General features: G+C 38.5%; 4 protein-coding genes and 1 long non-coding RNA gene across 5 annotated transcripts; 3 read left to right on the plus strand and 2 right to left on the minus strand.

The window, feature by feature from the left end:
* Positions 1 to 8094: 8094 nt before the first annotated feature.
* LOC131023449 (uncharacterized) lies at positions 8095 to 8541 on the minus strand. The gene has a single exon (XM_057953009.1). It carries the CDS (start codon positions 8539 to 8541, stop codon positions 8095 to 8097), a length of 447 nt encoding a protein of 148 aa, XP_057808992.1.
* A 6930-nt stretch (positions 8542 to 15471) lies between these two features.
* On the minus strand, positions 15472 to 16403 carry LOC131023582 (uncharacterized). The gene is made up of 2 exons (XM_057953150.1): positions 16285 to 16403; positions 15472 to 16168 (listed from the first exon to the last, which is right to left on the minus strand). The coding sequence occupies exons 1-2, from the start codon at positions 16401 to 16403 to the stop codon at positions 15472 to 15474; spliced, it is 816 nt and encodes a 271-aa protein (XP_057809133.1).
* Positions 16404 to 17826: 1423 nt separating this feature from the next.
* LOC131006657 (germin-like protein subfamily 1 member 11) lies at positions 17827 to 19032 on the plus strand. Its single transcript, XM_057933821.1, has 2 exons — positions 17827 to 18234; positions 18324 to 19032. The coding sequence occupies exons 1-2, from the start codon at positions 18099 to 18101 to the stop codon at positions 18896 to 18898; spliced, it is 711 nt and encodes a 236-aa protein (XP_057789804.1). The 5' UTR covers positions 17827 to 18098; the 3' UTR covers positions 18899 to 19032.
* Positions 19033 to 21587: 2555 nt separating this feature from the next.
* On the plus strand, positions 21588 to 22700 carry LOC131006658 (germin-like protein subfamily 1 member 11). Its single transcript, XM_057933822.1, has 2 exons — positions 21588 to 21875; positions 21965 to 22700. The coding sequence occupies exons 1-2, from the start codon at positions 21740 to 21742 to the stop codon at positions 22537 to 22539; spliced, it is 711 nt and encodes a 236-aa protein (XP_057789805.1). The 5' UTR covers positions 21588 to 21739; the 3' UTR covers positions 22540 to 22700.
* Positions 22701 to 49659: 26959 nt separating this feature from the next.
* Positions 49660 to 52316, plus strand: LOC131006659 (uncharacterized). The gene is made up of 3 exons (XR_009095687.1): positions 49660 to 49894; positions 51350 to 51816; positions 52026 to 52316. It is a non-coding gene; the product is annotated as an uncharacterized LOC131006659 (long non-coding RNA).
* The last annotated feature ends 19773 nt before the right edge of the window (positions 52317 to 72089 follow it).

The following is a 72089-nucleotide window of genomic DNA, read 5'->3' on the forward strand; positions in this document are numbered from 1 at the left end:
CTTGCTAATGTCGATAGACTGTAAAATAAATCTAAATTAAATCCGTAGATTTAATTCGTCTTGCTCATCTAATATCTATAAATTAAATCCGAAGATTTAATTTTCCTCACAAGTCGGAATAATCCACAATTCAAGCAGAATAATAATAGTAGTTATAAATAATAATAATAGAAATAATATTTCTATTAAATAACATGACTTTGCTAAGTCAGTTATGAATCTGAAATAAAAATTATTGACTATCTCAATAATTGTTATCGCGGTTTTTCACGCGAAGCTAACGGACGTAAATAATAACTCTGCTTCCAATAATATAAATATAATTCAAAAACATAAGCGGATAAGCCTGTTATCAACCTAGATTATCCCTGGGTTTTATTACTGAATTATGCAATAAATAATTATCGCATTACTGGTTTTTAATATAATTAAAAGAGCGGGTTATTACATACTACCCCTCTTAACAAAAATTTCGTCCCGAAATTTCATATATGGGTCATCTAGTTTGGACTATTAGACATTCATTCCATTCAGCTCTTATGCGGCATTGAATCATACACGACCTTAACTTTCTAACAACGCGACATCGTTCTTCAAACCAGAAATTTTCTTCAAAATCTGTTATGTCATCACGTCGTGGAACTTGCCCTTTTCTTTTCTTGGAGATTGGAGTGTGATCCTTCTCTCGCTACAAAGTATTGTAGCTCTGACTCGATTAAGTCTATCAATTCTAGGATTACGTCCAATTCTATCATAAAAATAGCACGCAAGTAACGTCCTTAGCTTTCAGTTTTCCACCATCAGTTATCCTAACTTCTGAAGTTGTTTCGAACGATTGCAACGTCAATTCTAGTTTCTTACTAGCAGCAGGTGGAATGAAAGAGTGAGATGCTCCAGTATCAAACAAAGCTATAATCGACACGTCAAAAACATTAATCGTACCTACTAGGTTTTCCTGATCTCCTGCTGCTTGGTGCTGGTTAAGGGCATAGGCCCTAGCATTTCGTGGCTGTCCTTGGTATCCTCCAGGACCTTGGTTCTGTCGTGGTTGGTTCCCGGGATTTTGTTGTTGGGGTGCTCCTCCTCTTTTCTTTGGGCATGCTGAAGCAAAATGCCCAGGTTCCCCACAGTAATAACAAACATTCATTCCTTTCATGCATTCCCCTAAATGGGGTTTCCGACACTTTGGACAAGGTGGTGGAGCTATAGCTTGCGGCTGTTGGTTCTGGTGCTGATTTTGATTTTGATTTGCCGCCCATGGTTTCTTTCCATCTCTATTCCCAGGGTTTCCACCAGTTCTCTCGTTCCATTTTCTTTTTCCTTTACCACTATCCTGAGATGGTACAATTCCATATTGTTCGGGAGATTTTCCTTTTTCCTTTGGTAGCAGTGATTCAATGGTGAGGGCTCTGCTCAGTGTTTTTGCATACGTAAGACCTCCTTGGCTTGCTAAAGAAATCGCTATCTCATGGCGCAATCCATTTCTGAATTTTTCTGCGCGCTTCTCATCAGTGTCCACAAGCATCGGAGCATATCTTGATAGCTGATTGAAGGCTCTATCGTACTCCGTAACTGTCCCAGCTTTCTGTTTCAGATTCCAGAACTCGTTCTGCTTCTTCTGTTTATAGCATCCTGGTATATACTTCTCATACAACACAGTCTTAAAATCTTCCCAAGTGAAGTCTTCCCACTGTTCATCAGTCATTGTGCGTCTCACTGATTCCCACCAGAAGTCGGCTTCGTCCACCAGTTGGTAGGTTGCACAAGTTACTTTGTCTTCGTCATCGCAACGGATGTAGTTAAAGATACGCTCTATGGCCCTAATCCATTTTTCGGCGTCTGTTGGATCGCCCAGCCCGTCAAATGTTGGAGGTTTTTCCTTACGAAACTTCTCTTCAGCAGTACGATTTGGTGCTACTTGTTGGATTGGTTCTTCAGGGATGAATCCCCTGCGTCCGCGACCACGACCACGTCCTCATCCCCTACCGCGTCCTCTTAATGCGTCTTCCATTCTGGTTTACGAGCGATATTAACACAACAGTGAGACTCATTCTTCATACATACATACCAGATATGTACAAGATACATCGCTTCTATGGTGTAACCATGTGAAAGACTAGTTCTATGTGGAAACTAATCTTGACTTAAGTGGAATAACTTAAGTGAAACCTTAATCTCATGACATTTCTTCTACGTTGTAACATATCTACGTTAAACGCTGCTATCTTATCATTCCTTACTTAAATCGATCAAGCGGAGCTTTCACGACTAACATTTCTAAAGTATCCTTGGCTAGTACTCAAACGGTTTGTAAGAGGACTCATCATTCATATCGTACAGGTAGTGGACCTAACGATAACATAAAACTTTTCATTCATTTAATCATTTGTCCCTTTTGAAACCTTAAAATATTTGGACAGTAAGTGTCCCTTTCATGAAAACTCTTCTTAAGTCGGAAAGATTAAAGGAATCTAACTCGACCATAAATGTATTGATTCGTTAAGGGCTCGGGTAGTCCCAAACACGACATACATACATACATTGGTTATATGAGCCGGAGACTCAAAATAACAATATGAAAGCGATAAGCAATCCATATAACATCATTCATTGAAAGCGCGCACTTCTTAAAAACTTTGAAAGCATTTAAAACTTTTGAACTTTTAAAGCATACCTTGGTTGCGGCAGTGTGACGGCGAGCTGAGGTTCAACAACTTTCTTAGAAGTCTGGAGGTACTATTCTAGACTCGACATTAGAAGCTTTCGGTTATCAGAGACATGAAAGAAAACTTATGCTCTGATACCACTTGTAACAGCCCGACTTCCCAAGGCAAAAGGAAATAGGAAAAATAATGGAAAGTCTTAATCAACCAGAATAAACTTGACAATCTACCCATTAAATTAGGTATTCATATTCCAAAGAGATAAAATGAAAGGAGGTAAATTGAAAGGCCTTAAGAGTTGCCAATCAAATGACAATATTCAAACTCAGGATCACATAAGTTTAGTTTCATGCTTCAGATAACCAACATTCCTTAATCAAAATACTTGAGAGTCAAAACTCTAAGCTCAACAAAAGATATCGTTTAGAGTCATAACATAAAGGTCTTAAGTCAAGAGAACGAAAGACAGATAAAGGCTAGCACAACAGCGGATGTCAAAACACGGAGTTGAACCCTAGCCTCAGCTCTTCCCGTCAACACCAGCCATCAACCTGAAAAACATTTGAAAATATTTGGGCTAAGTACTAATGTACTTAGTGGGCTGCAACTTTTAAAACACTTCACAATTCGTAAGAGCAGTTTATCCAATCATTCATGACATAACTTAGAAGGTTTTAAAGTAAAGGAACTTCTAACCATGTTAAAGCATTTCATTTTATTAGCGCGCTGTTGTCACACTCTGTTCTGTTACTCGCTGTGATCCCGAACCTTTTAGCCACCGACGGATCCCTCATTCCCATGATACTTGCCCTGAGGACGTAACTCAGACAAGTTGAATTGACCTCGGGACGCTACCCAGACAGGCCTTATATGATACATGCTCCGGAACACATCCAGCCGAGCACCCTTATAACGCCTCTTGCATGAATTAGTGCCCGATGGAGATCAACCCACCGAAACAACTAACAAGTGTACACAATTCTCAAATAACGTGTTAGGACATAAGAGAACCTCGATCGATCCATGAATTGCGAGCCTTAAACATAACAGAGCGCACAAAAACATTTATTGGATAAACAGTTTTCATTTCATGAAATATTTAGAGCTTAATAACTCAAGCATACATTTGGAAAGTAAGCCCACCTGATTATAGCTCTAGTTGTGGTGCAGTAGCTCTCGTCTAGGTATTACTCTCGCGCTTGACCTTTATTGCGAGACTTTAAATAAGATATTTGCTCGAGCAAAAATTCTCAAATAATGAGAATGCGTGAGTAACTATGCATGAATCTCTTATGCATGATTTATTATCCTAATATCATAACCCGAGAGTTTTATTAATAAACAGGCTATTGGATTAACAAAACTAACTAAGTCTCGCTTCATGAAATCGAATCGTAACTATAATTAATCTGCTCTTCTTAGAGTGTTTTAACCCACTTGATAATAAATAGAAGTCGCCCTATTTAATCGATAAAAGAAAGTAGCTAAATCGAACATCCGCTTGATAAGATAACCTCGTAAAAATTAATCGTAATTGGGTAGCTGCATCTAATTAACCGGGCTAAACAAATATGAATTGAAGTAATAATATAAGTCAAATAATTAAAAGGCTCAACATAATGCAGCCTAATAATTAATTAGGAGTGCTCGAGTTAAAGTAATGCAATTGGGCTAAAATAATAATGAAGAGGTCCAAGTAATATGATAATTATCTTGGGCCCAAATGATTAAGCAAGTAAGTAGTTGGGCTCAATTAAATAAATAATACGGGGTCCAACTACATAAAATTCAAGCTCATAGTTTTATCTCTTAGCCCAAGAATAGAATGATTTATTCTGGGCTTGAAATTAAATAAAAATCAGCCCAACTGACATGATACAGCAGTCCAAAAAAAAAATAATCAAAGGCCCAGATAAATAAAATCAGAGGCCCAATCAGCATTTAAAATCGGCCCAATTTATGAATTAAAAGGGGAACCCAATTCTCAACTCCCTCACTCTCGGTTATCTCTCTGCCTCTCAAACCAGTCGCGCCTCTCTCCTCCCTCTCGAATTCTGCCGCCTCCGTCTCCGGCCGGCGTCGACTGCCGCCGCGCCTAAGCCCGGCGTTCTCCTCCCTCTCTCTCTTCTGTATGCAAGCCCCAGGTCTCTCTCTCAAATCTGACACTCCCTTTGGTCATCTCTCTTCCTCTCGATCCGTCTTCAGCCAAGGTGTCCACCGCCGCGGCTCCGGCGCGGCCGTGCCTGGCCGAGGGCGGCGCCTCTTGCCGTCATACTCTCCTCTCTCTCTCAAATCAACAGAAACAATGGAAGCCCTACTTCCCCTTCCAAATCGAGCCCTAGCTCTCCCAAAATCAGGAATCGCCGCCGCCGCTCCTGAATTCTGGTGAACGGCGGTCGAACCTCCTCCCTCACCTCCATCTCTGCCTTCTTCGCTCTCAATTTCCATCGAAGCTTGAGCGAGCCCTAATTTTCTTCCCTTCTTGAGGTGCCGCCGCTGCAACTGGAAGGCCGACGAGATTCGCCGCGCCGCTGCACCCGTAGCGGCGTCCGCTGGTCGTCAGGCCGCCGAGGGCGCCGATCCTCGGCTGCCCCCTCTTCATCTCACTACCTTCCTTTCAAAATCGAGTGCAAAGAATGAAGGGAGGAAGCATAATTTCCTCAGTCTGATATCGTCTCCGCCGTTGCTGCTCCGCGGTTTCCGGCTAGTAGGGGAAAACCCGCCGTTGTTGTTTTCTCCAGGGTCGACGATTCGAGCCACGCCACGCTGCTGCTGCTGGATTCGGGCGAAGGGTACGCCGCCGAATGCTGCTATTCCAGAATCGGCGAGGGCCATTACCGAGGTCGGGAGTCGCCTGCCCTTCACCGCTCGACGCCGTCGACGCTGCTGCCCCCGCGAGTCGCCGCCCAGACGTCGTTTCTCGGCCTGACTAAGCAGAGCAGTGCCCCTCATTTCTATAAGCTAAGTCCCCATCTACTCTATTGTAAAGCTTGATTTTCCTTGTTGTGCTTAGTATGTTGAGTTGCTCGAGTTCTACACACTAATTCTTACATAAAAATAAATGTAACTGGTGTTCTGCATTGTGAAGTGTAACTTTGCTGCTAAGTCCATTATGCTTATATAGGACTTCTATCATTTGAATCTGATCATGTTTGATGGTATGAATGCAAACTGGATTGAATATGTGGGACAACAGTAATACCTTGAGAATATTTGTGTTGGTTGACTGTTGTGATATTGATGATTGAGATGGGGAATAACTGCAATAATAAAGGTTGTTGGTTTTTCCTCAATGAATGCAGGAGGAAACAGGGAGAGGTGCTGGAAGAATCGAAGTTAAAGTCTTACCTTGAATGTTGGCAGGGGCAATGCAGAAAGATCTCTGTTCTTCTGAAATTTCTAAGTGGAGGATGAAGAATATGGTGTGTTCTTGGCTGGAGTTGAAGCAAATAAAGGGAGATGTTGGCTGCATACTTGAGTATGCTAGAGACCAGGTATAGGGTAGGGTGAAGGTGATTGGGGGAGTTGGGGCTGCTGGAGCAATCTAAGGAATAGGTGGTAGGGTGTAGGGAGAAGGGAATTGGTGGAGAGGTGTGGCTGTAGCTGTCGCAGCTTCACACACATACACACACGCCACATATCCTTTTTTTTTCTCTTCTTTGCTTTCTCTTTCCTTTTTGTTTGGTAATTGATAGATAGGTTGTAAAAGTTGTGGTGTGATAGATAGAATCTCTCAACTTTGGTCATTCTGTATCAGAAATCCTAACTTTGGTTTTGCTATGTAATCGCGTATCTGTGTATCTGTATATTCTAATAAATCTCGTAACTCGATATTCTATTTCTTCTCTTGCTAATGTCGACAGACTGTAAAATAAATCTAAATTAAATCCGTAGATTTAATTCGTCTTGCTCATCTAATATCTATAAATTAAATCCGAAGATTTAATTTTCCTCACAAGTCGGAATAATCCACAATTCAAGCAGAATAATAATAGTAGTTATAAATAATAATAATAGAAATAATATTTCTATTAAATAACATGGCTTTGCTAAGTCAGTTATGAATCTGAAATAAAAATTATTGACTATCTCAATAATTGTTATCGCGGTTTTTCACGCGAAGCTAACGGACGTAAATAATAACTCTGCTTCCAATAATATAAATATAATTCAAAAACATAAGCGGATAAGCCTGTTATCAACCTAGATAACCCCTGGGTTTTATTACTGAATTATGCAATAAATAATTATCGCATTACTGGTTTTTAATATAATTAAAAGAGCGGGTTATTACAGATAGCAACTAACACCTCGAAGTTCATTAAGTACTACAATTAAACCCATAAACAAAATTAATTTCTTTCACAAGATTAAAAAATTCATTTTTTAATTTATATAATATATAAAAGGGGAGTTTTCTCCCTCCATTTTTTTTCTCTCTTCTCCCATCAATTTTTTCATATAAATAAATATTTTCATACACAGACATAAATAAAAGAAGAGGGAATTGTATTAAAAAAATGCGATTTTATTAAAAAAGAAACCTAAAAAGAAACCCTTGAAAGCACAGGAGAGCAGACTAAGGGCCGAGCCTCATTAAAACCTTTTCACGGAAAACCCAATGGGAAAAACCGGGAAAAGGAAAAAGAGTACCCGTCTAATGGAGTAAAACAAAAGAGGAGAAGAGCGGAAGGGAAAGTTTCCGGAACTCCGGCCTAACCATCGTCCCCAAACAATCCCGGCTCTCCTCCAAAAAAGAACGACAGAAAAAAGGCAAATGGCCGGTGAGACGCCGTCGCCAAAATGCCGAACGGTAAGGGTTAAACTACACGGCCGGTTAGACTCCGTCGCCGGTAGTATTCCCAAATCCCAAACAGAACGAAGGTGGAAAGCCGAACAAAGCCAACCAACAAAAACAAAGCTACATAACCGGTTATACGCCGTCGCTGGTAGCTTTCCAACGCACTGAAGCCCAAGAACCTCGCAAAGGTAACTACTCAGCCGGTAATACGCCGTCGCTAGTAGTTCCTTGCGGACGAAACTGATAAGCTGAAAATTCTGGCCGGTGAGATGCCGTCGCCAGAAAGTGAACAGCCTAAGAATCTCATACCAACGAACATTGAAACTTCCACCCGAAGCGGAACGAGAACGAACAAAACAAAGAAAATCAACGAGCGCACCCTCCACACCAGCACCAGACCTCGTCGAGAGGATCATCTCATAAACATCTCAGCTGCATGCGGCGCAAAGCAGCACGTCGGAGAGGAACAGCTCCGAGCAGAAAACTGCCCGAGCTTTGCGCCGGAGGAGCAGGCAGCCAGGCAGGTCCTGTGCAGCGACGCAGCTTCGAGCGACAGTCAAAAAACTCCATCCCAATCTAGCGTGTAACCTACTCAGCGCACCCCTCGCATTCATCACCGCGTCCATCCAGCTATCCCAGAACAGTACGCACATGACTGTGAGTGGACATGTCTCTGGCCACAGCCAAAGTAATTTCATTGATAGCAAACGGCCACCATCCTTCCGTGCGATCGTTGTGGGCCATAATGTCAGCAGGTTGATTTCCTTCCCGGTAAATATGAGTAATAATAAGCTGGAAATCTTGTAAAATCCGCAAGGTGTTCTGCCAAAGATTCATAAAACGCCAAGGAACATCTGAAGAGCGAGATTCAAGGAGTTTAACCACATACATAGAATCGGACTCAATCCATAACCTCAGCCAGTTCCTATCATGAGCCAAAGTGATAGCGGTGATAATCGCCAGAAGTTCCGCTTCAAAAGCGAAACCCACCCCTCCTTTGATATGAAAACAGCCACGAACCATCGCCCAATTATCCCGAAAGACACCGCCTGCTGCAATGATACCCGGTGCGCCCATAGCAGACCCATCCGTGTTAACTTTCATCCAATTATGAGTCGGAGGCTACCAATGCACCTCAATCATACGAGGAGGCGGTTTGGCTCTCTGCTGAATCCCAAGCCTTCTAGTAGTCAGATAGTCCGACCAAGAACTGTCAGTGGAGCCAATGTTATGAAAGTTGAACTCAATCTCCTTAAAGAACGATTTAACGAAAATCAGCACACGTTGAGCATCAAAGTGAATATTTTCGAAAATTTTCGAATTCCTAGCGTCCCAAATTTTCCAAAGCAAAGAAATAATGCCAGCTTTCCACAACGTAAGCAGCTGAGAACTGAAGGTAGTCGACCAAGCCAACACCAGAAAGGAATGAATGTCAAAGCACTCAATAAAATCCTCTTTATCAAACCAAACCAGGAATTCCCGCCAAATCGACTTCACCTTTGGACAGTTCCAAAAAATATGCGATATAAACTCGGCATTGCTCAAGCAAAGATAGCAACAATTAGGAGCAACCAGCCCTTGTCTGATAAGAATATCCATCGTGGGGAGTCTTCCATGAATCACCCTCCAGCAGAGAATAGAACGTCGCATCGGGATGTAAGATTCCCAGATCCATTTTCCCCAGTGCACCTCAGGGAACCGATGGCAACGGTGAGAAAAAGCTAAAGAAGCCGAAACATCTCCTTTAATGGAATGTTTCCAGAACCTGACGTCAGCATCCCCACTCATCGGGAGAAGCAAAATATCAGCAACAATATCAGGAAAGCGATTCACAAAGGCAGCAGAGAAGTGCCAGACGCCATCAAAGAAGTAATCAGTCACCGGGAAGTTCAGGAACTCATGCATGAAAAACGGGATATGCAATTTATCAATCAACTTATATCCAAGCCAGTCGTCTTTCCAGAAGTAAGTGCAATCACCTCGACCTGCACACGAATAAGAATCCTCCACCAGATGGTTCACCTCTTCCTTTATGCCAAGCCAAACAGAAGAGTTGGCAATGTTATTCTTCGCATACCCATAGATCGTAAGATAGCGAGATCGCATAACCTTATGGGCCCAATCTACCCCTTTAATCATCTTCCAAGCAAGTTTCATGAGATAAGATTGATTCATCAAAGTGAACGATCGAACCCCCAGTCCACCCTCTTCCCAAGGTGAACAGGTTCGACCCCAACTGACCGAGCAGCTCGGGCGTTGCTCTGTATTACCAGTCCACACAAAGTTTCTGCACTTCCTATCCAAGGAGTGAAGAAGAGATTTGGGCCACTTGTAGATCATCATAGAGTGAACAATCGAGCTTTGAATCACTGATTTAACAAGACAAAGCCGGCCAGCAATGGAAAGCTGAAGGCCTTTCCATCTAGCAAACTTCTGAACAATCCGGTCGAATAAGGGCATAAAATAAGAAGCTCGAGGGCGACCAACAAAGATAGGGACCCCCAAATAAGTCATCGGGAGATTGCCAACTGAAAAGCCAAGAGCACGGTGGATCTGACGTCTCCTGTCAGTGGGGACACGACGGGCGAAGAAAAGGTTAGACTTTTCCTGATTGCAGCTCTGCCCGGAGAGGCTCCCGTAGTAATAAAAAATTTCCTGAATTTTCCTCGCATTACGAACAGTCGCACGACAGAATAAGAGGACATTGTCCGTGTAAAAGAGATGGGTCGGGAAGAGGGTCGACCGACTAAAACTCATAGGCTTCAGGTGTCCCGACTCCACACAGCTGTTGATTAAGAAACCCAGCACGTCTTCAGCAATCCCAAATAAAATAGGAGATAAAGGATCTCCTTGTCTAACACCCCTGGAGCAAGGAAAATAACCCGTGAGCCGGCCGTTGTAAAGAATAGAGAGTCTAGCAGAACTAAAAATGATCGACACCCAATTAATAAAGGTCTCGTGATAGCCATTAGCTCTAAGAACTTGAAAAATGAATTCCCAGCGAATAGTGTCAAAAGCTTTCCGAATGTCAATTTTACAAGCCATGTTGATGCCATTGTTTGTGCGCTCCATGCAATGAAATCCCTCAGAACCGAGCATAGTACAGTCATGGATATTTCTGCCTTTTATAAAACCAAATTGATTCGGCAAGACGTGCGAAGCAGCGACCGAGCTAAGGCGGGAGGCCAAAATCTTTGAAATGATTTTGAAGAAAAAATTCGAAAGAACAATTGGCCTAAGATCCCCCACAACCGAAATAGTCTCCTTTTTCGGGATAAGAATCATAGTGCTTGCATTGCACCCACTAGGCAGATAAGAATGAGTGAAAAAACGCTGAACAGCTTGAGTAACGTCCAATTTAATGATCTGCCAACACTTATGGAAGAACAAGCCAGAAAAACCATCAGGCCCGGGGGCGCTATTCGCATCCATGTCAAAGATAGCTGTCGCAATTTCACCTTCATCCGGGATCGCAGTGAGAAGCCTATTTTGAATTTCGGAAATACACGGCTGGATCAGCGCGTCAATTTCAATCTGATCAGCAGGAGGGCTGCCATCATCAGAGAAAAGGGACGAAAAATGGTTGACAATATGCTGCTCAATAACGTTCTGGTTATACTCATCATCCCCATTAATATTCAATCTAGTAATCGAAACACTGCGTTTTCTAAACTTGGCAAGTCTATGAAAGAACGCCGTATTTCTATCCCCATCCATGAGCCACGAAGCTCGACTTTTCTGCTGGAACAGGTTGCTTTTCCTGGTAAGAGCAACGTTGATCTCAGCTTCAATCCTAATTTTCTCCTCGAATAACTCATCAGTGTACCCAATCTCCGATATTATAGACTGAACAATCTTCAGAAGTTGCTGCCCATCTGCCAAAGCTCGGTCAAAATTACCAAAGACCTCCTTGTTCCAAACCCAAAGCTCGACGCGAAGCCGTTTCAGCTTTTGCATGACACGAATGATAGGACAGGGAGAAGCGATCAGGGCCGTCCACGAGGCTTTGACCATGCCCATGAAAGAAGGGTGAAGAATCCACATGTTGAGAAACTGAAACTGTCTTCTCGCCGCAGGAGCGAAGTTCTTACATTGCAACACCAAGGGAGAATGATCCGAAGTGAGACGCGGGAGAACGGAAGTGACGATGGAGTCCCATAAAGAGGCAAATCCTTGAGAAAATAAAGCTCTGTCAAGCACTGATTCCACATGATGAGGTAAAAATCTGCGTCCCGACCAAGTGAAACGCAAACCTTCCGTTGGAGATTCAATGAGATGTGATTCATTAATAAAGTTACAGAAATCCCAGCACGATCCGCGGGGCGGCATAACAGTGCTGATTCGTTCATGAGCCCCTTTGATGGCATTGAAATCCCCAATGATGATAGTGTTAGCAGTGATAAGGCTAAGAATATCGGCCCAGAGCTCACGACGTGGAATTTGATCATTGGAACCATGAACGATCCCAATTCTAAATTGAAAAGAATTCCAAAAACAGTCAACCACGACAATCTGATCAGAAGAAAAAACAACCGTGGAAATCACAGACGGATGAGACAAAACCCAGATATTCGAACATCTCGGAGCTCTGCAATTTTGATGAACCGGGATGAGATTTAAAGAATTCCAAAAAGAATGACAAACTCTATGAAAAGCCGTTTTAGGCTCGATCAAACCTAAAATAATGGGGGAGAAAGAACTGCAATGTTCTTTTAGCAAACGCTTGGATTCATCCGACACCCCGCGGATGTTCCATGCAATAACATTCATGTGGAATGTTGTGAGTGAGTGGAGGAAGCATCGCTTCTTTCCACTTCGGAAGCCCAACTTTCCTTAGCCACGTTATCCATAGCTACAATGCTAGCTCTCGAGCTGTTTTCAATGACAAAATCACGCGCTTTGAACCCCGTATCAGTTGAGTGCCGCAGACGGCTCTTGATGCTATCACGAGTTTCTTTATTCAGCTCAGTAACCTTTTTATCTTCGGTCTGGGCAGCCTTGGCCGCTAAAGCTTGTTTCGAAGGTCTACCTCTTTTCTTTGGCGGAGATCCTACTTTCATAGGAGCTTTGGCGATAGCTAGAATTTGCTCCAAACGCTTAGCTTTCATCGCATTCTCGATAGCCACAGCCTCGGCACCATTCGCTTCCAGAAATTTGTTCCCGTCTATCAATCCTAGAACCTCTGTATCCTCATTCCTGAGTTTCCCATCAGATTCCATAATTAGCTCATCATCAACTTCTTCCTCATCTTCTGATGATCCATTCTCTTGCTCAGATAAATTAACAAGTTGCTTAGAGACCTCCGTTGCAATCTGCTCTTCCCTGCTTTTCAAAATCTCGAATCTGTTTCCTGAGTTTTGTTTAGAATTCTCGATGACAACCGGTATAGAATTTCCAACAGTGGTGCTCGGCCTTTGCTGGTGTTGAGTCTGGTCGTGAACAGCATCTTCCTCTCTCGTTAAATTCTGGACTATTTCCTCTTCCACTTGTTCATTTGCTGTAGTTGGCTGCCAAACCTTGGCAGAGACAGGTTGCTTGTGGACAGCCGCAACTTCTTCCCTTTGCTTTCCTTTGCGGCACTTTCCGGAGTATGTCCTGTTTGTTTACACCTGGAACAATAAAAAGGTAAGTATTCATAAGAAAACTCAACATGAAAAGACATTTCTCCCCCATCAATAAGCAGCGAAGTAGGAAGAGTTTGTGACATATCTAGCTCCACCAATAAACGAGCATATTGGCCAAAATCCCTTTGCGCAGTTGCCCCATCAATTTTAAGTGGATGTCCCACAAATCTAGCAATGCCCGTCAGAATTTCTGCATGCCAGTATTCAATCGGTAGATAGTGAATCCTGACCCACACGTTAGCGAGCGAGGAGTGCTCTTTAAACGGATCAAAGTTTTTGCTCCATTCCCTCAGACGAAGCAATCCACCAAAAGCTTCCCAGACGAGTTTCTGTTTAACTCTAGCTTTGTCTTCAGCCGCAGAGAAAACCATAGTATAATACCCTTTGCCAATCGGGATTAGTTTCCATGAAGCCCCAATACCCCAAATTCGCTGTAGTTCGTTCTTGACCGCAAGCGCTGGCCTAGGTTTATCTCCTTGTTTGAGGAGAATGCGTCCTGTAAGGGCGTTAGCAAAGTCTGCCCTTTCTTTCAGCAGCAGTTCCTTAGGAGGTTTGAACGTGAAGGACTGACCTTCTTTCGTGGGTCGCAAGGCTTGGAACCGATGGGCAGGAACGTCAGGTCTTTTAGGCGTACGGTTAGTAGCCATGTCTGCATATGATCGGACGTTGTTTTCTCCATCCAAAACAATCTTAGAATTCCCTCGTGAAGAGTCGCGATCAAGGTTAATCACTTCCTTTCCTCCAATAAGCTTCGCAGAAGCCGAATCTGCTTCAGTTGCAGTCACCGAGATGACCGGTGCAGACACCACCACTGCACCAGTTGACGTAGATTTCAAGCTTTCATGCCCATGTTTTGCAGATTGCGTAGGTCGAGAGAAATTAGACGAGACCGGCGGAAGGTTAAGACCACCACCAGTACCGCGAAGGTAAGAATTTTCGGCTTCAGCCATCGGCCGGCGATCAGAAGAAGAAGAAAGTTATTGCGGGGAAGCTAGGGTTAGGGTTCGCCTCATGCTCTCGTCACTCATACTTCTCAAGAAGAGGGAATTGTAAAATTTTAACAAACAGAAAGAAAATAGAATATTTTAAAATTTTAATAATTTATTTGTTTTAAATTTATTTTTAATAATTTTTATACCATATTAAATATTTTGTTACAAACTTAAACATAAGATGCTTATTAAATATTTCTTCATATATAAATTAAATTTGATATTATTTAGAAAAGTATTAAAATTGTAAAAGAAAAAAGAGATGAAAAATAATGAAAAAAATGATGGGAGAAGAGAGAGAAAAAATGGTGGGAAAAAATGGAGGTAGAAAACTCCTCTTTTATACTCCCTACGTCCACGAAAGAACTTCCTATTTTTCCTTTTTGGGACGTCCATAAAAGAATTTCCTACCTATTTTTGGACTATACCCCCCCACTTATAATCCTTTTACTTTTCACTTTTCACTTTTCACAACTACCAATATTAATTATAACACATTTTCACCACTCCTAATACACTCAACTACCTTTTATCCACTCTCAATACACTCAATAATATTTTTTCTTAAAATCCGTGCCACTCCCTCCTAGGAAGTTCTTTCATGGACGGGGGGAGTATATTATATAAATTATAATTAAAAAAAATGAATTTCTTAATTTTGTGAAAGAAATTGTTTGTTTACGGATTTAATTGTAATACTTAATGAACTTTGGGGTGTTAATTGCTATCAACGTTAGATTAGGGGCTTAAGTGTAGTCGGGGTGGTAACGTTAGAGGTGTTTTTGCATATTAACCCAATCATGAATTGAACGTTGGCGCTTTTTTACAATTAAGAAATACTAAAACGTAAAGAAAACTAAATTTGAAATAATCTAGAAGAAGTCTACTTTTGTGAATCATATTCTATATTAGAGAATGACGGCATAGTTGGAATAAAGATTGTGAGAGAGAAATTTAATTTATAAATCATGAAGAATGAAATAATACCAAATTTTGCACAACGTCACTTTTGGACAACGTCATGTATGAGATGTTGGTTGATGGTTATTTACAGGGTGGGGATATGCCTAACCCCTCACCCTAGGGTCTTAAAAAAAACAAAAAAAAAAAAAAACAAATTTTGCCACTATATTAGAACATAACACATTAGAGCATCTCCAATGGGTGGGTCTTAGAAGGTGGTCCCCACCTAAGACCCACCCCTCTCCAATGGTGAGGTCTTCATTTGGGTCTAAAATCTTCATTTCCACCAAAAATCCAATTTCAACACAATTTTGCCCAAATGTTTAATTTTCATTGAAAATAAAATTAAACATTACATTAAAATAAACAACATAATTTAAATTACTTAATTCAAATACAATAATAAAAAATAGAATTACAATAATTTTCTAGTGGTCAACCGGACCAAATCGAGACCAAATGTGCTCCTTCAAGTCTAAAGTGAGGCGAGCATGCATTTCCGCGTCTCGTATGGATGCTTCGCGTGCGACATATTGGCGAAACTCCGGCGGAGCCCCTCTGTGTGGACGAGCTGCGGCAGAGCTACTCGAAGCTTCATCATTGCTCTCGTCTGCCCATTTTATAGCATGGTCACCTTCGTCTTGGACGATCATATTGTGCAAAATTATGCACGTGAACATGATGTCGCTGAACTCCGCCTTGCTCCAAAGACACACTGGTCCTTTGATGATAGCCCACTGAGCTTGAAGAACACCGAATGCTCGTTCAATATCCTTGCGAGCAGCTTCCTGCATCACCTTGAATCTCTTGCTTTTCTCGTCTATATGATGTGTAGGACTCTTCACGAACATAGGCCAATTGGGGTAGATACCGTTAGTCAAGTAGTATCCCTTCTGATAGAAAGAATTGTTGACTTGAAACGTGACCGGTGGAGCCCTTCCTTCGAGTTGATCGTGAAACAACGTCGAAGAGTTAAGCACGTTGATGTCGTTGTTTGCACCAGGAGTCCCAAAGAATGCGTGCCAGATCCATAAATCTTGGGAGGCGACAGCTTCAAGGATTATAGTCGATCGGCTCCCCCTGATCAACTCGAGTGTATGCTTCGTGCCATGCCACTGGACAATTCTTCCACGCCCAGTGCATGCAATCAAGACTTCCAAGCATTCCCGGGAAGCTGTGTTTCGCCTCGTGCATTGCCATGAGCCTTTGGCAGTCGGCAGGGGGTTGGTCTCCTCAAGTACTCCGTGTCGAAGCGTAGGATGACCACCGCACAGAAGCGGCCCATGCAATCCAACGAAGTAGACTCCGCAATCCGTAGGTACTCGTCGTACTGGTCAGCTGCTCCACCATTTGCTAGCATACGAATAGCAACCGTGCATTTCTGCAACGGTGTGAAGCCGGGTCTCCCTGTAGCATCCTCTCGTTGTTGGAAGTATGGATCTGACTACACCTCGTAGGCGATGCGCAAAAATAAAGGACGACGCATACGAAATCGGCGCCGAAAATAGCATCGGTGTAGACCAGATTTTCTGCAAAATAATCCTCGTACAATCGTAAAGCTCCGGCTTCACGGTCCCGACGAATGTACGCTTTCTTGGTCAGCCTTCTTCAAGGGCGTGGTTGATCCGGTTCCGGTTCAGCAATAGCTTCAACAATTTGATAAAATTGATGAAGGAATTGGTCGAATTTTTGGATGTGTTCCTCGTCGGCGCCACTTGATGTAGATGAAGACATTTTGTAGAGATAATTTGAAGGAGATGAAGATTAATTTTTGAAGTGATTTGAAAGTGAATGAGAGGAAGTATATATAGATAATCAAAATTAAAAAAAAATACAAAAATTCGATTTTAGCCGTTGCTAAACACGCGCAAAGCAACGGTCCAAAATCTGATACCCCTTTAAAATTTGAAACGGTCGATTTTTTTTTTTTTTTTAACCAGCGCGTGCTAAACACGTGCCAGCCTTCTTCCGCCTTCGGCCCGGATCTCTAGCTCGACCCCGCGTCGATGCCGCGCAGGTCTCGCCTCCAGCCGGATCGACCCCTCCCTTCGACCTTGCCATTGGAGCTGCTCTTAAAGCAAGAAATTAACACTATCGTCTACATGAGGGAAGAACCACATATAAAGGTTATTTTATATATTGATACGTACATTTATGTACAATAAAATTAGGGTGTATAGTTTTTCAAAATTTTAATTTCCAGTGATAAATATTAACATTACATAACAATAATTATTTATTTTTGTACTAACAGGTTACTATTAAATAGTGAAATTAATAGTTGGACACAATTAGACACAATAAACTTTGGAACAAATTATCTTATCCTCAACTGTAACACACGAGATCCTATGTCCCACTTTTGGTGTCTTACTCTCAGTCTTTTATAATTTTAATCATTATTTCTTAAATGTTAATTTATTTAGTGTGGTTTTAAGATAACTAATTGACATTTATAAATTACATTGGGGTTTATAATTATTTTTTATATTTATTTTTCAAATTTTGAATTAGTAATTGATAATGAGGGATACTTGATTAAAAAAAATAGAGGGTATAGAAGTTTTTAAAATTTTATTTAATTTCTAGTGATATATATTAACTAGAGCTTAATATATAATAATTAATTAATTAAATTTAGGCTTTATATAACTTATTATATAATAATAATTTTATTTTTATATTAAATAGTTATAAAACAATAATAAACCGTGGCACAAAGAATAACATTATATTTCATTTTATATGTTTTTAATTCATGCCTTTCAATTATGTAGAATGACAACAAAGTTGAAATTTATAGAGAAAGCAAATTTTGCTACCAAGTTAATTATGCATGTGATGGAATCGTGCAAATAAGAAATTGACCAATAGAAGACGAGAACAATAATTGAGACGGTTTTGTTGGACTGGAAAAGGGGTATTCATGTCATCATGTGCGTAGATGCATGTTTTGAACTATAAATATAGGAGATTGCTCACTCAATATTTCACTACACTACCAAAGAGAAATTAAATTACCAAAGAGTATTGATACGTAGATTGAGTTCATTACATGATCATGAAGACATCGAGAGTTGAGTTTTTGGTATTTTTCACCATTCTTGTTAGTTCTTCGTTGTTAGCGGAAGCATACGATCCTGATCCATTGCAGGATTTTTGCATTGCAGTCAATGACACTGAAGCTACAGGTAACGAATATGAATATATAATTAATTTTGGGTGTTTATTAATTTTTTGCAATTGAAATAATTAAAGATTTTGATTTGATTATGATCAGTATTTGTGAACGGGAAGATTTGCAAAGACCCAAAGAGCGTGACAGCAGACGACTTGTATTACGCGGGAGCGTTGAATGAGTCGAGACAAGTAACAAATTCTCTAGGGACACAAATAACGTTGGTATACGACGAGGTCCTAGCAGGCCTTAACACTCAGGGAGTGGCCATTGCACGTCTCGACTTCGATCTCAACGGCCTCAATCCGCCCCACGAGCATCCCCGTGGGTCGGAGATATTTCTGGTATTGGAAGGCACGCTCTACGCGGGTCTCATAAACTCCAACCCGGCCAACCCCAACGACAAGAACCCGCTCTTCGCCAAGGTCTTGAATGCTGGAGACATCTTCGTCTTCCCGCGGGGCTTGATTCATTTCCAGTATAACATCGGAAAAACCAAAGCAGTCGCCATTGCTGCTTTCAATAGCCAAAATCCAGGAGTCGTCACCATCGGTAAATCCATCTTCGGATCTGAGCCGTCCGTTCCTCCTCATATTCTCGCCAAAGCATTCCAACTTGATGATGATAAACTTGTCGAGCATCTGCAATCACTCACGTGGACCGGGAATGTCAATTAGTTCAATATAATGCATCAATAAATTAATTAATAAATATGGGTTAAATCTAATCAATAAAACCCCATCATGTATTCGATCTACTTGTATTCCATTTTCATCAATTGTTATATATGTCAACTACATGCTTTTATAAATCTACCTACGTGGTTTGTTATGCATTTGTTATTGTATAAGGGTGTGTTTGCTTTTTATCCTTCAAAAATGAAGGGATAACAAAAGTTTATGTCTTTAAAAAGTGAAGAATGGTTGAAACCTGCTTTAGTGAAAACAATTAAAGAGATTAAAAACTCTGAGGTAATTTTTAATTTGCCAGAATAATTGAAGTGAAAACAATTAAAGAGATTAGAAAATAATTATCTTTCAATTTATAGAGTGGAACTATATATGCAAAGGCGCAATAATTGATTTTCACCCTGAAGAAAAGCATAGGTCGTTGCTGGTCAACTTTAATCATAGCCGGAATTATTGCCGTGTGCAAATTACGATAAAATCAAAAGTTAATGTATTGTGGGACTATTTTTTAAGGTCATGTACGAAATGCAAATTCGGACAAACTTCGTGTATTTTACTGCCATTAACCTTAAAATATAATATGAGATAATTTTATGAAAATGTCATATTCAAAATTCAAATGCGTAATTTTGATATTTAATATTCGAAAGACTTTTATTTAATATTCTCCTCATTCTAGTAAGAGAGATTGGTATAAATTTTTATAATTGTAATTTAATATATCGTGATTGGATAAAAAGGATTTATAATAGGAGTAGTGTTAACAATAAATGAGTAAACATTTGATAAAAGTACATTTTTATTTCAGGCAAATGCTTCTGGTTCGGATGCAGAAGAAACCAAAGAATTTGTAGAATTGATACTAAAATAGATAACGGTACAGCCGGACAAAGTCTTGCTGATGGAGAATCTGTTGTGGTATTATCAGAATATATCCTTATACACGATGCAACTTATCCTATTGCAGCTATAGTGGAAAACACATACAATGACATCATGAATAATGCATTTGATCTAGAAATGTTTAAGAATAGAGCTATCTTGGCCCCCACCAATGAGATGGTTGATACGATCAATGATTACGTCATGTCTCTATATCTACCAAGGAAAGAGTTTACCTAAGTTCAGACAGTATTTGCAAAGAAGATGGACAAGTGGACCTCGATGAACAAGTATTCTATGTTGAATATCTCAACACAATCAAGTGTTCAGGATTGCCGAGTCATGAAATTAAATTGAAAGATGGATGCATAATCATGCTTATCAGAAATATTGATCCATCTAATGAGCTATGCAATGGCACTACGCTGATAGTAACTCAACTTGGGGAACGCGCAATTGAAGGCAAACTCATTTCAGGAAAAAATACGGGCAATAAGTTTCCCATAGCTAGAATGATTATGAGTCCATCCGATTTCACTAGATTTCCAATTCGGTTTCAAAGAAGGCAATTCCCTGTGAGTGTTTGTTTTGCTATGACAATAAATAAAAGTCAGGCACAATCTCTTTCAAATGTAGGATTATACCTACCAAAATCAATTTTTAGTCATGGGCAACTCTACGTGGCGATCTCAAGAGTCACTAAAAAGAGGTCTAAAAATTTTAGTATGTCATATGCAAGATAAAACAACTAACGTGGTGTATGATAAAATTTTCGATAGATTATGAGGTAATTGCAATTTTAATAATTTATTCAATCTTTAAAAGTTAAGTCATTAACGATATTATTTAAAATATTTTTTTTCTATTTTTTGTTTGGCTGATTTGATATGTGCTGATTGATACTGCAGAGGTTAGTACAACATTTGAAACTGGAGTGAGAATAAGCAAAAGAATTAGGATGAGACCTCTATAGTATTGGAAATGAGAGAGTTTCTTATACAGACGAGTTGAAGACAGTGGGTATATTTTTTTTGTCTCTCAGTCTTTTGTTGGAATTTAACATTTGATATCTTCGTACGTGATAGGCCTGATTTATGACTTCAAATCACGTTTTAAATCATTATCGCAACTTCTCTTTTAATATTTTTTGAATCAAAACTCTGCTTATATAGACATTTAATTTATGTTGATTTCAAATAAATATTACATCTTTTACTTTAAAAGAAATTCATTAAATACTATATCTTACTGAAAAAAATTCATCAAATAAAAAATATATTGAATAATTACAAATATTTATATTTTAATAGATCCCGGTCGATTTTGGACGGGTTACCGACTAGTCCTATTGTAAAGAAGATAAAGCAAACATAACTAATAGTATAATAAATGGAAATAAAATAGAATTTTGTCACCAATGATTCAACACGTACGAGATCAATTGTATTCAATAAAAGAGAAGGAATCTATATATGTTCCTTGGAAAGCTATTAAGCAAAAAGAAGACTCTAAATAAACTCCTCAGCCGCCTCCACGAGTTCTCTAGCCATCAATTTTGTTGATTGCCAAAAGTCATAGTAAAAGTAATTCCCCCCTCATCTCCTAATTATGATAAGCCGTCTTATTTCCATCAAACTAAATTCACGGGCCAAGAATTAAAGTTAATTAAACTCCAAGCCCATGAAATATCTCGCCACTTCTCAAAGTTGAAGTTTATAGAGAAAGCAAATTTTGCTACCTACTGTACTGGTTAATTATGTGATCGAGTCGTGCAAATGAAATTCACCAATACCAGACGACAACAATAATTGAGACGGCTTCGTTGGACTGGAAAAGATGCATGTTTTGAACTATAAATATAGGAGATTGCTCTCTCAATATTTCACTACACTACCAAAGAGAAATTAAATTACCAAAGAGTATTGATACGTAGATTGAGTTCATTACATGATCATGAAGACGTCGAGAGTTGAGTTTCTGGTATTTTTCACCATTCTTGTTAGTTCTTCGTTGTTAGCGGAAGCATACGATCCTAATCCATTGCAGGATTTCTGCATTGCAGTCAATGACACTGAAGCTGCAGGTAATGAATATGAATATATAATTAATTTTGAGTGTTTATTAATTTTTTGCAATTGAAATAATTAAAGATTTTGATTTGATTATGATCAGTATTTGTGAACGGGAAGATTTGCAAAGACCCAAAGAGCGTGACAGCAGACGACTTGTATTACGCGGGAGCGTTGAATGAGTCGAGACAAGTAACAAATTCTCTAGGGTCACAAATAACGTTGGTATACGACGAGGTCCTAGCAGGCCTTAACACTCAGGGAGTGGCCATTGCACGTCTCGACTTCGATCTCAACGGCCTCAATCCGCCCCACGAGCATCCCCGTGGGTCGGAGATATTTCTGGTATTGGAAGGCACGCTCTACGCGGGTCTCATAAACTCCAACCCGGCCAACCCCAACGACAAGAACCCGCTCTTCGCCAAGGTCTTGAATGCTGGAGACATCTTCGTCTTCCCGCGGGGCTTGATTCATTTCCAGTATAACATCGGAAAAACCAAAGCAGTCGCCATTGCTGCTTTCAATAGCCAAAATCCAGGAGTCGTCACCATCGGTAAATCCATCTTCGGATCTGAGCCGTCCGTTCCTCCTCATATTCTCGCCAAAGCATTCCAACTTGATGATGATAAACTTGTCGAGCATCTGCAATCACTCACGTGGACCGGGAACGTCAATTAGTTCAATATATATAATGCATCAATAAATTAATTAATAAATATGGGTTAAATCTAATCAATAAAAACCCATCATGTATTCGATCTACTTGTATTCCATTTTTCATTAATTAATTGTTGTGTCAACTGCATGCTTTTATAAATCTACCTACGTGGCTTGTTGTATTTTTGTACCTCATTTCTCCTCCCTCACCTCTCCACTTTCGGTTGACAAGAAGGAAGTAAGAGAAATACACAAGCTAGTACACCTCCCTATCTCTATACACTTTCAACTTTCTATCTTATCATTCACCATGTTTTTAAGCCATGCTTTTACTAGCTAAACAAGGGGTGATCATCTACATGCGTGACTTTACAAAAAAGGGGGAAAGGTCTATATGAGACATCTTCTCACCCCTCTGCCATGCACTACCTCAAATAGGGAAAAAGGTCACATCTCCATTCTCCTATACTCACCTACACGGCCACATCATGAGAAAAAACGAGAAAAGAAGCCATCTCTCTACCTCTACAACCACTACTTTGCAAGTTACTTCTAGTTCCCAACTCACCTTTTCAGCCATGTGAAGATAGATAATACATATCAATCTCCCTTACTCATTCCCTCATATCTCTAGTCAAGAAACAAGGAAAAGAAAACTCTCTCACTATCCTTGGAAATTTTCGGTTGTGCACTCCATTGGAGAAGAAGGAGCTCTTCTTCAAGCTTTCTCAAGGAGGGAAGCAAGCTCATCTCTTTTAGCCTAACTCCAACAAGAGGTCGCGCACTTTAATTGGAGAACGGGCTAAGGAGGCGACGAGGACCTGTTTTTAAGAAGACGTAGACAGGTGGGCTTTCTACATATAAACTAAAATCATATTATAGAATTGCTAAGACTTTATGCTTTATGAAATGAATTTAAATAATTGTCAATGCCTAAATGCTTTATGTTTTATTATTAATCGCCGATGTTAATCGAATTCGGATTCTGTATGGGACCGCAAATTCCATCGGAATTAGTGTACACCTTCGTGATCGTGAGTCATCTAGCGGGTTGGCCGATCACAGTGTTCGTAGAGGGAGGCCTCCCTCTCGGCACGAGTTACTGATATAGTCATTAATGATATAAAATGCCTGCGCAGGCTATTTATGAAAGAAATGATAATTATTTAGTAAATACGAGCCTTTAAAAGAAAACACTCTTATTTTACTACTTATGAAAGGCTTGATAATAAAATGATATGCATGTATTTAAATTTCGGCAAATGCGCACTAAGTACTCCCGTACTTAGCCCTGTATGTATTTATAAATGTGTAGGTTGAGCCGTGATCGGAGATGCAGTGTGCAAGCGAAGCTTTTGTCAATCTAGAATATTGTGAATCTCAGAGTAGAGTATATGTCTTCACACATATACTCGAATTACTATTTTTCGCTGTGAACACTGATTATGCTTAGGGATATTTTGTTGCAATGTCAACCCCCGTTATGTATTATTAACATATTACTCGAACTCGTTGACTATCTTTTGAATAATTATATGCACGGCCCCCTCGTGGTCTTCTTTGACATTTAGTTAAACACAACTATCTTCCTATTAAGTCGAGTCATCAAAGAGTCAAAACGCCCCTTTTCTAATCCCGCTCCTAAATCCCCTCCCCTAGTCACAGTTCCTGAATTCGTTATCCTTAGCAAAATGTGGTCGTAACAACTCTGATGTGATGTAACACTCCGCATTTTTACCTTATTATTATTAATAGTGTCGAGACGCTATTTAGAGAAACGAGATGAAGTTTCTCAATAGATTGAGATGTTAGAATTTTAGAATTTCGATGATGGAATTAGTGAGTGAATTACTCAAAGAAATTGAGATCAGATAGAGATCCTGATTGAATTGAGGAGAGATTATAGTTTCTGTTCCCGATTAAGATAGAATAATTATTATTTTTGAGATGGTTTATAGTGTTAAGAATTATGATGATACTTGACTAGAAATATAGTCGAGATGAATGAGTGAGAATCACTATAGAGAGAGGAGTCGAATTCATGAGACGATTAGATTGACGAAAGATTTTGTTTGATTTCGAGGTGTCGTTTGTGTGAGATTTATTTGATTGACTGTTACGTGACTACTTGATACATGTGTATTTTTGATTGAGTGATTTATGATTTTTCTGAGCATGATAGTACGCGAGATAATCTTAAAATTTATAACCAACGAGATTAGTTTAATCGGTGAGCAGAAATGTTACTATTGATATTATAATTTTTTTTTTCCTCCTAACGAATTGTTCTCGGAGTTTATTTTCTTGAGACTGATGCGAAGTGAATAATTATTTGTGCCCAAGTGTTATAATTATTTTGTGGTCACTTAAGTGCATAATGTGTAGTTTTGATTTAATTAGTGAGTGATTTATTAAATCAAATTTGCACTACACATTTACTACACTTTTTACTAAGCAAATTTTATCATTTACACTAATTATTACTCTTAACCTATGGTTAATAGTGCAAGTGGCCAAGTGGGAGCTTAGATAAGCTTTCTAATTAAATATTAAGAGAATTACTTGGAGACCAAGTATATTAGATTAAACAAAACACATTTCTCTCTCCTCCCTCCCCCATTTCTCACGCCCTCTCTCACTCTTTCTTCTCCCTCACTTCTTTCTCTCACTATCACCATTGTTGAGCAATTTCCAAGCTTCTAAGATCATTCCTACACCATAATCTTCACTAAAACCATGCATAAACTTCATATCCTTTGAATCAAGAGCAAGTTTCAAAGGAGTTTCAAGATTTAATCAAGAAAGTTTCTATATTTTCATCAAATCATTGAGTAAGTATTAGATCTACTTAGATCTAGTAATGTTTGAGTTGTATATGTGTGTATATGGATAGATCTAACAAGAAATCACCACCTTATTATTTCTTGCAAATTTTTGAAAATTAGGGTTCTTACCCTTCAATTTTTTTTTTCTTTTCTTAAATTGAGATCATATTTATGCTATTGGGATCCTATTTAGTAATTTTTTATATGCAAAGAATGAATTTAAATTGATATGTGAATTTTTGAATAAGTTAGTTTAGGTGAAATTGGGAATTTTTGAATTTGAGGATTTAATGATGAGTTGATGATTGATATGAGCTTATGAGGTTGCTAATGTGATGTTTGATGGATTAGATTGATGATTGAGATGGATTGATGAGTTTGGATGCGAGTTAGTTTGAGGATAATTAGGTATATTTGCTTCTATGCTTCAATTTGTTAATTGATGAGTTATTTGTGTAATTAAGTGATCTAATTTGATAATTTTAAAGTTTGATTGGTGATTTAAGCATGATTAAAGATATTCAAAAAAGTTAGTTTGCTAAAATTGGGACTTTGTGATTTATATATTAAATGCTTAAATTGGCCATGAATAATGGATTAAAAGCACGATGAGACTAATTATTAATGATCAATTTGGTTAATTGTTGATTATGTGTAAACTTGCTTGAGTTTTGTTTGTTAGAATTTGGGTACTTTTATTTTATAAGGTCAATATTTGAATTTATAGTGTTTATATGCTAATTGGGATTTATAAAGAATTATAGCATAATTTATTTGAGTAATGATGTTGAATTGTGAAAGTTCCCCGAGTTTAGTTTGCGCGTATGTAAAGGATCTTCCCTATATGATGAATTATCAAGAATTTTCCGATGAAGAAGTCCAACATTTAGTTTGTCAAGAATGTTATAAAATGGGATTACTTGTTTATGTGAATTATTTTTCAATAATTGGTATAAGAATATGTTGTTATGTGTCCTTGACTTTCTAAACTAAATTTTTGCGAATTTTTCCCCAACTAAAAATATTTTCCGATTTTTACAAAAGGTTTATAAATAAGATTGCTAAGATGTGAATGAACTTTATTAATTCTTCTATGTACTAATGTGAGATTATATGACTTTCTGTGTATGTATATTTGTGTGTTTGTTTGTTGATGTGGTTTAGTTCTATGTGAGTGTTAAGTTGAGAGTAGGATTGGCGATTAATTAAGTAGCGTTATGCTTATTAGATTGAGATAGTCGGAGTGTATTAATGAGGAGAGACGGAATAGTACTAAGATAGGAATGGTATCCTTGGTAAGGAAGTTTCTGACCGATTCCTTTTATTCTTATCATGAACTATCTCCGATGTTATGCTATCTGAAGATACGAGCAAAGGACGGAAGTGAGTCCACCCGAGTGCTACAAGAGTAAGCTAAGACCATCAGGTGGGCATTAATTTTACTACGTATATAGAAATCCCCCGTGTGTCGTTGGCCTCTTATACGAGATGAAATGAATGATATGATTTAACTGTTAAATTTCCGTTTGATGAAAATTTTCAATGATGAATGATTGAATTGAAGTTATGTTTAAACTAATTGACTTGCCAATTTTTGATAATGATGAGCTTGTATGTTTCCCTCTACTGATGAGACGAATTCGGTCCTGTCACATGCGGGATTTTGTGCACAGAGGTGACTGTGAGCCGTTTATCGGGTCGGTCGATCACGGTACTTGAGAGGGAGGCCTACTTCTCATTACCTTTGATGATGAATAGTGGACGTGGTACATGCTTTATGAATGTTTAAACTACGCAGTTACTTTTTTTGTGATGTTCATGATTTGTTAAATTGCATGCACAGGTTCGTTTATACTAAAATCCCTGTGTGTTGCTTAAATTGTGGCAACTTCAATTTATAGCTCTAAGAGCAAGATTTCATTATTTTTTGGCTTATGCCTACTGCGTATTCTGCATGTATTTCTAAACGTGCAGGATAAGCGAGGGGGGAGATTGGACTAGTGCTGGTGGGGACTTGTTTCGGACAATGTTATCCTTTTACCGTACTTCTATTTCATACAGTAGTATTTTGATGTTGGAGTTTATATTTTGGACTTAATCAAGAAGTATACTCTCGGCTATATGTCTTCATACATATAGCATGTTCACGTTTTGCTGCGAGACTCTGTAAATTATGAACCTTTGTGAATATTTAACTATGTCCTTTTTGTAAACTTTGTCGAAAATCCTAATACTTTTGAACTTATGAAGCCGATAATAATTATGTCTTTGAGAGGATGTTATTGTTATTTCCCTTGGCATGTATTGTTGTGATCTTTCGCTTGATATTCAATTTGATTTCTGTGCCTTCACTTTATTCTTTTATTTAGTCGTATCGATACTCGGTCTACGCTATCACTGGCTAAACGTCGGGCTGCGACATGTGAGATTTCTCCTCTAATTGCCAACGGTATCCACGTGTCTTATGGGATTCATGGCTCTTGGAGAAATTCATCCCCATGTGCAGGTCGCTTGTTTGTTGGCACACGTTGCATGACCGCCTTCGCACGCTTGACAGGATGATAAAGCACGACCTTATTTGTCACGACCGGCCTTAATTAGAGATAATTAATCCGGGAAATCGTGACTAGGGAAGGGATTTAAGAAGCGGGGTTTAGAAAGGGCACATTTGACTCATTCATAACTCGATTATAGACATTAATATCTAGCATTAATTCTTGAAATAAAATTTAAGACATTGAAGCATTGACGCATATAATTAAAAAAAAATACTCGATGAACCCGAGTAAGCATTAGATATTTCTTTGAAGAGTAATTGGCATATAGTTATAGACTTGACTAAATCATAATCAGTGTTTGCGGCGGAAGGCAAGACTGAGATACATGTATGCAGACACATATCCTTTCTGAGCCTATTCTAAGTTCGACAAAAGCTCCACTCAGCAACACTTCATCGTTCATCACAGCTCAACCTGCACATTCATAAACATATGCAGGGCTAAGTACAAAAGTACTTAGTGGGCAGTTGCCAAAAACTAAATTATAAGCTTAACATTTTATCATCAACCACAGCATCATATAAGCGACATGAATCTTCTTTCAAGTTCTTTGCATACTATCATTTTCAAATTCATAAATAGCGTAAGTGCATTCCTCATCATCAAAAGTCATATCAATAAGCATCGTGTCGTGAGGAAGATCCTCAACGAACACAGGCATCGCGCCGTGAGGGAGGCCTCCCTCAGCGGACACGGCATCGTACTGTTGAGGGAGGCCTCCCCCAACAGACGCTAGCATCGTACCGTTGAGGGAGGCCTCCCTCAACGGACGTTTGACCGGCCAACCCTCTCATTGACTCACGGTCGCGTTGCATATATAAATATATATCCTGACAAGATAGCTATCCGCTCAGGAATCGATTTCGTTAACATCATCACATAAGCATTAGATAATAAGCATAAAGCATTAAAGCGTAACTCACATAGGCGTTAAATAATAAGCGTAAAGCATTAAAGCGTAACAAAGCGTGAACCACATAGGCGCGTAACAAAGCGTAACTCACTTAAGCGTAAATCACTTAAAAGCGTAACAAAGCATAAATAATAAATAATAAAAATTTAAGTCGTAATTAAGCGTAAATAGCATAGCGTATATTATTAAAGCGTGACAAGCGTAGATAATAAAGAGAAATAAAGTTTTAACTCATTTAAGCATAATAAAGTAAATAGCATAGTGTAAATTATTAAAGCGTAACAAAACATAAATTACATAGGCGTAAATAGTATAAACAGCATAGCGTAAATCATTTAGCGTGAAGCCTAATAAAGCTTAACTCATTTAGGCATAATAAAGCATAAAACTTGCATAGTTCTTTAATAGCATTTTATCTTACGCGTAAGAAATTGCCCACCTGATAGCAAGGTTTTGCTAAGGTACTGTGACTCCTTGAGTAATTCTTACTCTCGCGTTTGACCTTAATCACGAGAATATAAAATAACACATTGGCTCGAAAAAAATTCTCAATTAATGATAAAGCGTAATTTAACTGTGCATGAATCTTGTATGCATGATGAGAATAAGGCTTGTATTAATGGAAAAGAAAAAGAGTACAAAACATCCAAGAAAGCGCAAAAGAGAGCAAACAAAAGACCGAGCCTCATTAAAACCTTCTAAGAAGAAGAGACCTTAGAAGGAAAAAGAGTACTCGTGAAAGACTCACATTCGGTTCAGGAGCGGGAAGAGACAACTTCAGGAGTTCCGGCCTAACCATCACCCCTAAGAAGCTCGGCTCAAGAAAACCGGAAGAAGAAGAACCAAGAAAGAAAACAGGAGACCAACAACAAAAGAAAACAACCCAACCAAAGCCTAAGGGAACCAACGAACCTGCTTATATAACCATACGGATATGACTATGCGTCGACATATCCCTTGCAACCGCAATCCTAATCTCCTCAATCGCAAAAGGCCACCAGCCTTCCTGCCGATCATCATTGGCCATAATATCTGCCGGTTGATTACCCTCACGGTAAATATGCGAGACCATCAAAGAAAAATCCCGAAGCAGGCGAAGAGTATGCTGCCAAAACGCCCTAAATCTCCAAGGAACATCACTCGAGCGAGAGTACAAAAGGTGAACCACATACATAGAGTCGGCCTCAACCCACAGATGCCGCCAGTCTCGGGTATGAGCAATGTGAATAGCATAGATCACAGCCAACAATTCCGCCTCGAAAGCAAAGCCGTTGCCGCCTTTAAAATGAAAACAACCTCGGACATGAGACCACTTGTCTCGAAAAACTCCACCCGCAGCAATAACTCCAGGAGCTCCCGCCGCCGAGCCATCTGTATTAACTTTAATCCATTGACCAACGGGAGGCCACCAGTGAACCTCCACCATACAGGGGGGAGGAGCAGCACGGCTCCTCACCCCAATCGCACGAGTGATCGAATAGTCAGCCCAAGAATTAGAAATATTACCCAACTTCCGGAAAACCCCATCAATCTCCATAAAGTAAGCCTTGACAAAGGCCAAAACCGCATGTCTATCAAAGCATGAATCTTGTATGCATGAACTAATCTTCTGAGCGATAATCGGGAATTCTACTATTAATCCTCGTTAATAGATTTAGCTAATTCTCGTCTAGCGTGGTCGAATAGAACTTTAAAATCCTTAATATGAATTATTTTGAATCATTTCATCTCAACAAAACTGTAGAGACTCAACTTCAACTAATAAACTGCTTTGACTCCGAACTCATATGGAGTCTAATTTTATATCAATAGAAACCTCTTTGAGTCTAGTTTAATTGAAAAAAAAGTATGTTGAAAAACTCCAAGTAGTTTAAGAGATATAGCGATTTTCCCATCGCCTACCAGATTCGGCAGTTTCTGCCAACTGAAAGTCCAGATTTTTTGAAAAATAGCAAACGTTACCGGAATGACCTAAAATTGTATATGCAGTTAGCTAACACATATATCGTTATACAATAAAAATTTGAGAGCTAAATATCAACATATGGTTACTGAAATAATTAACCTAATCATCTTCCTCATGACAGTTTCAGCAGATACTGGCAGTAGACATCTTGAATTTTAAAAGGGTAGTAAACAAAGTTCAAATGACATGAAACTTTGTACGAATATTCACCACACTCCCATCTATACCCCAGAAATTTCCCATAATATAATAGAAACGGGAATGCATCGAAATAAGGGCGTCAACTTACCCCTGTCCAAGTGAGCACTAATGGAAGTTGTTCACCGGGGGTTTTTCTGGTCGTCGTTCCGCGATGGTGTTTAGCCGCGAAGGTCTACGACTTAGTCTTCCTCGTGCGAGGTAGATCAGGCTACACAACGGTGGTTTCTCGATCCTTTTTCGTCGTAAGGATAGTGAGAAACGAAGGCCGTAAGTTGGCCGGTGGCTAAGTCGGGAATTCGACGTTGGCCTCCGAAGGATATTGCGGCCTTTGGTCAGGCAAATACAAAGAAGGCTTCGGCCTTTCGATTGTTGGATTTGGTAGCCTGAAGATGGAGGAACAAGTACACGTTCCTGGTTCACGTCCTAGTGGCTGGTCGGCGAAGAAACGGGCCGACGAAGGGAGCTCACTTGAGCTCTTGCAATTAAGAAACTTAAGATTTTACGATAATGGGGTATTGCTTTTGCGGAAGTGGAATAGGTGTGGTGACGAGTATTGAACTGATAACTTGTGAATATATAGAGGAATTTCTGCAGACAACAGAATCAAAATGGTGGAAATTTTTTTTGGTACCGGGAGTTGCAACTTTTGAAGATTTGCATGCTGCAATTGTTGAAATTTGCATCATTTGACAATTGTGATCTTGTCGTGAAATTTCTTCCTTGGCGTGCTGAAGCTTTTGAAAATTGAAGATGAATAGTTGTAGTAATGATATGATGAAGGGGTTGGTGTAATAGTGTAGTGATTCGACTATTTATCGTGATCTAATTTCTCATAGTTCGTACTTGTTTCTGTAATAATTCTCTAATTCTCGATAATTAAGTACTCGTCGTATTTATCTAAATTAAATCCTCAGACTTGGGATTTAATACTTGAAAGTCGGAATTAATTCACGACTTCCAAGTAAATAATAGAAATAATATTTCTATTGCATATAAATTAATAACTTGACTTTGCTAAGTCAGTTATTAAACTGGAAAATAAATTATTGAATGATTCAATAATTCAATTGCGATCATATCACGCAATGGCATCAAATTCAGATTTCTGAGCTGAATTAGTTGATAACTAAACACTGGATTTACCGTAACTGAAGAGGCAATATAACAATTATTGCAATCACTGGTCTTAATAAAAAAAAAATAAAAGAGCGGGCTACTACATACTACCTCCCTTAACAAAAATTTCGTCCCAAAATTTGCATACTCCGAGATGCTTAAGGTAACTAATTTGTCCCTTATCTTCTACACTTCTTGATCGCAAATTATTTCAAGTATCTCGATCATTTTGGGTTCTTCCGGTATGGCATTATGGTTTCTGTGATTGTTATTGCTTCTCACAGAGCGACCCCTCTTAGGCGGTATTCTGATAGCAAGGATGTGTCAATTAGTACACTCTAGCATAATCTAATACAAGCCTCAAAAGAATTCTTGTAAGGTCAACTTATTATAACTTGTAAACAAGTCATGACTTCAATGACAACATTGATGTAATAAGCTTTAAGGGTCATTAGCATCTCAAATCCATGAGTCATAAAAATTCTTAAGCATATAATATCACATCATCTAAATTGGATACTTAGGCATAAGTCATGGAGATTTATAGCGGCTATAAAATCACGAGTTTAAAAATTTATTCTATACGTATCACTTATCTTGTTGTCCTCACTATAGTCACCAAAAGATACAGTCGAATTTCTTGTATGTTTGCTTCTATGTTCTGTCGTAGTGGTGATCTCATATCTTAATAGCTCTATGTTCATAGGGACTCTTACCATAGGCATACTTAACCGTGCTTGCGTAAATCATTTCCTTCAAACATAACATAGCTATTGACAGTTACACACTTTGTTATTACGATAATTCGCACTTTTCGTAAACAGTAACTCAAAACATGGAAGAGCTTACCATTCTGCTTCGTTGAGTGTGATGCGATGAAGTGCTGAGCTTTGTCGATTGAACTCTAGACACTTTAGTGTTCCATTCTAAGTTTGGCTTAAATAAACTCTTAGACTCAGAGCAAACGAACTGCTCTGATACCATTCTGTCACGACCGGCCTTAATTAGAGATAATTAATCCGGGAAATTGTGACTAGGGAAGGGATTTAAGAAGCGGGGTTTAGAAAGGGCACATTTGACTCATTCATAACTCGATTATAGACATTAATATCTAGCATTAATTCTTGAAATAAAATTTAAGACATTGAAGCATTGACGCATATAATTAAAAAAAAATACTCGATGAACCCGAGTAAGCATTAGATATTTCTTTGAAGAGTAATTGGCATATAGTTATAGACTTGACTAAATCATAATCAGTGTTTGCGGCGGAAGGCAAGACTGAGATACATGTATGCAGACACATATCCTTTCTGAGCCTATTCTAAGTTCGACAAAAGCTCCACTCAGCAACACTTCATCGTTCATCACAGCTCAACCTGCACATTCATAAACATATGCAGGGCTAAGTACAAAAGTACTTAGTGGGCAGTTGCCAAAAACTAAATTATAAGCTTAACATTTTATCATCAACCACAGCATCATATAAGCGACATGAATCTTCTTTCAAGTTCTTTGCATACTATCATTTTCAAATTCATAAATAGCGTAAGTGCATTCCTCATCATCAAAAGTCATATCAATAAGCATCGTGTCGTGAGGAAGATCCTCAACGAACACAGGCATCGCGCCGTGAGGGAGGCCTCCCTCAGCGGACACGGCATTGTACTGTTGAGGGAGGCCTCCCCCAACAGACGCTAGCATCGTACCGTTGAGGGAGGCCTCCCTCAACGGACGTTTGACCGGCCAACCCTCTCATTGACTCACGGTCGCGTTGCATATATAAATATATATCCTGACAAGATAGCTATCCGCTCAGGAATCGATTTCGTTAACATCATCACATAAGCATTAGATAATAAGCATAAAGCATTAAAGCGTAACTCACATAGGCGTTAAATAATAAGCGTAAAGCATTAAAGCGTAACAAAGCGTGAACCACATAGGCGCGTAACAAAGCGTAACTCACTTAAGCGTAAATCACTTAAAAGCGTAACAAAGCATAAATAATAAATAATAAAAATTTAAGTCGTAATTAAGCGTAAATAGCATAGCGTATATTATTAAAGCGTGACAAGCGTAGATAATAAAGAGAAATAAAGTTTTAACTCGTTTAAGCATAATAAAGTAAATAGCATAGTGTAAATTATTAAAGCGTAACAAAGCATAAATTACATAGGCGTAAATAGTATAAACAGCATAGCGTAAATCATTTAGCGTGAAGCCTAATAAAGCTTAACTCATTTAGGCATAATAAAGCATAAAACTTGCATAGTTCTTTAATAGCATTTTATCTTACGCGTAAGAAATTGCCCACCTGATAGCAAGGTTTTGCTAAGGTACTGTGACTCCTTGAGTAATTCTTACTCTCGCGTTTGACCTTAATCACGAGAATATAAAATAACACATTGGCTCGAAAAAAATTCTCAATTAATGATAAAGCGTAATTTAACTGTGCATGAATCTTGTATGCATGAACTAATCTTCTGAGCGATAATCGGGAATTCTACTATTAATCCTCGTTAATAGATTTAGCTAATTCTCGTCTAGCGTGGTCGAATAGAACTTTAAAATCCTTAATATGAATTATTTTGAATCATTTCATCTCAACAAAACTGTAGAGACTCAACTTCAACTAATAAACTGCTTTGACTCCGAACTCATATGGAGTCTAATTTTATATCAGTAGAAACCTCTTTGAGTCTAGTTTAATTGAAAAAAAAGTATGTTGAAAAACTCCAAGTAGTTTAAGAGATATAGCGATTTTCCCATCGCCTACCAGATTCGGCAGTTTCTGCCAACTGAAAGTCCAGATTTTTTGAAAAATAGCAAACGTTACCGGAATGACCTAAAATTGTATATGCAGTTAGCTAACACATATATCGTTATACAATAAACATTTGAGAGCTAAATATCAACATATGGTTACTGAAATAATTAACCTAATCATCTTCCTCATGACAGTTTCAGCAGATACTGGCAGTAGACATCTTGAATTTTAAAAGGGTAGTAAACAAAGTTCAAATGACATGAAACTTTGTACGAATATTCACCACACTCCCATCTATACCCCAGAAATTTCCCATAATATAATAGAAACGGGAATGCATCGAAATAAGGGCGTCAACTTACCCCTGTCCAAGTGAGCACTAATGGAAGTTGTTCACCGGGGGTTTTTCTGGTCGTCGTTCCGCGATGGTGTTTAGCCGCGAAGGTCTACGACTTAGTCTTCCTCGTGCGAGGTAGATCAGGCTACACAACGGTGGTTTCTCGATCCTTTTTCGTCGTAAGGATAGTGAGAAACGAAGGCCGTAAGTTGGCCGGTGGCTAAGTCGGGAATTCGACGTTGGCCTCCGAAGGATATTGCGGCCTTTGGTCAGGCAAATACAAAGAAGGCTTCGGCCTTTCGATTGTTGGATTTGGTAGCCTGAAGATGGAGGAACAAGTACACGTTCCTGGTTCACGTCCTAGTGGCTGGTCGGCGAAGAAACGGGCCGACGAAGGGAGCTCACTTGAGCTCTTGCAATTAAGAAACTTAAGATTTTACGATAATGGGGTATTGCTTTTGCGGAAGTGGAATAGGTGTGGTGACGAGTATTGAACTGATAACTTGTGAATATATAGAGGAATTTCTGCAGACAACAGAATCAAAATGGTGGAAATTTTTTTTGGTACCGGGAGTTGCAACTTTTGAAGATTTGCATGCTGCAATTGTTGAAATTTGCATCATTTGACAATTGTGATCTTGTCGTGAAATTTCTTCCTTGGCGTGCTGAAGCTTTTGAAAATTGAAGATGAATAGTTGTAGTAATGATATGATGAAGGGGTTGGTGTAATAGTGTAGTGATTCGACTATTTATCGTGATCTAATTTCTCATAGTTCGTACTTGTTTCTGTAATAATTCTCTAATTCTCGATAATTAAGTACTCGTCGTATTTATCTAAATTAAATCCTCAGACTTGGGATTTAATACTTGAAAGTCGGAATTAATTCACGACTTCCAAGTAAATAATAGAAATAATATTTCTATTGCATATAAATTAATAACTTGACTTTGCTAAGTCAGTTATTAAACTGGAAAATAAATTATTGAATGATTCAATAATTCAATTGCGATCATATCACGCAATGGCATCAAATTCAGATTTCTGAGCTGAATTAGTTGATAACTAAACACTGGATTTACCGTAACTGAAGAGGCAATATAACAATTATTGCAATCACTGGTCTTAATAAAAAAAAAATAAAAGAGCGGGCTACTACATACTACCTCCCTTAACAAAAATTTCGTCCCAAAATTTGCATACTCCGAGATGCTTAAGGTAACTAATTTGTCCCTTATCTTCTACACTTCTTGATCGCAAATTATTTCAAGTATCTCGATCATTTTGGGTTCTTCCGGTATGGCATTATGGTTTCTGTGATTGTTATTGCTTCTCACAGAGCGACCCCTCTTAGGCGGTATTCTGATAGCAAGGATGTGTCAATTAGTACACTCTAGCATAATCTAATACAAGCCTCAAAAGAATTCTTCTAAGGTCAACTTATTATAACTTGTAAACAAGTCATGACTTCAATGACAACATTGATGTAATAAGCTTTAAGGGTCATTAGCATCTCAAATCCATGAGTCATAAAAATTCTTAAGCATATAATATCACATCATCTAAATTGGATACTTAGGCATAAGTCATGGAGATTTATAGCGGCTATAAAATCACGAGTTTAAAAATTTATTCTATACGTATCACTTATCTTGTTGTCCTCACTATAGTCACCAAAAGATACAGTCGAATTTCTTGTATGTTTGCTTCTATGTTCTGTCGTAGTGGTGATCTCATATCTTAATAGCTCTATGTTCATAGGGACTCTTACCATAGGCATACTTAACCGTGCTTGCGTAAATCATTTCCTTCAAACATAACATAGCTATTGACAGTTACACACTTTGTTATTACGATAATTCGCACTTTTCGTAAACAGTAACTCAAAACATGGAAGAGCTTACCATTCTGCTTCGTTGAGTGTGATGCGATGAAGTGCTGAGCTTTGTCGATTGAACTCTAGACACTTTAGTGTTCCATTCTAAGTTTGGCTTAAATAAACTCTTAGACTCAGAGCAAACGAACTGCTCTGATACCATTCTGTCACGACCGGCCTTAATTAGAGATAATTAATCCGGGAAATCGTGACTAGGGAAGGGATTTAAGAAGCGGGGTTTAGAAAGGGCACATTTGACTCATTCATAACTCGATTATAGACATTAATATCTAGCATTAATTCTTGAAATAAAATTTAAGACATTGAAGCATTGACGCATATAATTAAAAAAAAATACTCGATGAACCCGAGTAAGCATTAGATATTTCTTTGAAGAGTAATTGGCATATAGTTATAGACTTGACTAAATCATAATCAGTGTTTGCGGCGGAAGGCAAGACTGAGATACATGTATGCAGACACATATCCTTTCTGAGCCTATTCTAAGTTCGACAAAAGCTCCACTCAGCAACACTTCATCGTTCATCACAGCTCAACCTGCACATTCATAAACATATGCAGGGCTAAGTACAAAAGTACTTAGTGGGCAGTTGCCAAAAACTAAATTATAAGCTTAACATTTTATCATCAACCACAGCATCATATAAGCGACATGAATCTTCTTTCAAGTTCTTTGCATACTATCATTTTCAAATTCATAAATAGCGTAAGTGCATTCCTCATCATCAAAAGTCATATCAATAAGCATCGTGTCGTGAGGAAGATCCTCAACGAACACAGGCATCGCGCCGTGAGGGAGGCCTCCCTCAGCGGACACGGCATCGTACTGTTGAGGGAGGCCTCCCCCAACAGACGCTAGCATCGTACCGTTGAGGGAGGCCTCCCTCAACGGACGTTTGACCGGCCAACCCTCTCATTGACTCACGGTCGCGTTGCATATATAAATATATATCCTGACAAGATAGCTATCCGCTCAGGAATCGATTTCGTTAACATCATCACATAAGCATTAGATAATAAGCATAAAGCATTAAAGCGTAACTCACATAGGCGTTAAATAATAAGCGTAAAGCATTAAAGCGTAACAAAGCGTGAACCACATAGGCGCGTAACAAAGCGTAACTCACTTAAGCGTAAATCACTTAAAAGCGTAACAAAGCATAAATAATAAATAATAAAAATTTAAGTCGTAATTAAGCGTAAATAGCATAGCGTATATTATTAAAGCGTGACAAGCGTAGATAATAAAGAGAAATAAAGTTTTAACTCATTTAAGCATAATAAAGTAAATAGCATAGTGTAAATTATTAAAGCGTAACAAAGCATAAATTACATAGGCGTAAATAGTATAAACAGCATAGCGTAAATCATTTAGCGTGAAGCCTAATAAAGCTTAACTCATTTAGGCATAATAAAGCATAAAACTTGCATAGTTCTTTAATAGCATTTTATCTTACGCGTAAGAAATTGCCCACCTGATAGCAAGGTTTTGCTAAGGTACTGTGACTCCTTGAGTAATTCTTACTCTCGCGTTTGACCTTAATCACGAGAATATAAAATAACACATTGGCTCGAAAAAAATTCTCAATTAATGATAAAGCGTAATTTAACTGTGCATGAATCTTGTATGCATGAACTAATCTTCTGAGCGATAATCGGGAATTCTACTATTAATCCTCGTTAATAGATTTAGCTAATTCTCGTCTAGCGTGGTCGAATAGAACTTTAAAATCCTTAATATGAATTATTTTGAATCATTTCATCTCAACAAAACTGTAGAGACTCAACTTCAACTAATAAACTGCTTTGACTCCGAACTCATATGGAGTCTAATTTTATATCAGTAGAAACCTCTTTGAGTCTAGTTTAATTGAAAAAAAAGTATGTTGAAAAACTCCAAGTAGTTTAAGAGATATAGCGATTTTCCCATCGCCTACCAGATTCGGCAGTTTCTGCCAACTGAAAGTCCAGATTTTTTGAAAAATAGCAAACGTTACCGGAATGACCTAAAATTGTATATGCAGTTAGCTAACACATATATCGTTATACAATAAACATTTGAGAGCTAAATATCAATATATGGTTACTGAAATAATTAACCTAATCATCTTCCTCATGACAGTTTCAGCAGATACTGGCAGTAGACATCTTGAATTTTAAAAGGGTAGTAAACAAAGTTCAAATGACATGAAACTTTGTACGAATATTCACCACACTCCCATCTATACCCCAGAAATTTCCCATAATATAATAGAAACGGGAATGCATCGAAATAAGGGCGTCAACTTACCCCTGTCCAAGTGAGCACTAATGGAAGTTGTTCACCGGGGGTTTTTCTGGTCGTCGTTCCGCGATGGTGTTTAGCCGCGAAGGTCTACGACTTAGTCTTCCTCGTGCGAGGTAGATCAGGCTACACAACGGTGGTTTCTCGATCCTTTTTCGTCGTAAGGATAGTGAGAAACGAAGGCCGTAAGTTGGCCGGTGGCTAAGTCGGGAATTCGACGTTGGCCTCCGAAGGATATTGCGGCCTTTGGTCAGGCAAATACAAAGAAGGCTTCGGCCTTTCGATTGTTGGATTTGGTAGCCTGAAGATGGAGGAACAAGTACACGTTCCTGGTTCACGTCCTAGTGGCTGGTCGGCGAAGAAACGGGCCGACGAAGGGAGCTCACTTGAGCTCTTGCAATTAAGAAACTTAAGATTTTACGATAATGGGGTATTGCTTTTGCGGAAGTGGAATAGGTGTGGTGACGAGTATTGAACTGATAACTTGTGAATATATAGAGGAATTTCTGCAGACAACAGAATCAAAATGGTGGAAATTTTTTTTGGTACCGGGAGTTGCAACTTTTGAAGATTTGCATGCTGCAATTGTTGAAATTTGCATCATTTGACAATTGTGATCTTGTCGTGAAATTTCTTCCTTGGCGTGCTGAAGCTTTTGAAAATTGAAGATGAATAGTTGTAGTAATGATATGATGAAGGGGTTGGTGTAATAGTGTAGTGATTCGACTATTTATCGTGATCTAATTTCTCATAGTTCGTACTTGTTTCTGTAATAATTCTCTAATTCTCGATAATTAAGTACTCGTCGTATTTATCTAAATTAAATCCTCAGACTTGGGATTTAATACTTGAAAGTCGGAATTAATTCACGACTTCCAAGTAAATAATAGAAATAATATTTCTATTGCATATAAATTAATAACTTGACTTTGCTAAGTCAGTTATTAAACTGGAAAATAAATTATTGAATGATTCAATAATTCAATTGCGATCATATCACGCAATGGCATCAAATTCAGATTTCTGAGCTGAATTAGTTGATAACTAAACACTGGATTTACCGTAACTGAAGAGGCAATATAACAATTATTGCAATCACTGGTCTTAATAAAAAAAAATAAAAGCGCGGGCTACTACATTATTGTGCTGAATTACTAATTCTATCTGGTTCAATTCGGCTGAGTCGATAAATCACAAACTCTTCTGGCATTGTGAGAAAGTGATGAAGACGATTTGGCTTGTTTTCTTTGATTTGTTTAATCTTAAGCATGGCATGCATGGAGCAATCGAATATACATAGTTTTCTTGTTTTTGAATGGAATAGTATTAAATTGTGGGACAAAGAATATTTTATGTATGATTATATATGCTCTACGCCATGGCTTCAATTATGAATCATATTATCATATACTACAATTATAAAGAATGACCACAAAGTTGAAATAATTTTTTTCTTTTTTAGAGAAACAAATTTTGCTACCTGTTTTAGAGCATGACACCTTAAAGCAAGGAAAATAATGTAAGTAATTATCATCTACGTGAGCCCATGAGGGGAGAAACCCACGTACATATAGGTTACTTTATACTCCCTCCGTCCACGAAATGAGTACCCATTTGTGGACGGCACGGGTTTTAAGAAATGTATGGAGTGTAGTGTGAATAGTTTAAAGGTCCCACTTTTTGAGTGTATTAATTAGAGAGATGTGTGGGTCACATTTGCCAAAAAGGAAAATGGGTACTCATTTCGTGGGCGGACGAAGAAGGAAATATGGGTACTCATTTCGTGGACGGAGGGAGTACTATTTATAAAGATTTTAGGACTAAAAAAATAATTGATTACCGGCGGCATCTGCCGTCGGTAATTTCGAGGTGGCCGCCGGAAAATGAACTACCGGCGGCGTCACTCGTCGGTAACACCATTACCGGCGGCAAAACAAGTCGCCGGTAATTACCGGTGGCGACGCCGCTAGGGGTTGAGTAAAATACCGAAAAATCGATATACCGCACTTACCGTACCGAAAAAATACCGAAAATACCGAAATTTCGGTATACCGAATTTCGGTACGGTACAATAATTTTCGGTACGGCAACAGTATCATTTTTCCCATACCGAGGTATACCGATATATACCGATACTGCGGTATATGCCGAAACAACGGTATATCACGGTATATGCCGAAAGATCGGTATATACTGTTGTTTCGGTATATACCATGCTACGATATATACCGTTTGTTTTGGTATATACCGAAAAAATTCGTATACCGTCAAAATAAATTATATATATATATATATATATATTTAATTAGTGGTAAATTATTAAATTTTTTTCATAATTACTAAAAAATTAATGACAACTTATAAAATATATATTTATTAATAATTAAAAACATGTAAATAAATTGAATAAATATAAAATAAATTGCATCGATCTATGTTATTTAACTAAAGGACTTTGAAAAATATACAAGTATATTATATAACTATACAAGTGTGAGCTACATATATATCTATATTTATATGTTTTCATTCTATAATTCTAATTCTAGAATAACTATATCTCTAAAATAAGTTACATTCATCTTATATAAAAAATTAACTAATAGATAATAATAAGTCATAAGTAAATTTTGAAAAGTAAATAAATTGAGTAAATATAAAACTCAAACAATAATTACAAAATCTACTAGGTTATTGATGAAACTAGAATATCAATATATAGTCAATTATAATATATAACTATATAAGTGTGAGCTATAAAGTTATATTATATATGTAGACTATAACTATAATTTAGAATAAGTTAATTCTACGTATGTAAAGTAAACAAATCAAATTGAAGCGAATATTATTGAATTCGATTCACTTTCGTAAAAATAATTGCATATTCCAATGGTTACTCGAATATCTTTCAAATTTTATTTGCCATTCATATTCGATTCGTACACTAATTCGCGAATATTCGAATCGAATCAAATATCCGTTTCAATATTTTACAAGTATATTTTAAACAATATAAATCGAAATAGTACTTCCTACTATTTCATTTGACTTCTTACTATTTAATTCAAAATATGAAATACTTTCGTATGAATTGAATTTGAAATCAATATTTTAATGCTTTGATTAATATTAATTTTTATTTAAGTAAATATTAATTTTTGATTTATTTTACTTTACATCTATTTTATTCTTTATTTTTAAATACTTAATCGAGCATTATGATTTTCGAATCATATTTGATAACTAATCAAATCAAATAAAATATTCATATTTGTATCCGAGTTAATCACAAAAATTTGTATTTGAATATCAAAAATTTGAATTGAATATCAAACTGAACCAAACATATTTGATTCATTTAATTAAGGAAAAAAAATATAATTATGTCATTTTTCTAATATAAATAAAAGCAATTAATATCAAACAATAAAATACTTACTATATTTTCATTAAGTTATAATTCAATACTCATTAAATCCTTGAATATAAATAAAAACAATATAATGTATTATTTAACAATATATCTCATAAAAAGATAAATAATAATATAATTATTTATTAAGTATTAGATACATAATATATATAATTTCATTGTTATCTAAGTTGATAATTTAACTTAATTATAGTGTACTAAAATAATTTTAAAAGTTATAGGGTTATGTATATATTATGTTATATATAATAAAAAACTATATACATATTATATATTACATATATTGATATTAATATACCAATAATTTTGATATACCGTAAGGTATGGTATACCGCACTATCGGTACGACAACGGTATGGAAATTCTCATACCGAAATTTTCGGTATGTCGATCTTCGGTATACCGAAAAGTACGGTATGGCAACGGTATGAAAATTCTCATACCGCAATTTACGGTATGGTATACGGTATGACGAAAAATTTTCGCCATACCGTACCGATTCACCCCTAGACGCAGCCGTTATAATTCGTCGGTGAACAGCGGAGAACTGCCGGAGTATTACTGGCGGCATGGTGCCGCCGGTAATTACCGACGGCGTGTTTTCCGCAGGTAATCGTCACCGGACGGCGGCGATTTTTTTTCGCCGGAGACTATGACCAATACCGGCGGCAAACACGCCGCCGGTAAGTTAAATGAACTTTCCAGTTGGTCACCCATCTTAGTTGTGCTCTAAGTCAAGTACGCTTAACTTTGAAGTTCCTTTCGAATGGTCACCAGTACAGAACACTCGTATTATTGATATATATAGTATCTATTAATTCATTTAAAGTTTACTTCAATATACAATATCATATATTCATAACCTTAGAATATGTCGAGATGATATCCATGAGATGCTGTTAATTACGGATCGGGCTCGTTTTTGTCCTTATTTTTATGTCGCAACAGTATTTTTTTATTAATTTATTATATATATATATATATATATATATATATTATCAATCTAGTTTATACACCATAAGTAGTTTAATTTGATAATTGTAATGTATTTTGAATTTATTTCCATACGTCCTTATTTTTATGTCGAAAAAAACTTTATTTATTAATATTTTTTGACTCAATATAGTTTTGTAACACCCCGTATTTTTACCCAATGATTGATAGGATCGAGACACTATGATGAGCATTGAGATATTAGCAGTATTTTAAGACCGATATAAAGTTTCTCAATAGATTGAGATATGAGTATTCTAGAATTTTGATGATGGAACTAGTGAATGAATTACTTTGAGAGAATGAGTTTTGATAGAGATGCTGATTGAACTGGGATGAGGATATAGATTCTATTTTCGATAGAAGAAGCATAATTATTTTGAGATAGTCTAGAGTGTAGAGTTTAAGAGGATACTCGACTAGAAATAGAGTCGATGAGAGTAAGTAAGAATCACAATAGAGAAGAGTTGAAATAGTGAGATGATTGAGTTGACGTTAAATTTTCACTGACGTTAGGATTTCACCGATTTAGATTGAGTGAGAATATTTAAATGACTCTTATGTGACCTACTTGATACATGTGTGACTATGATTGAATGAATATGATTTCCTTGAGTATTATAACCAACGAGATAAATTTTAATCGGTGAATAATTAAATCGAGTTAAAATTTTTCCTAAGGGCATTTCTCGAAATTTAGTTTCTGAGATAGATGAGGAGTGAATTATGTTTGCACTAATTATTATTATAATTATTTTTAGTCACACAATTATTTGATGTTGGGTAATGATTTTATTATGAGACATGTATCTTAAATTATTTTTACTACCCTATGCTACACACCTTTGGTACATGATTATATGGAAGCATGTGAGATACATGATTTTTTATATATTAAAGTTGGGAGATATTGTGCCACTTGCTATATAAACTACGTTTTTAAAAGAAGGCCGGTTATACGCCGGTGCCGTAAGCACCCCCACTGCTTACCAAAAGACTGCACAGCGCCAAACTCTGCTCTGACCTTTGAGTTGCTCTGCTCTGGTCTGAGATACTCTACTCTGACCTTTGATATGCTCTGCTCTGGTCCGAGCTACTCTGCTCTGCCTATGAGATGTCTTGTCTGTGCTCTGGTATGAGCTACTCTCTTTTGCCTATGAGATGTATTGTCTCTGCTCTGGTATGAGCTACTCTGCTCTGCCTATGAGATGTCTTGTCTCTGCTCTGGTATGAGCTACCCTGCTCTGCCTCTGAGATGCTCCTGTCTTTGCTCTGGTCCGAGCTACTCTGCTCTGGACTCTGAGATGCTCTTGTCTCTGCTCTGGTCCGAGCTACTCTGCTATGGCATCTGAGATGCTATTGTCTCTGCTCTTGTAATACCCCGTTTCCTCGAGCTAAGTTTAGAATAATTTTGAACTTAGAATTAAGATGATTCAAGCCGGATTGAGAAAAAAGAATTTATTTTAATTCCAACATAAATGATTTACAAAAGCATTTGTAAATATTTTAAGCCATTTAAATTCTTGTGCATTGCATAATCATTTAAATGTGAGTATGTGATTTTTTTTTTTTCATATTGGGCCTTATGTTTTATTTACATTTGAGTAAATAAATGAGAGCCCAACCCATCTTCACATCAAGCCCAACCCATCTTCACCAAGATATTTTCGCTCCACCTCCACCGCCTCACTATTCTCTCTCTCTTCAAATATATCTCCTCCGCAAAGTTCACGAAAATCATCTCCTCTCAATTCACTCACTTTCTCTCTCTCGTTCCAACACCCGGACTGAGCTTCAAACGCAACAACGTTGGTAAGTTCTTCTCAACCATGAGTTTTCTCCATTTCATTCCAGTCCAGTTCAGATTTCATGATCGAACGAATGATTTTTCAAACATCACAAACAAGAATCACACGCATACATGTATTTTTGTTGTGCATATACTCTATTATGTTTATATGCTTGCTTTAGAACTTGTCGGTGTTAAAGGAAAAGGAAGAAAGGTAGAATTTTGTGGAGTGTTGGCTGTGTGGGTGGATCAATCGAGATTTGGATGAGAGTTGAGGGTAGCGGCCGTGGCTTGCTGCGGTCGCCGAAAACAGAGGGAGGTGACGGCGCTTCGCCGTTGCCAAGGAAGTGATCGGCGTGAGCTGTACTGGTGGGTTGAAAAAGAGAGAGTCGGAGGGTGTTTACAAGTTGGGAGATGAGAGCTGACCAGAGCTGGTTGAGCTGGGCAGAGCTGGTAGAGCTGTGTAGGGCTGGGCAGAGCTGGTAGAGCCGTGCAGGGCTGGGCAGAGCTGGATAGCAGAGCTCGGACGCCAGAGCTGGATAGCAGAGCTCGGACGCCAGAGCTGGGAAGGCCCGAGCTGGGAGCCAGAGCTGGGAGGCCAGAGCTGGGAAGCCAGAGCTGGGAAGGCAAGAGCTGGGAGGCCAGAGCTAGGAAGCCAAAGCTAGAAGCCAGAGCTGGATGTTAGAGCTGAATTGCAGAGCTCGGACGCCAGAGCTGGATAGCAGAGCTCGGATGTCAGAGCTGAATGACCAGAGCTGGAGAGCAGAGCTGGTTGAAGCAGAACAGAGTAGAGTATAGTAGAACAGAGCAGAGTATAGCGTAGCAGAGCAGAACGGAGTAGAACACTTGTGCTTTTTAAATAAACACTTTTTATTCTTAAGTATGAAATGAGTCATGCATTGCATCATGTTTTAATTGGTTATTTATATTTCCAATTACGAAAGAAAGACGAGTAAGAATATTGTTGGTGTTCTTAACTCAAGAGAAATGTTTTCATTTATTTATTCATTAAATTTTGAAAACTCGGCTAAGTGAATCATAGAATGTTAAGCACTTTACCGTGACTTGAGTTTAGATTTAAGAGACCTAGTAAGAATAGATTTCTTGTAGGCTTTGAACGTTAAGAGGATTAGCACTGCTATTCCGATTCAGAGATAAGTTAAACGACAGGCTTTGCCTAAACAGGTGGGCTTATTTTCCAAATGTATGATTGAGCTAATGAGATTAAATGTTCGTAAAATATAAACTGTTTATCCAATAAAATATTTATGTGCACTCTGCTCTGTTTAATGCTCGCCACAATGAATCAATTGAGGTTCTCTTATAGCCTAACACGTTATTTGAGAATTGTGTACACCGTTAGTTGACTCGGTGGGTTGATCTCCATTCGGGCACTAACTAAGAGGCGTTATAAGGATGCTTGCTGGATGTGTTCTGAAGCATAGAATGTAAGGGCCTGCCTGGGTAGCGTCCCGAGGTCAAAAGTAAACTTGTCTGGGTTACGCCCTCAGTTCAAGTAAATGGGAGAAATGGATCCGTCGGTCGCTAAAAGGTCCGGGATCATAGCGAGTAACAGAAACGAGTGTGACAACTGCGCGCAAAATTTAAGCGCACACACACACACACACACACACTTATATATATATATATATATATATAATGAAATGTTTTAACATGCTTAGAAGTTCTTTCACTTTAAATTCCTTCTAAGTCATGTCAAGTATGATTGGATAAACTGCCATTCAGATTATGAAAAGTTTCAAAAGTTGCAGCCCACTAAGTACATTAGTACTTAGCCCAAATATCTTCAAATGTTTTTCAGGTTAACGGCTGGTGCTGACGGGGGGCGAGCTGAGGCTAGGGTTCAACTCCGTGTTTTGACTTCCGCTGTAAAACTAGTCATTATATGTCTTTTGTTTCCTTAACTTAAGACCTTTATGTTGTGACTCTAAAAATATATTTTGTTGAGCCGAGACTATTATTTCACAAGTATTTCATTCTAAATGTTGGTTATCTGAAGCATGACACTAAACTTGTGATCCTGAAGTTATTATGATTGTTGATTGATTTGTATCACTTGAATACCTGTCTTTCTTCATCAAATGAGGCTAAGCCCGATTGTTATCCCTTTTATTCGGATTTCACAAGGTTTTTCCCTTGTTCATATTAAATGATGAGTCGTACCCCAATTATAGTTTTTGTTTCAAGAATTGGGGCGTGACAGCTCTGGTCCGAGCTATTCTGCTCAGGCCTCTGACGTGCTCCGGTCTCTGCTCTGGCGTCAGAGTTGTTCTAGTGATGCCACGGTTAAACCGGAACCGGCGGGCCAACCCTGAATCGGCCTGAAAGTCAACGGTCCGGGCCCGGACCGTTGACCACGGGCCGGTTCTAGAACCGGCCCGCCAAGAAGCACGGTCCGGTTACAGTTCAAGGAGGTGGAAGCCCGTGGCCCGCCGGGCCGGCCCGCCGGTTCAGCCCGGAACCGCCGGGCCCGAGCAAATGTTTAATTTTTTTTAAATTTTATATTCCAATCCAACATATTTTAATGTAGGATAATTTTAAGTAAATGTAGCTTCACTATTTATAGTGTACTATACATGGTAGACAATCCTACATTTTTTAATGTGGGATAATGTAGCTTCTCTATTTATAGTGTACTACACATGGTAGATAATCCTACATTTTTCAATGTCATGTAGCTTCACTATCAATAATGTACTACACATTGTAAAGAATCCTACATTTTTCAATGTGGGATCACTCAACCAAACTTATAAATATATAACTTATAAATATGTAACTTATAACTTATAATTTATAAATATATAACTTATAAATATGTAACTTATAACTTATAAGGTCTAGGGATCAATTAGTTATTTAGTTAGTTTACTTATTCAATTTTGAAGATTATGTAATTTTTATCCTTGTAATATTTTTTTGGTACATAGAATAAATTCAATAAAGATATCTATTTTTATGAATTCATTTGAATCTTTGATTCTCAATGTGTTAATTATTTTTTCTTTATTTTATTTTAATTCAATTGTCATTAAAAAAAGATGACATAAAAAATATTATTATATTATTTAAGATTTTTAAGTTGAGTAAATTTTAAAATTATTTTACTTCGTAACTTGAGTAATTACAAGCTTTAAAAAACACAACATATATTTAAAAATTATATATTTATGTGACAATAATATATAAGATTATAAGTTATTAAGTAATTTAAGACTTTAAGTTGAGTAATTTCAACATTTTAAGTTTTTAACATCTTAATTTATAAAACTGTATAGTATAAGTTAAGTAATTTTAACATTTTTTCAACATTTGTAAAGTAAAAAATATTACATGAATATAAGTTATAAGTTACAAGTTATATATTTATAAGTTATAAGTTATATATTACATGAATATAAGTTATATATTTATAAGTTAGGTTGAGTGATCCCACATTGAAAAATGTAGTATTATTTACAATGTGTAGTACACTATAGATAGTGAAGCAACATTAAGTTGAAATTATCCCACATCGAAAAATGTAGGATTCTCTACCATGTGTAGTACACTATAAATAGTGAAGCTACATTATCCCACATTGAAAAATGTAGGATTATCTACCATGTGTAGTACACTATAAATAGTGAAGCTACATTTAGTTGAAATTAACACAAATCATTTATCATTTAATTTAATTAAAAAGAATTCAAAAAAATAAAAAAAAAAACTAAAAAGCCCGAAAATCGCCGGTTTTCGGCCCGAAACCGACGGTTTTTGGCCCGGCCCGGAACCGCCGGTTTCGGGCCCGAAAATTGGCCCGCCCAGAGACCCCAAGGGCTGGTTCAGGTTCGAGGATTTGCCGGCCCGGAACTGCCGGTTCGGGCCCGGAACCGGCGGGCCGAGGCCCGGTGGCAAGCCTAAGTTGTTCTGCTCTGGTCTCTGCCTCTGAGTTGTTCAGCTCTGGTCTCCACTTGCTAATAAAGCATGTGCAACAATTAATTAAATATTATAATTTATGCTTGGAGGCTAAGCAAAGGACGTAAATAAAACAAATTATTTCTCTTTCTCTCTCCAAATGTACCGTACCCTCTCATCCTCTTTCTCTCTCAATTTTCTTCATCATCCTCCATTGATGATCATATACAAAGCTTCATAGATCATTTCTATACCATAAGCTTCCATTAAAACGAGCTCTAAACAGCTATACACTTCAAATCAAGAGCAACTATGGAAGGTTTTTAAAGCTTGAAGTCAAGAGGATATTTTCATTTTCTACTCGAAAATCATTGAGTAAGTGTTAGATTTATTTAAATCTAATCATATTTGAGTTATGTATATGGATGAAAATAGCATGAAAACCCACTTATTTCTCTTTTCATTTTTTTCGAAAATTAGGGTTCATACCCCTTCAAAAAAAATTCATCATCTAATCTTAATTTGAGATTATATCCATGCTATTGAGATCCTATTTAGTCCATTTCTACATGTAAAGAATGGATTTAGATTGATATATGAATTTTTGGATGAGTTAGTTTATATGATATTGAGAAGTTTGGAGTTCATGGAGTGAGTGATGATTTGATTATGATTATGAGTTTATGAGAGTGTTGGTATGATATTTGATGGATTAGAATAATGATTAAAGGTGTTTGATGAGGATTGAAGTGAGTTAGTTTGATAAAAAAATAGGGTATAGTTGGTTATATGCTTAAGTTGGCAAATTGATGAGTTATTTTGGCAAGCTTGAAAAAAGCTACTGACTTGATGAATTTCGACGGGGTTTTTGATACCCAAAAATCGTGAAACTTTTATGGTGAGTATATAAGAGTGTTATGAATGTACTTATAAAATTTCAAGTTATTTGGACATCGTTTACTACCCTTTTAAAATGGAAAACACCAACTGCAACTTTCTACCGAAATTTTCAAAGAACAGACCTTAGAGTCACCCTTCTCAGTAGCTTCCCCTGACGTTTTGCCTTCCCAGTTTTTATGGTAAAAATATTAATGTGGTATCTAGCTACCCACAAAATTTCAAGTTATTTCGACAATGTTTACTATCTTTCAAAAATCAAAACCTCAGGTTGCACAAAACTACCGAATATGGTAGACTGTGGGAGATCGGTCATATCTCTTAAACTACTCGGAGTTTTTCAACCTACTTTTTTTAAAATGAAACTAGACTCAAAGAGGTTTCCAATAGTATAAGTCTTGAAATCAGAAGAGTTCTGAGGAGAAACAGTTTATTCTCTTAAATTAAGGCAGTGCAGAAAGAGTGAACAGAATAAGATTTTGATTATGAGATGAGATATGAATTAAAGATGCCTATATGTGGCTTAGTGAAGATGAATTAAGCTTATATATGAAAAATAAAATAAAATGGCATAACTTGTTTATGTGAATTAATTTTTGAATAATTGGTTTAAGAATGATTTATAAAATAAATTTTTGGGAATTTTCCTCGACTAAAATATTTTACTTTTTTCAAAAATGAGTTTGTGATGTTCTTATGGATTGTTTATCTATGAGTTGTTCCTTGACAAAGTTTAGACCTAAATTAGATGATAAGTTGAGAATAGAATAGTAATTACTTAGAAAGAGTTTTCATATGAGATCGAGATAGACGGAGTGTAGTGATGAGGAGATGAAATAGTACTAAGATAGGAATGGTATTCTTAGTCAGGAAGTTTCTGACTAATCTCTTTTATTCTTATCATGAACTACTCCGATGTGACGGTATGTGAAGATATGAGCAGAGGACGGAAGTGAGCCCACCCCGAGAGCTACGAGAGTAAGATAAAGCCATCATGTGGGCATTATTTTTACTATATGTATATAGAGATCCCCTGCGTATCGTAGGACTCTTATACGAAATGAAGTAAATGACATGAGTTAACTGATAAATTTTAGTTTGATGAAAATTATTACTGTTGATAATGTTTATGAGTATGATAAATAATTTGAGATTTATTGATGTTGAACTAATTGACTTGCCGAGTTTTGATGACGATGAGCCTGTATGTCGCCCTCTACTGATGAGACGAATTCGGGTCCTACCGCAAGCGGGATTGTGTATGCAGAGGTGACCATGAGCCGTCTCTCGGGTCGGCTGGTCAGAGGTGATTGTGAGATGTCCTTCGGGTCGGCCGGTCACGGTACTTGAGAAGGAGGCCTACTTCTCAGTACCTTAAATGATGATGATTTGTAGATGTGGTACATACATAACGAGAATCTTGACTGGTCATTTATTTATGATGTTTATGATTGTTAACTGCTTACACAGGTTCTTTTGAGTAAAATTCCCGTGTATTGCTTATGTGGCAAGTTCAATCTATAGCTCTAAGAGCGAGTTTTCATTGATTTTCGGCATATGTCCACTAAGTATTTTGTACTCAGCCCTGCATGTATTTCTAAACGTGCAGGATAAGCGATGAGGGAGATTGGACTAGTGCTGGCAGGGATTTTATTTCGGTTGATCTTCCTTATACCGTAATTATATTCCTTGCGGTAACATCAAGATGTTGAAGTTTATTTGGACTTATTCAAAAAATTCACTCTCGGCTATATGTCTTCATACATATAGTCTGTTCGCATTTTGCTGCGATACTCTGTATATCCTGAGTCTTTGTCAGTAATTAGCTATAGCCGCTTTGTAAATGTTGACGAGAATCCCGATATTTTTGAATTTATGAAGCCAATAATATTTTTATTGATGATGATGTCATCTTTCTTGATTTATCACGTTTCAGTGATTGCTTCCTGTTGGGAACCTTGTGGAATATCCTAATCTTTGTTTTGATGATACCAAAATCCATAGGTCTTAATTGTTTCTAGTTTAGCTTGCGGTTCTGAAGACTGAAGACTGAAGGACGAAGGACTGAAGACTGAAGACTGAAGATACCAACTGAAGTATCAGTTGAAGAATCAGTTCAGAACTAATTACTTAATGCGTGCGGCGTGGACTCAACGGACTGATACTAAAGTCAAGTATCAGTTAAACATTCTTCCTCGAACTTAACTTCCAACGTTCAAAAGGAAGCCACGTACTCACATAGTACAGCCGCATTAAATGCAGAGATCTCAGGATCATCCCTCTTTGTAGAGGTCATTCCTATTTGGTGGCTACTTTATCAGAGACGTCACATCTCCTGCTCTTCAACATAGTCGTTCCCACCAAACAAGGAACCTCAAAGATTGAAGCCTCAGCCCAAATTCAAAATGCTATCCAATGGAAGAAATCTTGAAGACGTTCTCCGCCAATCTATTCAAGACCTCTCCTATAAATAGCGCTCGAGGATCACTTCAATGTTCACAGATTCAACGACATAAGCTGAAACTCTGCCAAAATAGTTTCTCAGCCAAAAGCTTAACCTCCCCAAAGCTTGAATCGAAGAAGAGAATTCCAAAGCCAAAAATCAGTCACTGCTGATTACATACATTCTCTTAGACCTTAGGCAAACCTCTGTTTACCCAGAAGCCTAGGTCAAACTTGCTCCAAAGAACTCGTTCTTTGAAGTATAGTTGGCAAGTTTTCAAACCTCCTTTCGAGAGATAGAATCGAGTGTTTGAGTGGTAAGGAGTTCAGGAAGGTACTCTGACTCCGTGAGATCCTAGCGCGGGTTGTGCTAGGAGTGAGAAATCCAACGCGAGTGAAGTGTTGGTACTGAAGAGTGGAATCTTCAATGGTACGGTTGTGTGCACCCGGAAAGCACACGGTTCGGTTTGCAGTGCACCAGTTAAGCACTTGCGGAGTGGATTGTTGGTCTAATCAACCGACCGTGGATGTAGGAAGTATTTTTCGAACCACGTAAAAGTCTCTGTATTATTTACATTTTTCAGTTTTACATTCCTACTTGTGCTCTTTCATTTGATAAGCTGAATACTGAATAACTGCAAAGAGAAACCTAAGACTAACAACATGCTCAACCGAGGCTATTACGAAACAAAGTTATTTCCGCTGCGTATGATATCAGTCTGACTGATCTATTTTCTGATAGTTAGGAAGAGTGATATCATCTCTATTTTAGCAAAGTCGACTGAAGCCTTTACGTGCATCAGTTAAGTTCCAGTAACTTAACTGATAACTCCTTACTGAAGAGTTTTTGAGTATCAGTCATCAACCCTGTTTGGTCAAAACTCTTTTTTGTTAACAGGTGTCATAGTTTGCTTGTAAAGTTTCGTTTGATCTCTATATTGAGATCCCTCTGTTTTAGAGGAGAAAAATAGCCATAGGTGTATTCCTCCCCCCATACACCTATTCGAGACCCTCCGGACCTAACAATTGGTATCAGAGAAGGTTGTTCGCAAGAACACTCTATTTCTGATTAGGTTCTAATTGAACTAGATCCTTTTTCTTAAAGGTCTCGAAAAACTTTTCTTTTTCGAAAGATGCTTGCTATTTGCTTTATCTGCTGTTATCTGTTCTCTCTTTTTTGATGGAGACTAACTACAGCAGATTATCTTCTGTACCTATATTTAGTATTGAAAAATACGACATATGGAAGTTTCGGCTTGAAAGCTTCCTCACCGCCCAACATTGCCGAATGTGGGAAGTCATCACCAACGGATCAATCACCATCACCGAAATCGTCAAAAGAGTTCCCATTGATCCAAATCGGGATCCATACGATGAGATCCAGATCAAGCAAAAGGCAGACTTCACCATAGAAGAAAGGATGCAAGATGAGCTAGACAATCTCGCCAAAAACATCATCTCTGGCACCGTTCCTGACAAACATGTCACAAAGATCATCAAGTGCGGAACTGCAAAGGAGATGTGGGACATTCTTGAAAGAATATACGTAGGTTTCGAGGAAATCAAGGAGAATAAGCTATCCATAGCTTGCTAGAAGTTCGACTCCTTTCTCATGCTCAAGAATGAATCTGTCGACGAGATGGAACTCAGATTCAATCAAATCCTGAATGAAGTTCAATCCATCTCGAAGGACAAGTACACACAATGAGAAATCAACCTGAAGATTCTTCGAGCACTGCCACGAGGAGAATGGTAGATCTACTCAGTCGCTCATCAGAATAAGCCTGGATTCAATCAGCTCCCGACAAACAAGCTTTTCTCTGATCTCTTGGCAAATGAGTTCGACATCCAGAGAAATCTTGGAATCAAAAAGGCTGGAGGATCAGACGAAGATGATCCTTCAACCTCAAGAGGAGCAGCACTGAAAGCTTCGGTGAGAGAAAGCAAGAAGCAAACGAAGGATCCAGCGGAACTCAAGCCCGAGGACTTCTTCAGTCAATATGCTTTGTTGACTGAAAGATTCAACAAGATGGAGTCCAAATTCCGCAAGTACAGAAGGTTCCACAAGCAGCACTACAAAGGAAAGGAAAGAGAAAGCAACTCCAGACATTCCACTGATCGAAGCAGAGAAAGAAAGTCAGCCGCTTACGACATCAAAGATATGGAATGCTTTGGATGCAGAAAGAAAGGGCACTTTCGAAATGAATGCCCTGAACTGACTCAATCTGAGCGCAAAGAGCTGAAAGCCAAGAAGGATCGCAGTTATGCGAAGAAGAAAGCGATGGTTGGTGACTGATTTATGCTTAATTGTTCTAATTTTAGGGGTTTGCATGAGCATGTTTTGAGTTAAATCTTCTAGAAATTGGTGCGTTTTATGGTTTATTTTATGCTTTGTAGGAGATTTAGGTTTTATTGAGGGAAGAGTGCAATTTTGGAGAATTTGGATGAATTTGGCATTTTTTGGGTGTTCTGGTGTGCAGAGCTGAGGTACGAGCCCAGCACTGTAACGCAGAGCTGATCTGCGAGCCCATCACCGTACCACAAATCTGAGCTACGAGCCCAGCACTGTAATGTAGAGCTGAGCTGCGAGCCCAGCACCGTATCGCCATAGCTGAGCTGCGAGCATAGCCCTGTCGCCAAAGCTGAGCTGACTTGCAAAGTAGAGCCGAAATTTCCAGAGCTGAACTTCCCTGTGCATAGCTAAACTCTGCAGAGCAGAGCTGAATTCATCAGAGCTGACTTCCAGCTCTGTCATGCTGTTCCAGAGCTGACTTCCAGCTCTGACTACCTTTCCCGAGCTGACGCACCAGAGTTCGCCTTCCAGAGCAGAGTTACTCTCGCCAGAGCTAAATTTCCAGAGCTGACTTCCAGCTCTGTCATGACCGCCAGAGCTGACTTCCAGCTCTGCCATGACCGTCAGAGCTGTCCAGCCCAGCTCTTCCATGACCTCCAGAGCTGACTTCTAGCTCTGCCATGACCGCCAGAGCTGACTTCCAGCTCTGCCATGATCGCCAAAGTAAATTTGACAGAGCAGAGCTAAGGATCGACAGAGTCAACTTATGCAGAGCTGACTTTTCAGCTCTGCACTTTTTCAGAGCTCGCTAATACAGAGCTGACTTTCAGCTCTGCACTTCCCTTTTCAGAGCTGAACGTGCTGAATTGATGATTCTCGCCAGGATGAGATTTCTTGAAGAACACGCCAGCTGGAGTTACCTTATCTTGCATGATTCTATTGCCTTTAGGAGTCCAGCTTTGGATGGCAACTTTGAGAAGAAGTCTATAAATAGGGCTTTGTTTTGCATTGAAAAACTAACCCTTTTGCCCTAATCTTTAGTTTCCGCCAAGTTAGGTTTATTGCTTTTCTAGTGTTAGTTTCGATTTCTGTTATTAGTTAGTTTAGTATAATTCTTTTAATTCATGTTTTAGATTAGTTCCCGTTTAGAGTTGTGATTACGTGACAGATTACTTCTCGAGACGAATTTACGGTATTTCTTTAATCAAGTTTATTTATTTACTTTTACTTATGCTTTCTCTAAATTCTGCAAATTTAGCTTATGCGTTTTTATGATGCTTTCTTTAAATTATGCAAATTAGTTTCTGCCTAGTTAGATTAGATTAGAAGATTTTAATTAAAGTTATTTAAATTTAATTTGCCTAGTTAATTCTTTACTTTAAGTTCATTTAATTCTTGCCTAGGGTTTAATAGTTTCACGCCTAGATAATTTTAAGATTAAGTTTTTAGTTAAGTTTAAATTACAAGCATTAGTTAATAATTCCTTTTTGCCTAGTTAAGTTAAATTCACGTGTAGTAACCCGCTCTTTTATCAGTATTTTAATTACAGTATTGTGTGTTTATTTACCTATCTGCTAGTAATTGAAGTCTTATGTTTTCCATTATGATTCTGAATTTATGAATCTTGGTGACAAAGTCACTTAGCTAACGGTATGCTTTATTTATTTTCGCGCGTTTAAGACCGCGATGAGAATCTTTGAGTTGATGAATGATTAATCCGAGTTATAACCAACTTAGCAAAGTTGTGTTATTTATTAATCGAGATGAAGTTTATTTCATATTGTTACTTAGTCGTGAATTATTTCTGACTCTGGGGCTAATTAAATCTACGGATTTAATTTATGTATTAGAACGACGAGCGAATTAAATCTACGGATTTAATTTATTTGTTAGATACGATATTGTAAGACACGGAGCCAGTATTTTTTTTAAATAACAGGACGACCAACACTGAAGGATTTATTTAAATCACACCCTTTTAATCCCCTCAGTCCACGCCAGCGCTGCCCAACCACAGCCGAGTAGACTAGGCTGTCCTTGAAGCCCTACACAGCAGCAGCGCCCCCACAACTTCCACGCCAGCTGCAGCTCCTCCCATTGGGCAGCAGCCGAAGAGCCACACTCCACCTCCACGCCTGCCGAGCTCAGCACGACAGCAGCAGCAGCAGCCCCTCCATTGGGCGAGCAACCGAAGAGTCTCCCCTACTCCACGCATGGCAGGGCTACCAGCCGAGCTCCCCTATTTAAACTCCCCTTCAACCCCTTTGTGCCACCCTTTCTCTCTTTCGGCACTCTGAAAATCCAGCAGCAACGGCAAGAGCTCCATCTCTCCCTCTCGACGCCTTCCACGGAGAGGAATAGACCGAGACCCTTGCTACACTTTCAAGGTAAGACACGGCCTTTTTTTTCCTCCCTTCGCCGTGTTCCCTTCCATCTGTTTTTCAGCCTAAGAACAATAGCTTTCATTCCAGTTTGAACCTCGACGATCGAAGAAGCGAGGAACCATCGTGCTTGTCCGACCAAAGCGCGCGACAACAGGTAACTCTCGACCTCTGTTACTACTCTTTTCAGCATGAAACACACGCTCATAGAAGCATGATAGGTCACTTTTTCGGTAGAACCCACGGCTTGAAACTTTGATTAAACGACGAGAACCTTAGGCTTTAAACATAGATGAACTTGAACAAGCACAACATGCTCACATAGGTAGAATAATAAGATCTGTGTTTTACACGAAGAAACCCGTGAGTGTTGCACCGAATCGCTGAGTGGGAGCTGAGCTGAAAGGCCGAGCAGAGCTGAAAGGCCGAGCTGAGCTGAAGGGCTGAGCAGAGCTGAAAGGCCGAGCTGAGCTGAAAGGCCGAGCTGAGCTGAAGGGCCGAGCAGAGCTGAAAGGCCGAGCAGAGCTGAAAGGTCGAGCAGAGCTGAAAGGCCGAGCTGAGCTGAAAGGCCGAGCAGAGCTAAAAGGCCGAGCAGAGCTGAGATGCCGAGCAGAGCTGAGATGCCGAGCAGAGGTGAAATGCCGAGCAGAGGTGAAATGCCGAGCAGAGCTGAGATGCCGAGCAGATCTGAGATGCCGAGCAGAGCTGAGATGCCAAGCAGAGCTGAGATGCCGAGCAGAGCTGAGATGCCGAGCAAAGCTGAGATGCCGAGCAGAGCTGAGATGCCGAGCAGAGCTGAGATGCCGAGCAGAGCTGAGATGCCGAGCAGAGCTGAGATGCCGAGCAGAGCTGAGTTGCCGAGCAGAGCTGAGATGCCGAGCAGAGCTGAAATGCTGAGCAGAGCTGAATTTCCGAGCAGAGCTGAATTTCCGAGCAGAGCTGAAATGCCGAGCAGAGCTGAAATGCCGAGCAGAGCTGAGATGCCGAGCAGAGCTGAAATGCCGAGCAGAGCTGAAATACCGAGCAGAGCTGAGAAGGCCGAGCTGAGCTGAAAGGCCGAGGAGAGCTGAAAGGCCGAGCTGAGCTGAAAGGCCGAGCTGAGCTGAAAGGCCGAGCAGAGCTGAAATGCCGAGCAGAGCTGAAATGCCGAGCAGAGCTGAAATGCCGAGCAGAGCTGAGATGCCGAGCAGAGCTGAAATGCCGAGCAGAGCTGAAATGCCGAGTAGAGCTGAAATGTCCGAGCAGAGCTAAAATGTCCGAACAGATCTGAAATACTCGAGCAGAGCTGTTTTTAGAGGCCAGAGCTGACCTAGAAGCCAGAGCTGACTTCCAGAGCAGATCGCAGAGAGAGAAAGAGAGAAGAACTTTGGGTGTTTGAATCGTTACACTTCTTTTCCCCTTGCTTACACAAAGGGAGTTTCTTTTTCTTAAAATGGTCGTTTAGAACACCCTAATGAAAACGAATCAATATAGTAATCACTAGATCTCACGAGACGAAACCTAGTTGGTTTAATTGCTTTAATACAAGGACTAGAGATAAGATTTCCCTTAGTATCACCTTAGTCTAATAAACAGAATATGAGCCATGCATAATTACATTACGCATCCTCATTTATGTTAGATTTTCCACGGTCTAAGACCTTGCGTTATTCTTTTCAATTAAGGTTGAACGCAAAGAGTTTAAGGCTTAGACGTGAGTCACCACTACCAGGTGAGGCTTTCTTACGAAAACTAAAACCATATTATAGAATTTTTACAACTTTATGCCTAAGATTTTTGAATGATATTGTCAATGCCTAAATGCTTTATGTTTTGTTGTTAATTACCTATCTGATGCTAATCGAATTCGGATTCTGAATGGGACCGCAAATCCCTTCGGAATTAGTGTACACCCTTGTGATCGTGAGTCATCTAGCGGGTTGGCCGATCATAGTGTCCGTAGAGGGAGGCCTACCTCTCGGCACGAGTTACTGATATGGTGATTAATGATGTTAAAATGCCTGCGCGGGATATTTATTAAAGAAATGATATTTTGGTAAATACGAGTCTTTAAAGGAAAGCCCTCGTATCTTACTACTGTTGAAAGGCTTGACAATAAAATGTATGTATGTATGTATATTTCGGCATGTGTCCACTAAGTACCTTCGTGCTTAGCCCTGCATGTATTTCTAAATGTGCAGGTTGAGCGATGATCGGGAATATGGTGTGCAAGTGGAGCTTTTGTCGAGCTAGGACGAGTACATCAGAGCAGGGTATATGTCTTCATACATATGCCCGAGTTGTTGTTATTCCGCTGCATACACTGATTTGCTAGATATCATGATATTCGTCAAACAATATGTACTATTCAACAATGTCCTCAAATACCCGTTTGGGTAATATTATGTTTCCCCTTTGACCTCCATCAATATCTGTTGTTCTTAAATTGTTGTCTTATATAATGTTGAGTCATCAAAAGGTTAGATATGCCCCTTTTTAATCCCGCTCCTAAATCCCCTCCCCTTTTGTCGCGATTTCCCCGAACTCGCTATCCTTAGCGGGCGCGGCCGTGACAAGAAAGTGGTATCAGAGCAACCTTCTTCTGCTCTGATTACTAGTCATTCCTTCTAATTCGAGTCTAGATTAAGTAAGTGTAACACCCCGTACTTTTCCTCATGTTGTGAGATAGTGTCTTAACACTATTGAGAGTACTGAGATGTCGAAATACAAACTACTTTTTTTTATGAGCAGATAAGACAGATTGTCTTTTAAATAGAGATGCTGATTGATTTGAGCTGAGATTTTATTTTATTTCCAACTACCGGGAATAGAGTTACCGGATACTGAATTATTAAAGATTGACTGTCCTATTAAGAAAAATAGGAATAATGAGTTGGAAATAGAGTCGAGGAAGAAAGAGTGAGAAACCTTGATAAATAGAGTCGGTCAGAGAGACGTCTAGCTTATTTGAGTCTGCCGACTGTTTTGATGTGATGTTATGTGAATTTACGTGACTGAGTGATTATGTGATTTTGTGACGTGTGTCAATATGACCATATTATTATGATTTTTATTTGAAACCTTAGCACTTGGGAATTTTTATTAAGTTTCCAAAGAAAGTGCGGTTTATTTTTACCGAGAAATCGAATGATGCCGGTTTATGGAAATTTTTCCAAGCATAATATTTTTAAATTATTTTTTTTCCTACGAAGAGGAATATTATAATTGAGTGAGTGCACTAATAATAGTGCTATAATTATTATTTTGGTCACATGAATAATTATACTATGGTATTTTATTAATGAGTGACATTTCCATAGTTATTGTGATTTTTATTTAATCACCCTTCTCACACTTTATTTTAATTTCTCTACCATATGTTATATGCCTTAAATGACTAAGTATAGAGTTTGAGAGAGTAGAGATTGAGAGTATATTATGGAGAGTGTAGAGATTAGAGAGAGATTAGAGTGAGAGAGAGATCATCCATTAATTATCAAATATTCTCTAAGATTTGAAAATCTCCTTTAAAGATATGCAAGATCAATTCAAATCTTGCAAAGCCAAATCTCTCTCTCCCTCACTTGAATTTTCGGCCATCATCTCTCTCCCTCACTTGAATTTTCGCCCAACACACATACACTCATCTCTTTCATTTATCAATTCCACCATTTTCCTCCATTGATGAAAACCTTCGAAGCTTCCTAAAATATTACCAAACACTTCAAATCACTCTAATATCCTCCATAAACATATTCTATCCACTTTTAATCAAGAAAATCCTTGAAGAAGAAGCTCCAAAGTAGAGTGAGAAAGTGAGAATTTTGGTGAGAACTTGGGTAAGTGGCCATGTTTTTTTTTTAAATTCTTGCTTGAAGGATGTTGTGTGAGTGTATTCTTGAAAGATGAAGCAAGAAAACCACCCCCTTCATTTTTCTCTAAATTTTCGAAAATATGGGTGTTCTACCCTTCAAAATTTTTCTTTTTCTTTCCTTGTTTTGGGGTGAGAAAAATGATCTATGATATGTTTGGTGATGATTGATGTGTGTTTTGCAAAGCTATGCTTTGAGATTTGAATTTCGATGGAAGTTAGTTTACCCAAAAATGGGAAATTTTGAGTCAATGAGTTAATAGATAAATTGATGATGTAAATGAGTCTATGAGATGTATATGATGATGATTGATGGAGTAAATTGAGTATATGATGTCAAATGATGATTTTGATATGAGTTAGTTTACTAAAATTAGGGCTATGTGTATCTATGCTCTAATTTGTAAATTGATGGTTTATATGTGAGTTAAATGGGTTAAGATTAATAGATATATGATGAGATTAAAGATCCATGTGAGTTCATAAAATGTCAAAGAGTTTAGTTTGGTAAAAATTGGGATTTTCTTGTCTATGTGTTTAATAAATGATTTGGCTTAAGATATGTGTAATTGAGCATGATGTTGGTGTTTTAATATGTTTGATTAAGTCTATTGGAAGCTAAGTAAAATTTTGACTTGAGTTAGTTTATGAGAGTTTTTGAGTTTTCATATTTTGAGAAGTCAATAATTGATAAAATGAGGTCTAATTTGCTTTATGACCATTTTGTGAAGTTGTCATGTTTTTGTTGAGAGTTTATGTGAATATATGAGTTTTTATTAAAGTTTGGTTGGTATGATTAAAGGGGATTTATGTGTATAAAATGAGTTATATGAAGTATGAGGTCATTTTGAATGATTGAGTGTTTTTAAGCATGAAATTGAGAAGAGGATTGACTTGATACGTTTGTAGAAACGTTTTCCTTGAAATTTGAGTTAAGATGTAAAAGAGGAGAGTTAATTTGAGTATGATGAGTATTTTAAATGTTTTGAATGTTTTTGAGTGTTATATGTGTTTAAAATGAACTTTGATTGGTTTTCTTTGAAGAAATGTTGAATTGAGCATTTAAGAGTTTGAGATGAGTTTTGGTGATTTTTTTCGTAGGCTACTGACCTACTGTGATCGACGGGTTGTCGATGTCTAATGGCTTTGAACATTTTATAGAATGTCCCTACATGAGTCTTGAGCATACCAGGAAAATTTCAAGTCATTTGGACTTGATTTACTATTTTTAAAAAATGCAAAACCAAATCTGCACATTTCTACCGGGAATTTCAGAGAACAGGGGACAAAGTCATTCATTTCAGTATCTTCCTGTGTGATCTAGCTTCCCCAATTTGTATGATATCAACCTTACTGTATGGGATAGACATCCACCAAATTTGAGCTCAGTTTGACAACGTTTACTATTTTTCAAAAATCAATGTTTCCGATTGCTCAAAACTGCCGAATATGGTAGACCGTGGTAAAAACGCCATATCTCCCAAACCACTTGGAGTTTCTGACTCTATTTTTTTTTAAATGAAACTAGACTCAAATACCTTTCTTTTGGTATGAATCTGGAGTCCAGGAGATGTCGGAGTCAGAACGTGTTAAATTTTGAAGTTGAGTCAGTGGGAAAAACAGAACATGATTTGTTGATGTTTGATTGTATTTTCTTATGTGCCTTATGTGTTTATGTTGCCTAAGTGTTTTAATGAGATTAGACGAGTCTTATATGAGAGATAAATCGAGACTTAGAACCATGATTTTCTTGAAACCTATCCTTGGACTTAAGGATTTGAAATGAGTGAAGAAGTTTATGTAGAGTCGATCAAGAGATAGAATATAAGATAGAGCATGAGTTAAGGCATGAGTTTTTGTCGTTGAGTTCTAATCGGGATTCATTTTATGACATGAACCTTCGATGATGACGATGATCCCTGAAGACACGAGCAGAGCAAGGAAGTAAGTAATTCCGCTTTGACGGGAGTGTTTGAGTAAGGTCTTCAGGTGGGCAATATTTTGAGTATACGTATATCATATGAGCTTTCTAAAATGATTAATGATGATATTTATGAGCTTATCAAATTATTTGAGATAAATGATGTTGAGAAATGTTTGACTTGCCAATTTTTGATGTTGAGCTTGTATGTTACCCTCTACTGATGAGATGAGACGAATTCGGGTCCTGGGCAGTTGATAGCTATCCTGCCAGGGCTAGTGTACACAGAGGTGACTGTGAGCCGTTGAGCGAATCGGCCGGTCACGGTGCTTGAGAAGGAGGCCTACTTCTCAGTACCTTTGATGATGATGAGTTGTAGATGTGGTACATACATGATGAGTACTTTGATAGCGCTATCGTTTATTTATGATGTTGATTATTAAAACTGCATGCACAGATTCATTTAATACTAACTTATTTCTGTGTATTGCTGAGATGTGGCAAGCTTCAAACTTATAGCTCTAAGAGCGCCTTTCTTGTTTTTCGGCGTTTGCCCACGGAGTATTATATACTCACGCCCTGCATGTATTTCTAAATGTGCAGACTAAGCGAGGAGCGAGATTGGTCTGGTGCTGGCGGGGAAATGTTGGAGGATGTATTTACTTTATCGTATTTCCATTTTGACGATAAAGTCTTGATGATTGATATACTTTAATTTTCTTTTGAAGTTAAGCAATGTACTCACGGTTATATGTCTTCATACATATAATCGGTTCGCCTTTTGCTGCGATACTCTGCATATTATGTTCCCTTACGAAAATGAGCGATACCCGTTTTGTTTTTGTTCGTGAAATTCCTGATAATTAAAAAGTTATAACGACGTTGACGATTTTACCCTTGGGTTCATTTATAATGATTTCTTTAACACCTTTTGATGCGATCTTCCGCTTGATGTTCGACCTATTCTTCTTATCTTTTATTCTTTTAAAAATAGTCGTATCGATACTCGTACCCCACTATCACTAGTGTTGGGTTTTCGGGCTGCGACAGGGTGGTATCAGAGCAGGTCATCTGCTCTGAGTCTATTGCTTGACTGAGTTGAACCTTTGATTACTGGTATCTTTTTAAATTGAGTACTAGTCTAATTTGAATTCTTAGGCTAGTTTGAGAGAGTTAGTTCGAAACAGAACCCCAGCACCCCATCTCCTCCGGCTTAACGAGGTAAGAGGTTGATGTTGTTTCTTGTTGCTTTCCTGTTGAGAGCTGAGTTTGATTCACTAATGAGTCATGTATTGTTTTAATGACGAATTTGTGTGAGATGATGAATTCTGATACGAGGCAGTTGATGTGGAATACAAGGAAAGATGTTGAGACTAGTATCCACGGGATTGACGAGGCTGAGGCCATCACTCACCTGATTCCACAGCTGCCCCTCGAGTGGCAAGACTGGGCGACTTCGCTGGTGCCGCAATATATCAGGAGGAATGAGTTCGGGCGGTTGGTGAGCGCCAATTTTCGTGGTTTCATCGCGACGTTGAGCCACCGCTACCTTGTTTATGGCGAGCCACCTTCACCGCCGTATGGAGAGTCTGAGGGACCAGCCCAGGGAAGGGAGCTTGTTGTTGTGCCCCCACTTCCCGAGGAGCCATTTCCGATTGCCCCTCTACCCCCAGCTGATCCGATTCCAGTTTCTTTTGAGCCTGATGTTTCAGAGCCGATGGTTTTCGAGGCGTACTCTCCAGTGGTAGAGCATGACCCGTTTGCGTTTCTATCCCTTATTCTTTTTCCCAGCGCTGAGTTACCGCCTTGGGATTTGACACTGGCAACGGCACCTTTGCCATTGCCACCTGTTGAGTCGGCATAGCCGATTGTTTCTGTTGAGCCTCAGATACAGTATGTGCCCTTTGATCCTTATCCGAGGGTTGCCCCGTTGCCTGAGCCGGGCACTTTGGCTTTTCAGACATATATACGTTCAATTTTATATTCACCGTCCCGAGACGCCCAGGAGGGAAGGTCTCGGCCAGCACACCTGGACAGTGATGAGGAGGACCCGGAGGAGGAAACTCCAGAGATGACGGTTGGCCACGGAAGGACCCAGCCATTACAGCGTCATATTACTGCCGATGGAGTCGAGACATGGGTACCTGTTCCCGAGGTGCTGATTTATGGTCCGATGATGGACACCGACGTCGAGGATGAGCCGAGCGATGATAGCATCTACCGACTAATCGACGAGTACGAGAGTCAGGAGTCGGAGCCGAGCGAGGAGACGGAGCCGAGTGAGGATATGGAGGTTGACGATGCGACGAGCAGGATTTCAGAAGACGACGACTAGCGATCACGTGTATCTAGTAGACGCGTACATATGTATAGATGCATAGTTGATATATATATATATATATATATATATATATATATATATATAAGAGATGTTGATGATTAGTGAGTTTCACTATCTTTATTAGAACTTTGAGAATGATGATGATGTTGGTGCTTGATGAAAAACGAGGATTTGTATTTTGTAACGATGAACGGTTAGTTTAGAAGCCGATAGTTATATAACTCTTTTTCCTTTATAGTATACCTCCGAGAAGAAGAGGGAACAGAAGGAACATAAATCGAGAAGAAGATGAAGAAGAGGAGCAGAGAAACCAACCGTTGAGATAATACGACGAGAGTTAGAGTTTTCATCGCGATTTAGGGACACGACCCTAATAGGACGAACGTATTATGGAGACCTCATGGGATGCATAGATACTATTGACCAATTGTACTTCGCAATAGAGGTACTTTCACCGGGACCGCGCGTATCATCGCTAGGATAGTCATGAGAGTAGACTTATTGAGTCCCTATCCCGCTTGGTCGTATTTAAATTTTTCTGCATCCATTTGAACTCCAACATGAGATGAACTATTTGCTATTAAGAAATTTTTCCAGATCCACTGTGTTTGAGCCTAAGCCGTTTGTGTTGGAAATCCTTACCCCTTGCTTTAACAGTGGACAATATATTCATTTTCCACTTAGTGGATTGTTTCTACCTCCAGTATTGATTTATTCCTATCATGTCATATCTCAGTTTTTATTCTAGATTCTGTTCTAGCTTTTGATCTTACCTTGATTGTAACTTCTTCATTATCCTTGAAATAGCACTGGCTATTATGGAATCATTCCATTACTTGAGCTCGTCTTGTTCAAAATCAGACATTTTTATTCATCACATCCTATTCCCTACCACATCCGACAAGAGTTAGGATCGTCTAGGTAATTAGGATGGTATAATAAGAAGAGTGTTTGGAAGAAACTCGAATTATGAGAGCAGTCGTAGAATATAATTATTACGGGACGAGCACGACTTTTCGATTATGGATTTTCTTATATTAGCCATGTATTCCGAAAGCTAATCAATTCGAGGACTAGAAGAAGTGATGCTAAGCCAGAATAGGCAATAGCAGATTCAAGAAGATCGAGATGACAGATTAGAGCAGATAATGTTTTCCACGATAGTAGACTGAGATGACGACTAGTATAGATGTAGCATCGTCATAGTATTACAGGATGTTTTATTTTCGTCATGCCCCGCAATTAGTAAGAGTTCTCGAAAGAGAAAATTTTCTTATATGTCTATATGACGATGACCAGAGAGTCTCTATGCTTGAGTAGAGTTTTGAGCTGATGATTGCGATGATAGACATGAGATATGTCCTTGATGATGAGCTATGAGAATTGAGGAAATATTATGATGTTGAGTAAGAATTTTATGATTTGTGAGTTATGAGAATTAATTCTAAGGTTGATATATGTTCCCTTAGACTTTCACCGAATGAAGAAAGAAATAGAGCTGATGATATGAGATAAGGCAATAAAACCGTAGCTGAATACGAACGTCAGTTTCGCGACTTGGTTCGGTATGCCACATATCAAGAAGACATGAACGAGAAGATGTCAGGATTGTTTCGATCAGGTTTGAGATAAGAGGTTCGAGACGATTTAATGAGTCAGAATGCGGTTATGTGTACTGAAGCATTAAATAGAGCATTTGATATAGAACTGGCAATGCAGCCAGAGAACGTGATTTGAGCTTCAGCACCCAAACGAGTTAGAGCACTCAGACGTGCAATCCATCCTTTTCTGGATGCAGGCAAGAAGAAAAGAGAAAATGGGACGACCGAAGTCAAAATCCCAAAAAAAAAAAAAGCCGTGGCAGAGTCAGAATGAGCCACCGCAGTTTCAGAACAGAGACAAACAGCCTTATAATTGGCCCAGCTGCCCCAGCAGCAGTTTTTTTAAGGACCGCGAGGGTTATCGCCTTGTCGAAGAGCAATAAATTACATCTGAGAGAATGCAAGATGAGATAGAATAGCTGTTACACCTGCGGAAGGGTCGGGCACTACTCGAACCAGTGTCCGAATCGTCAGCAAAGTGGAAGCGGAGAACGACCGAGTCAGTTTCGGCCGCAACTCAAAGCAATGGAGGGAACTCTACCGCTACCTCTACCACAGCGACAACAGCCAGCCTACCGACCACATCAGTCAGAAAGGCAACTACCAGCCCCGCAGGCGAATCAACCGCATCATCAGAGGCTGTTCGTGTGTAAGTAGAAAGCACCAGACAAGAATAGAGGAAATTTGTCAGAGATAGGCAAGTTGAAAGATGTGCCCATAGTATTTTTGTTCGACACCGAACGTAGAGCCTGCTCCACAACCTCTAAAGAATAGCCACACCATAGGCAGAATTACTACGGTTTCATCCGTGTGACCTAACTTAGAATTTAAGTTAGAATCGATTAAGTTTGAGGCTAGAAACTTGAGATTGATGCCTATGTGGCACTTGGATATAATTTTGGAATGGACTGGTTAGAGGAAAACCATGCATAGATACAATGCAAGGAGAGACGAATATCTTTTCAGCCACCTGGCCAAGAAACTACTTCCTTCATTGGCATTGAGAGAAAATGGAAGAAGACGCCGATCATCTCGGCACTGCAAGCAAGAAATCTCTTGCGAAGAAAAGGTACAACCGCGTATGTTGTATATTTGAACCAGAGAGATGAATTTGAGGCAAACGTTGACGACGTACCAGATGTGCGAGAGTATAAAGACGTTTTTCCTGAGACTTTACCAGGATTACCCCAAATCGACAGCTTGAGTTTACAATCGAGTTAGAGCCTAGCGCAGCAGCGACGTCGAAAGCGCCGTACAGAATGACCCCTGCTGAGTTACAAGAGTTAAAGCTGCAACCCCAAGAACTTCTAGATATGAGTTCCTTTCGACCCAGTGTTTTCCCGTGGAGAGCACCAGATCTTTTTGTTAAAAGAAGGATGGAAGCTTAAGGCTGTGTATCGATTATCGAAAGTTGAACAAAGTGACGTTAAAGAATAAATATCCGTTACCCCGGATCGATGATCTGTTCGATCAACTACAAGGAGCGAGCACCTTTTCAAAGATTGACTTGAGAACGGGATACCATCAACTGAAGATACGATCGGAAGACGTTCCGAAGACGGCATTTCGTACAAGATACGGACACTATGAGTTTATAGTTATGCCTTTCGGTTTGACGAATGCTCCGGCAGTATTCATGGATCTCATGAATCGCGTTTTTCACGAATACTTAGATAAGTTCGTGTTAGTCTTCATAGACGATATCCTGATTTACTCGAAGAGTAAACGAGAACACGAAGAGCATTTGAGGATCGTGTTGGAAAGATTACGAGCGGAAAAGCTGTATGCTAAGTTTAGCAAATGCGAGTTTTGGCTTAAAGAAATTAATTTTCTTGGCCATATCGTTTCCGCGAGAGGAATTGAGGTAGACCCAGCGAAAGTTCAAGCGGTACAGGAATGGAGATCGCCAACCACACCGCACGAGATTCGCAGTTTTCTGGGATTAGCAGGATATTATCGACGTTTTATAGAGGGCTTTTCGAAAATCGCTAAGCCATTGACGCACCTGCTAAAGAAAGAAGTTAAGATCATTTGGACGGACGAATGCGAGCGAAGTTTTCAAAAGCTAAAGAAGAGGCTTACTTTTGCCCCAGCGGATCAAGAGTATGCAGTTTATACTGATGCATCGAAAAATGGTCCAAGGTGTGCACTGATGCAAGAGTGAAAAGTTATAGCGTATGCTTCGCGACAACAGAGACCACACGAGATGAGTTATCTAACGCATGATTTAGAATTAGCAGCCGTAGTGCTTGCTTTGAAGATCTGGAGACACCGTCTCTACATAGCACTGTGTGAGATATACACCGATCATAAAAGTCTCAAATAATTCTTGAGCAAAAAGATCTGAACATACGATAAAGAAGATGATGAAAGTTAGTGCAGGATTACGATCGAGGAGCAAATTATCACCCTGGAAAAAGCTAACGTTGTAACCGACGCATTGAGCAGAAAGAATCAGGGAGAGTTAGGATTTCTCCTTACACGAGAAGTGAACCCAATCAAGGAATTCGAGAAGATGAATTAGGAGGTAGAGATACCACCAACGACAGAAATAATAATTTCTGCACTGAGCATTACACCTGACTTACGATCGAGAATAGTCACAGCTCAGAGAGAGAATGAGAAGATGGAAAGATTTCGAATGAAGATTCGAATCGAGAAAATAGAGAATTATCAAGAAGCGGCAGATAATGCCATTTTAGTTTTAAGAGAGCGACTGTGTGTGCCTGATAAAGAAGAGCTGAAAAACGCAATTTCGAGCAAAGCTCATGATACCTTTTACACCGCACAGGCGGAAAGTATGAATACGTGCCAAGACTGAAACGACGCTTTGATAGGAGAATAAGAAGCGAGAGATGGCATCATTCGTAGAAGGATGTTTAACGTATTAACACGTGAAGGTGCCACTTTGGCAACCTTATGCAATTATACCTATTAGAGACTTTCACAATAGAAGTGGAACCGCATAGCCATGAATTATGGCATCGATTAGCAAAATCGAGAGAAGAAAATCAAACAGTTGAGTAATCACCGATAGATTCTTTCAACGTTAGAAATGATGTTTGTGTGAGTTTTTCCCTATCCCGGGGAGCATGTCATTTTCGAGTTAACGAAGAACTCAAACCGAGATATATATAGGACCTTATGATATGTATTAGAGTAAATAGGCCATGTAGCCTATAAACTAGCGTTGCCTCTGAGCTTCGCGAACGTCCATGACGTTTTCCATGTTTCTCAATTGAGAAAGTACGTGTTTGATCCAAAACACGTCATCTATCAAGAAGAAGTGTCCCTGGAACCAGTTTTGAGCTACGAAGAGATAAACCTGATGCTATGCAGGACTGGAAGATCCAATAATTGAGGGACGAATTGATTCCTTTGATAAAAATCCAATGGAGATATCACAGTCAAGAAGAATCAACATGGGAAGTTGAAGAGAAGATGAAAGAGAAGTACCCAGAGCTTTTTCCCGAAGGTGAATAACTCAAATTTCGGGACGAATTTTTTTTTTAGGGGGGTAGGATGTAACACCCCGTACTTTTCCTCATGTTGTGAGATAGTGTCTTAACACTATTGAGAGTACTGAGATGTCGAAATACGAGACTACTTTTTTTTATGAGCAGATAAGACAGATTGTCTTTTAAATAGAGATGCTGATTGATTTGAGCTGAGATTTTATTTTATTTCCAACTACCGGGAATAGAGTTACCGGATACTGAATTATTAAAGATTAACTGTCCTATTAAGAAAAATAGGAATAATGAGTTGGAAATAGAGTCGAGGAAGAAAGAGTGAGAAACCTTGATAAATAGAGTCGGTCAGAGAGACGTCTAGCTTATTTGAGTCTGCCGACTGTTTTGATGTGATGTTATGTGAATTTACGTGACTGAGTGATTATGTGATTTTGTGACGTGTGTCAATATGACCATATTATTATGATTTTTATTTGAAACCTTAGCACTTGGGAATTTTTATTAAGTTTCCAAAGAAAGTGCGGTTTATTTTTACCGAGAAATCGAATGATGCCGGTTTATGGAAATTTTTCCAAGCATAATATTTTTAAATTATTTTTTTTCCTACGAAGAGGAATATTATAATTGAGTGAGTGCACTAATAATAGTGCTATAATTATTATTTTGGTCACATGAATAATTATACTATGGTATTTTATTAATGAGTGACATTTCCATAGTTATTGTGATTTTTATTTAATCACCCTTCTCACACTTTATTTTAATTTCTCTACCATATGTTATATGCCTTAAATGACTAAGTATAGAGTTTGAGAGAGTAGAGATTGAGAGTATATTATGGAGAGTGTAGAGATTAGAGAGAGATTAGAGTGAGAGAGAGATCATCCATTAATTATCAAATATTCTCTAAGATTTGAAAATCTCCTTTAAAGATATGCAAGATCAATTCAAATCTTGCAAAGCCAAATCTCTCTCTCCCTCACTTGAATTTTCGGCCATCATCTCTCTCCCTCACTTGAATTTTCGCCCAACACACATACACTCATCTCTTTCATTTATCAATTCCACCATTTTCCTCCATTGATGAAAACCTTCGAAGCTTCCTAAAATATTACCAAACACTTCAAATCACTCTAATATCCTCCATAAACATATTCTATCCACTTTTAATCAAGAAAATCCTTGAAGAAGAAGCTCCAAAGTAGAGTGAGAAAGTGAGAATTTTGGTGAGAACTTGGGTAAGTGGCCATGTTTTTTTTAAAATTCTTGCTTGAAGGATGTTGTGTGAGTGTATTCTTGAAAGATGAAGCAAGAAAACCACCCCCTTCATTTTTCTCTAAATTTTCGAAAATATGGGTGTTCTACCCTTCA

This window comes from Salvia miltiorrhiza, chromosome 1 (genome assembly GCF_028751815.1).
Source record: "Salvia miltiorrhiza cultivar Shanhuang (shh) chromosome 1, IMPLAD_Smil_shh, whole genome shotgun sequence".
Lineage (NCBI taxonomy): Eukaryota > Viridiplantae > Streptophyta > Magnoliopsida > Lamiales > Lamiaceae > Salvia > Salvia miltiorrhiza.

Coding starts and splice junctions, on each gene's coding strand:
- LOC131023449 (XM_057953009.1), bottom strand. CDS start 8,541: ATGGGCGCACCGGGTATCATTGCAGCAGGCGGTGTCTTTCGGGATAAT.
- LOC131023582 (XM_057953150.1), bottom strand. CDS start 16,403: ATGCTAGCAAATGGTGGAGCAGCTGACCAGTACGACGAGTACCTACGG. Junction 16,169..16,284: donor ATCCTACGCTTCGACACGGA/GTACTTGAGGAG, acceptor TGGGCGTGGAAG/AATTGTCCAGTGGCATGGCA.
- LOC131006657 (XM_057933821.1), top strand. CDS start 18,099: ATGATCATGAAGACATCGAGAGTTGAGTTTTTGGTATTTTTCACCATT. Junction 18,235..18,323: donor CAATGACACTGAAGCTACAG/GTAACGAATATG, acceptor GATTATGATCAG/TATTTGTGAACGGGAAGATT.
- LOC131006658 (XM_057933822.1), top strand. CDS start 21,740: ATGATCATGAAGACGTCGAGAGTTGAGTTTCTGGTATTTTTCACCATT. Junction 21,876..21,964: donor CAATGACACTGAAGCTGCAG/GTAATGAATATG, acceptor GATTATGATCAG/TATTTGTGAACGGGAAGATT.